This window comes from Pogona vitticeps, chromosome 4 (genome assembly GCF_051106095.1).
Source record: "Pogona vitticeps strain Pit_001003342236 chromosome 4, PviZW2.1, whole genome shotgun sequence".
NCBI classification, from domain to species: domain Eukaryota; kingdom Metazoa; phylum Chordata; class Lepidosauria; order Squamata; family Agamidae; genus Pogona; species Pogona vitticeps.
In genome coordinates, this window is record NC_135786.1 from 33,904,085 (window position 1) to 33,969,943 (window position 65,859).

Genomic DNA, 65,859 nt, shown 5'->3' on the forward strand with positions numbered 1-65,859 from the left:
GCCCAAAGTCACCCTGTGAGCTTCAGAGCCCAATGGGGACTTGAATCCAAATCATACAAGTCCCAGTACATCCATCTAGCCACAATATCACACGGAACCCTCTCTGGATCTTACCAGTTTGGTTTGGGATTCAACCCTAAAGTGTTAGAGCTGTATAATATTAAAGCCTTTTTAAAATCAAATGCCTGGTGGTCTGCCTTCCTTTCAGGGGGAGGGGAATTAAGCAGATCTATTCACCCTGAATAAACTTATTCTGTGGATTTGAAATTAAACTTTTTAATTCCATTTGGCATTTCTGAGCTCCCTGCCAATGGGAGCCGTCTTGGTCAAAAAAATGACATCTTTTGTGACAGTAGGAAGAACAGCTGGTGCAGCAGCTGTGTTCAAAAACTGCATAGTAAGAGAGTTGCAGAGTCTCCATGGGGGAAGGGGGAGGGAAAGCAGAGCTAGCACAAAACTCTGCCCTAGTTTCTCACAGATGGAGGGGGGGAATGCAAACCATAGGGTGCACCCATCTGGTCAAACTGTTGATCAGTTTAGAGTAACAGGCATGGTTGGGATCAGAGTTGGCAGTCATCTATGTTCTTTTGCCTTCCACTCAATGAATCTGAACATTTTTGCAAGATATGTTTTTTTTCTTTTACAAGCATACAACTAGGCAGGCTCTAGTCTGCCATTTAATGTACACTATTTAACACTAATATGATCGTAAATAGTATGGATGCAATCTTTTGGACTGAGCCCCACCCCTTACATGTAGCTACAGTGAGATCGAAGCCACATCCTTATGGTGTGATCCCACAAGGCTTCAATCTATTTGTAAATAGCATAATTAGGGGGAGAGGTAGTTGAGTACATGTGTGATTGCCTGCACATGCAGCTGGTAGTCATGTGGGCTCATGCCACAGAAAAGCTGCTCCTGCTAAGTATGAAAAAGGGCTAAAACAGAAGGAGAACAGACCATATAAGAGTTGGAAAGTAAACCATTTATTCAATCATTGCTGACATCCATATATGTGCTAATGTGCATTGTTGAATATTTATTGCTAATGTGCATTGTTGAATAGACCCTTAGCTGATCATTAGTATTACTTCTCGTTCCCCTCCTACTAAAAGTTGGTCGTCATCATGGCTTTTCTGACATGTTCTAAACAATTATATTGCATTGCATCTAACCCGATTTTCCAGATTCTTCAGCCAACATCATCATCTTCCTACACTTCTTTTCCTGTTTATTTTACCTTAATGACCAATTACAATCCTCTTTATATATTTTTTCTCATTACATGAACAAAGAATTCTAGTTTTCTCCATTTTATGTGTTTTATGATTTCTTAGACCTTATTCATTTACAGTACTTTCATAGGTCTTTGCTGCTCACCTTCTCAGCTCAGCAAAGTCTTAGCATTCTGTTATAAAGCCACATTTCAAATGCTCCTCTTTTTTATGGTAGCCTCTGCTAAAGACCAGCATTCAATGCGAGACAGCTGAACTGAGAATACTCTACAATGCACCTTCTCAAAGCCAGATTTCTTTTTGTTGCAGATTCTTCAATGTAAAGAAGCTGCTCTTTGCCATCTCTCTTACAATTTCTGTTACATGTCCCTGCCACAACAGTCAGAACAAGCCATGGTTCATTCAGTCAAACTGGAAGGTTTGCTAAAACATTCCACTTTAATAGCATGGGAGGGTGCTGCTTACTTGTTATTATCATAAATCAGTAAAAAATAGCAATCACTACAGAAGAAAATACAGTAGCTGTGCAATGTTTACAAAAATATTGCTTCATTGTCATGAAGACTTCCATACTATCTGGTCTCATGGGATTCCCAAGACACCACTGAGTGCTTTGGAAAAGGTTTGCAAAGATAAATCATCAGAAAGTACTGGATATATCACTCTGCCACATAGTTTGCCATATAGCTTTGAGCAGAGGTGAGCCGATTTGTGTTTTAGGACTACAGCTCCCAAAACTTCCCCCCTCCAAAACACCAGTCTGCACCTCTCTTATTTTCAGACAGACTGCTTTATTTGTATGATGTAGAAGGAAAGTCAGTGCAGTGAAGGCTGAAAAACATTAAACATACCCCAAAACACACAAGCATTCACAAGACTGCAAAAAGATGAATACAGTCAGAGGTGGAACTCTGCAACAGTGGTTCTTAACCTTTGTTACTCAGATGCTTTTGAACTGCAACTCCCAGAAACCCCAGTCAGTATAGTTGGTGGTGAAGGCTTCTGGGAGTTGCAGTCCAAAACTCCTGAGTAACCCAAGGTTAAGAACCAGTGCTCTGCAATACTGATTTATACCTGGCCATGGCGGTAATTAGAATTACCCGCCTCATTGATCAGCACATTTAAACTATTATATTTATCATAGAGCAAAGGGCATTTGGCTGTGTTAGTGAGTAAAAACTTTGCTGTTTGTGTCATCAAGTCCAAACTGACTTATGGTGACCCTAGTAGGGTCCTTGAGGTTAGTGAGGTATTTAAGGAGTTCTATCCCCAGTAAGTTTCCATTGCAGAGCCAGCAATCAAATCCAGGTCTCCTGAATCCTAATCTATTATTCTACCCACTACATCACACTGAGTACCCTCTGGTAAAGATTTATCCACTATATAAATAATTCAAGCTGGCTATAACAATGATAAAATGCAGATTAAAAATGAAATCTTGACTAAAACAGACATTAAAATGTGAATGAAGAATAATCATCACCCAACCAGTTAAGCATTTCCATGCCAGGGGCTTTCTGATTAAAAAAGAACTGCCAGTTGTTTGAAGAACGTGGTCATTTCTTCAGTCAATCTAGTCTCCCTTGACAGAGAGGGAGCCAAACACCTCTCCCATGGGAGTGAGTTTCTGAGCCACAGAGCAGACACTTCAATCACATCCCCTCAAAACTGCAGAAAAGCGGGAAAGACCTCCCACAAAAAAAATGTCCAAGCAGATTCATATAGGAAAGTGCAGCCTTTCAGACATCCTAGTTCCAAGTCATATAGAGTTTTAGGGATCATAATCAGCCATCTAGAAACACCAAAATCACAGAGACATTTCCCCTGACTCTTCTCTTCACCTCCAAGTCTGGCGAAGACTGAATTTCAAACATTTGAGTTATACACCCTCAAAGTGTATAACTGGGAAAGTGCCCTTTAGCAGCTGGCTTGGGGAAAATTCCAGCAGTGGTTCATGCCAGGGAACCTAACACAGGGTATTGCTCATCAGGAGGTGGACTGGGGAGTGAAAATACCTTTCTCCAAACTCCGTGTACAATGGAGGTTAGAGACTGTTGTGTGGTCAGCCAGGCGTAGGGATGGAGAAGGTGGAACCAAATATACTATGCTCCTTGGCCACTTCAGACACAGCCAATATCACCTGGAGGAAAAGTATTTTCTAACTTCAATTATTGCAAGTATGCCCTATGTGTGAAAGCCAAACCATGTTTCCTCAACAGAGAACTGTGTTAATGTTTTATCAGAAATCCCCCTCACATACCAGAACCCATGCCTTTTATTGTCTAATTTTTGATTAAACTCACCAAAAAAGGCTTATCATCCTACTGCACCTTAGAAGACGCAGCGGAAGGAACTTTGTAATCTAGACCATATTTTGCGGGTGAATTTTGAAAGCCAAGTGCTTATTTATAGATAGGATATTGCTTTCATCTCTTGTTCTGTCTTTTACAATCTAGCTTGCTTGTTTTGTAATATATAGCAATAATACAGCATGTTTACTCTGGACTACTGAGTTCATTGAGGCTTAATCCTAGGATAAGGTGGTAACTGTTTTACTAGAATTAAAATACAGTAAAAAGTGACTGAGGAATGGTCATGTGTGTTTCTTGTAATAAAAATGACAGGGAATAGTGTGGTACCTTGAAGACTAGCACATTTTACATGGCATACACTTTTGTGGATGACGGCCTGCATCAAATGAAGTGGGCTGCACAGTCTGCAAAAGCTTGTGTTACATAAAATTAGTTAGTATTTATGGTGGAACAGAACTCTTTTGTCAGAATAAATGGTGAGGACTTTTTTATTATTCAAACAACTTAGTGGATGTTCAGCTGCAGTTGTGATCGCAGAAATAACACCCAAAAAGTACATCACTAAACACAGAAGTATTAGTCCAACATATCACTGGGGAAAGAACTCTTCTAAAATTGTCATATGAATATCCTACGATGGCACCCCGATAATATATATTCTGTAAATACTGATATTTGTAAATAGCTCACAGATACAGTACAATCCTTCAAATAGCCTGGATCCAAGCCGTATAGACCTTTATAGTAACAACCAGCACTTTGAATTGAGTCTGGAAATAGACTGGCAGCCAATGAAGCTATTGTAATAAGGAAATTGCATTCTCCTGTAACCAGCATAGCAGTTTGAATCAATGGAAGTTTCTGAACACTCTTCAAAGGCTGCTCCCCATAGTGTATGTTGTAGTAGTCCAGATGAGATGCAACTAAGGCATGTGCCGCTGTGGGCAGACCAGTCATCTCAAGGAAGGGACACAGCTGATGCACTAACTTTAACTGTGCAAAGACATTCTTGGCTGCTACTATCTAAGCTCAGGACTGAGTTTCAGAGCTCACTCAAACTACAAGCCTGACTTTTCAGGGGGCGTATAACCTCATCCAGGACAGCCTGACTCTCTATCCCCTGATTTGCCTTATGACTCACCAGGTGCATGTGTTTCTTGTTTGGATTGTAAGTTTAAATTTGTTAGCAATCGTGGTCCATTATTGGCAACTGGCTTTGGTCTATGCACCAAACAGCTTCCCTGAAATTAGATGGGAAGGAGATATAGAGTTGGTTGTCTTCAGGCTATTTGATTTGTGATTATGTATATTTTTGAAAAGAGATGTCTTATTCTTTTCTTGCAATTTGATGAAAGCAAGAACAGGATTTTTGCTGATTTTCCATGATAGTCTTTTGCAAGTAATGCATCCTGCTCCCTTTGATTTTTTTATTTATTCACTTATTTATCGCTGAGACTCCATATGACATGATAAAAGATAATAGCCATATTATGGCTCCATAAAATAACTTTTTTCTAAAAGCTGAATAACAACAGCATTTAAAAAGAATATTGAAACAGATGTTGCACATTTAATCTTTAGGCCAGCATTAAATGTATTTACAGTATTTACATATGTGGAATTCTATCTGCAAAAACTGTGAAAGAGATTTGACAACATGTAGACTGAATGACTAGTCACACGTAACCTATACCTCATAAGATCCAGTTAGGCTCCTGCAGACAATAAATATTGAGCAGGATACTGGCCATATGGTTTAATGAAAATCAATAATTTAATGCTACTGATTTACATATAAACCGAGGTTTCTAGTACAATGTGGTGGTGGGTCTTGCCCATTCCAGGTAAATCTCCATGCGATCGATCGCATGGTGTGATCGAAGAAAAGCCGGCGGGCGGCTATATTGAATGAGAAAGAGGGATAGAGAAGGGCAGCGAATCTTGAATACTTTGAAAAATATTGGAAGGGTTAAAATTTAAAAAAAAAGCCAGTGGTGCACTAAATAGGGCGCTGGACTCAAGAGGATACGGGTTCAAATTCCGCTCAGCTAAGGAAACTCCCGGGGAGAGGAGTAATGGTAAGATCGTTCTTTGACAAATCAGAGGGGATTTGAGAGCACATAAAAACAGCAAAGTGGGTAAACCGGATTAGGTGTCAGGAAACTGGGAGCTACAGTACACAGTACAGTAGAGGAAACACTGCCCTGCCCCTACCCGCGCCCCTGCTCGCCCGCCCGCTCCCCAGCCACGCCGCTGCGCCTGCTGATCATTCGTCTCCGATTGGCCGGTCTATCTTCCCTTTTCCGCAATCGAAGTCTCTGTCATTGGGCGGCTGTCAGAACGCTGGCGCCGTCATCGCGGCGCTTGAGGGGCCGCCCGGTCGTCGGCCAACGAGACGGCGGCGTAATGTATCAATCTCAGGCCCGGCGGCCAATGAGGCCGCGCTTCTCCTTCGAAGCCGAATGTTGATGTGGCGGCTCCGACCAATGGGAGCGGCGCTGCCCTGCTCGTGCGGCTTTCGCGGCAAAAAGGATTTGGCGCGCAAACGTGTGCGAGGCCGGGACCAGCTGGGAACAATAACAGTGCCTGAGCAGAGGGAAGCGGGAGCAGCTCGAAGGGGGGCTCTCGGCTGGAACGCGCCGGCGGAAAAGGCTCGGAGGGCCGGCGAAGAAGCCGGAATCCGTCTCCAGGGGATGGGGAAGGATCTGGAACGGAGCGGAGCAGGGCTGGGCTGCGACCAAGGGCGGCAGTGACCTGCACACAGCGTGGGCGGAAGAGAGCCTTGCTGGGTGTAAACCCACCCACCCCCAACGCCGCCTCCCCTCGTCCCGAGCGGCGATCGGGGCCCTTCGCAGATGACCTGGAAAGAAGCGGCCCCGATGTCCTGCCTTTTCGGCTCGGTGGCCTCTTTTCCACTCGGGGCCTTGACTCGCTGCACCTCCTCGGAGCTGCACCATTTCCCAGGCCTCCGCTCGTAAAGAGGATGGGGCGTGTTTCTGGCTACCAGCCCTTGCCATCCGGTGTCTCCCTGCAGCCCAGCGTCCAGGACGAGGGCACTGACCCGCTGATACGACTCTGATTCCCGGGAAATCGAGGGTGGGGGGAATCAAGACGGGGGGGGGGAGAGAGCTTTGGGTTTCCTGCTGTGCGGGGGTGGGGGCGGCGAGGGGAGGAGGAGAAGGCGGAGGGGGCAAGATCAAGGCTCTCTCCCCTCCCTCCCCCCCCAACTCTCCTCGCCCAAGTTCTCGGGCATGTGAGTCCCCACTTTTTGTATCATGTCTCTGGAGGGTCTGGAAGTCACCCAGAATGTGGCAGATCTGGAAGCCCTCTTGAGGGGAGCGGAGGCCATCCATGTGATGGAACAGCAGATCGTGATCATTTCCACGCCAGACCCGCTGCCCGCGCCCGAAGGAGAGAACGACACCGAGCTGCTCCTCTTCGCCACTCCGCAGCCGGCCCGGTTGGAGACCACAACGCAGAGGCCTGCTCTGGAACGGCCACCGGTAATGCCGCCGTTCCCCCCCCCCCCCCGTTCTCTGGCTTCCACGAAGTCAGGAGCTTTGCCAGCAGGAACACGTGCTGTTTGATGCATGTGCAAAAACGAGATAATGGGGGTGCGCATAGAGGGCATGTTTTAATACCCGAAATATATATTCCAGAAGGAATATACTGTATATGTCATTTGTTTGGCGTTCAGTCGTGCCTGATCCAGTCTAGCAGCTCTTGAGCAGCTTGCAGGATTGCTGTAAAACAAGATGGAAAACTATTTTAACAAAAAAAAAAAGCCTTGTGATCATTAGAAATGTGAAATTCATTTTAGTTTTTTCAGCTTGGGACATTGGAACGGTTTCAAATCTGAATAAAGCACGGTGGCTGGTCTTTTGACCGTAATAAAGTTTTATCTATCTATATAATAAAGCACGTGTTATTATTTTAACCCACATGCTGTGGAATAAATTGTTCTCAGATCTTTCATCCCACTACCCCCTAGAGTAGGAGACTGAACCTACTAATGAACCTACTAATTCTGTTCAGACTGACTGTCATGAGTTTTAAGATCAGGCCCTTTAGCATTTCTAAGCCCCAACTGTCTGACTGGAATGATATGTTACTAGTTATATTTGTGATACAGCACAGTCGTTTTGGAAGCCCCCCCCCTTTTGTAAAGGGTTGTTTGAAGCCTGTAATTAAAGGAGGGATGTGGGGAGAACCTCAGAAGTAGAACTGAAACACTGCTTAAACGTGGCATATATAGCACACTTGCTGGGAGGGCAAAGATAGTGCTCTTGAAAGCTTGCAAAGAAATGATTAACTAGGAGGTCCAGTCCTAAAGACGTTGCACTGAATCTGGCAAGACTCTTCTATCTGACAGAGACAGATGGATGCAATTCTTCTGATCACTAGCTGGCAGGACTGCAATGGGCCTCCTCCCCACCACCACCTTTCAGAGCAAGAGCCTGCAAATGTTGTTAACCAGGCAGCGTAACTTCCTGTTATATGATTTTATGGCTTTTGCAGCGTGTTCTTAACAAAAGCAAATGTTGGGCTCTGGTTGTGTTATGCATCACTTTCTTTAGAGCTAGATACCCCAAAGTATGTAATGCCTAGTCTGATGTTACTCTCCCCCATTTTGCAAAAAATAAGGAGGGGGGGTGAGATGAGAAATCCAGAATGAATAAGCTTGTGGTTGTACCCAGAGGAAGTAAGTGGCAGTAACAATGTACAGTAGTTCTTGCTTCTGTTACATCCGGTTGGCAGATAGTCTTAATAAAGTCAGAGAAAAGGTGGAGGATGTTTTGCTCTGCTCTTATTCTCCTGGGGACTGTGTACTCTATATTTGCATGTATATGTGTGAACTGTATGTGTCATATGAATATAGCCATGGTTTGCAGCTTTAATCCTGTCCAGCTGTGCTGTGTACATTTATTATTGGATATAGTGGAAGAACACTCATTTCATACACTAGCAAGGTTATGCTCAAAATCATACAAGGTAGGCTTCAGCAGAATGTGGACTGAGAACTCGCAGAAGTACAAGCTGGATTTCGAAGGGGCAGAAGAACTAGAGACCAAATTGCTAACATGCGCTGGATTATGGAAAGCCAGCAAGTTCAGAAAAACATCTACTTCTGCTTCATTGACTATGCAAACGCCTTTGACTGTGTGGACCACAACAAACTATGGGAAGTTCTTAAAGAAATGGGAGTGCCTGACCACCTTATCTATCTTCTGAGAAACCTATATGTGGGACAGGAAGCAACAGTTAGAACTGGATATGGAACAACTGATTGGTTCAAAATTGGGAAAGGAGTATGACAAGGCTGTATATTGTCCTCCTGCTTATTTAACTTAGGTATATGTAGAGTACATCATGCAGAAGGCTGGACTGGAGGAATTCCAAGCCAGAATTAAGATTGCTGGAAGAAATATCAACAGTGGTTGTTGTGGGTTTTTCAGGCTCTTTGGCCGTGTTCTGCAGGTTGATCTTCCTAATGTTTTGCCAGTCTCTGTGGCCGGCATCTTCAGAGGACAGCACTGTGATCAGAGCACAGAGTGCTGCCCTCTGAAGATGCCGTCCACAGAGACTGGCGAAATGTTAGGAAGAACAACCTTCAGAACATGGCCAAAGCCCAAAAAACCCACAACAACCATTAGATCCCGGCCGTGAAATCCTTCAAGAATACAAATATCAACAACTTCTGATATGCAGATGATACCACTCTGTTGGCAGAAAGTGAGGAGGAATTAAAGAATCTCGTAATGAAGGTGAAAGAGGAGAGCTCAAAAATGGTCTGAAGCTGAACATAAAAAAAAAAACTAACATCATGGCCACTGGTCCCATCACCTCCTGGCAAATAGAAGGGGAAGATATGGAGACAGTGACAGGTTTTACTTTCTTGGGCTCCATGATCACTGCAGATGGTGATAGCAGCCACAAAATTAAAAGATGCCTGCTTCTTGGGAGGAAAGACTGCCAAAGAATTGATGCATTTGAACTGTGGTGCTGGAGGAGACTCTTGTGAGTTCCCTGGACTGCAAAGAGAACAAATCCGTTTTGTAGGAAATCAACCCTGAGTGCTTGCTGGAAGGACAGATCCTGAAGCTGAGTCTCCAGTACTTTGGTCATCTCATGAGAAGACTCCATGGAAAAGACCCTGATGTTGGGAATGTGTGAAGGCATGAGGAGAAGGGGATGTCAGAGGACAAGATAGATGGACAGTGTCATTGAAGCGACCAACATGAATTTGACCCAACTCTGGGAGGCAGTGGAAGATAGGAGGGCCTGACGTGCTGTGGTCCATGGGGCCACGAAGAGTCGGACACGACTTAATGACTAAACAACAACAATAGTGGAAGAGAAGCCTGAAACGTGACATCAAAAAGCATAATGCTCGGGCAGTGGGACATAATGTTCCATCCTATAGCATGAGAAGAAACAAGCAGATCATCAAATGATACCAGATGAGAAGAGAGCTTGCTGTTTCTTGTAATAATCGATCACATATTACCTGCTTTTAGACCTCTATTAACACAGACTTTGGCTGTTACTTAATTATTGTGTGTGCTTAGGAGGCAGATTTGGTGAAGATAAGCTATACACTGTTGTTTTGTTTTTATGGTCTTGTAATATTTGACCTATATCCTGTTGCAGCTAGAGTAGACCAGTTGACTTTAACAGGATTTTTTACCATGCCACCATTTGTTCACTGGGTCTGTTTTCTTTCGGGAATATCGAAAAGTTACTGGCCACTCAGTTAAAGCTGAGAGTCGTCTTGTCTTCTATTGTTTCACTGTTGCTGTTTATATTGTTGTAAACTGCCCAGAGTGGCCTTGGCTGCCAGATGGGTGGTATAAAAATCTAATTAATTAATTAATTAATTAATTAATTAATTAATTAATTAATATTGTCTATATCATGTACCTTGGACAACCACTGAGGGTTGACCCTACAATTTGGCAGAGTGGGGCAGCCACTTGGGTAGCGGATGCTGAGAGGTAGCAGTGGGTGCTCTGTACCAGTTGTTTCTATCCCCACTTGGATGCCAAAGTTATGTTTGCTGTTATCTGGCACCTCGACACTAGCCTCTTACCCTTGGGTATGGTGGGGAAAAAAGTCTTGTTTCCAGGGTTGAGATGAGATTTAATTTCCTTGTCTGTTGGCTTCTGTAAATGGTTGGAGCGAGGGGCCATACCTTTTTCTTTGGGAAGCACAATATTCTGGGCCAGTCTTAACAATTTATCTGCAATACCTTTTGACAATTACTGCTGGGAGGTACATCACTTGCAATTGGAAGCAATTAGGTTATATCCTAAATCACTGGTTCTTAACCTTGAGTTACTCAGGAGTTTTGGACTGCAACTCCCAGAAGCCTTCACCACCAACTGTGCTGGCTGGGGTTTCTGGGAGTTGCAGTTCAAAAACATCCGAGTAACAAAGGTTAAGAACCACTGTCCTAAATAGTGTGGAGGTGAAAGAGATAATATAGTCACGGCAGTTTTAATTGGCACTGAGGTGTTGGTATGAAGCAAGAGATCTGTTTGAAACCTAAAGAAGAAAAGATAGATCAAGAAGGGGAGTTTGATCCTACCATTTGACTATACTCGTAAGAATGGTGTTTGGCAAACAGAAAAGCCCTCTTCAATCATCCCCTTTCACAGGTATGCTAACCCATGGAGAAAGAATGGGGTCATGTCTCTTGATTTCCTGGAAGTGGAAAGCTATATATAGATACAGTATATTTGTAGTTGGTACCCATATAGGATGCCATAGCATGGGAAGTCTTAGTTGCATGTGTGTTTAAATGGGTTTAGTTGTAAATGTGTGGGCTTCCCCCTTTACAGGTTGCAGCAAATGTATCTACATGTGTCATGGCATACTTCAACAAAATTACTTTGATATTTGCAAAATGCCGTACTAATAAGCATCTGGTCCCTGGATTTTTTCAGTCCATGTTTGTCACTTTTTCCTGCCAGAAGAAGACCAGTGTCCTTGACAGTTATCTGTGGTAGGCAGCAATTTTTGTTTTGAACTCTGTCTCCATGTTGGGAAATGCCCCTGTTGAATTTTTCCCCATTGTGTAGCTGTTACTGGAGTAAAATTCCTTTGGGAAGGAGAGTGTGCAGTGACAGTCCCAGTCTGTATACTCAGAATTATGGAAATATATCAGTTTAAGGGTCTGAATTTGCAAATCTGGTTGGTCTTCTGCCTTCTCAATTGGACTGACTCATCAAAGATCTAGTAAACGGGATTTTGACAGTCATTGGCGATGAGACAGTTGCTTAAATGAAAACAAGGAACTAAGATTGTCCTTGGCCATATTGTGCAAGTCTTGCCTTTGCAACCCTCTTAAGGGAACTAAATCTGTTGTTGGAGTGTGGTCACTGCAAGGGGTTTGATGGATCAATGAAACAATCCTTGCCACTGCTGTCTCCCAGCAGGCAGCGCGAGAGATGGTTGGCTCCTTAAGCGTTCTGCTAGTTTTGACATCCTCCTCCCAGTGAGGCCTGTTCTGTTGAGGGGTCTGCAGTGGGCAGCCGCTTTACAGCCAGTTCTTTGTCTTAACTGGAGGGGCTACTGTTTGGGTCAGGAATGTGTAATGAGCGTTCACTTTGTGTTGTCTCGTTGGGGTGCCTGTTGCCTGGCTTCCCCACCCGGTTAGCATGGCTGTGTGCGAGCTATGGGGTGGGTTTGAGGGCATGACCTGGGATGGGTGGAGGATGCCAAGGCCTCAGAATTTGAGGAGCTTAGTCCCTTGAAGAGCAGGGACCTGCCATTTTAGAAAAAGAAAAAAATTAATAACCTTAAGTAAAATAAAGGCTATCCTGAATTACATCTGGGGATTTATTTCCCATTCTACATTTTCAGTTTTAGAGAGGTAACAACGGCCTTTTTGTTCATTTTAAAATGTCCGCGTGTTTAGATGGCATCTCTAAGTGCGAAGGAAGTCAGATATTTTTCAGCTGTGCTCACACCAGATGGAATCTCATGACTACATTTGCTTTTAGTATCTCTTTGGGGCCAATGTAGAGCTCACTGTGGTACAGTATTGTAAATTATTTCTCATATTCTGAGTTTCTTACCTCCCTTTTTCAGTGTTCAGGATGGCTAAGAAATTTAAGTTGCAGGCTGTGTAACAGAGTCACAGGCAAATAATCACTGAACTTTTTCACAGCACCAGATCCCACCTGAGTCTTGGAGTGTGTGGTTGCAGTGCACAATTGATACCATTTTAAGTGTCAGAACTTCACCGTAAATAAGCCTGTTATTTGTAGTTTGGTGAAGTACTCAGAGCTGTCTGCTAAAGACCTCTAGAGATGTAGTTCAGAGGAATGTGGTGGTAAGTACTGCACCAACAAATCCGATATTCCTGAAATTCTGTCAGATGTAATCTTGGCCATTAAAGTGGTATCAAACTGCTGTATCTGCATAGTGCAGACACAATCAATCCTTGTTATGGAATTGCCTCATAGTCCACCCAGTTGCAACTTATGTTCTTGGATTTTATTGGGGGAGGGTTCAGACATTGTCATTAACTTCCATGCGTTTTCCCCCACTGCAGCTTCCTTTTTTTTCATTGCAGGAAATCCGTTAAGGAGACAAAATCCAAACAGGTGTTTTTGGTAGTGTTAGAAGCTGTCTGTTTAGAAGTGCTTCCCAAAACAAGTGCGCAAAATCAGAGGACAAAGTAGAGCTTGTACATCCAAGTGCAAAACTTTCACCCAGGGCTAAAGATTATATGTATCTTAGCCCACTTAAAGCATATTTATCAGATGGAAAATCCTGTTCAGTGGGATGTAACAGCATGAAGCCGCCTAGAGTGGTCTTAACTGACCAGATAGGCGGGATATAAATAAAATAAATAAATAAATAAATGAAATGTGCATAAAATTGGTGCCCTTCTTTTATGTGACATTCATGCATGCCCAGTTTTCCTTAGCTGCTCTCACAACTAAGAAGTTTGGCCTAAAAAGCTGAGATGCCTAAATCTTTTTGTATTGCCTGTGTCTGAAACCAGGATGCTAAGCTGTATAAATTGATATACAGTATCAGTATTTTTATTCTTGCAGAAATGACATCCTTACTGCAACTGAGAAGGAGATAGTCTGGATGCAGCATTTTGTTGTTCCATAAATGATCCTCTGTTGACGGGAATAGGAAAACACACTTGGAGACTGAACTGATAGTCAACGGCAATATGTCTTGGGACTGAATTAAAAATATTGCCTTTATGCTTTATAAGCTCCATTAATTTTATCCACCAGTTCTAACCTTCACCTGCATTCAACAGGCATTCTTGGCATCTTTTGTGAAAGCCTCCATAGGGCATGTCTACTCTGCAGAACTAAACTGGTTTAATTGCCTTATTGCCTTAGGTTTCTATTCAGGCCTGCTAGAAATTCTGGTTTTTCAATGAAGCAAAGGCATTTTAATTTATTTCTCTTGGATCCTTGTTTTCATTTCACATGGGAAGTGCCTTTACTCTAGGGCAGGGATCAGGAAGATGTGACTCTCCACATGTTGTTTGACTGTTTCTCCCAGTTCAAGCTAATGCCTGTTGAGGAGAAACCATGGAAGCTGAAGTTCTCAATCTCTGGAGGGCTCCATTCTAGAAAAAGTTTGCACAAGCACAAAGCTCTCATTGCTTGCAAACCCTCTGATTTTCCTCCTTGTGCAGGAGTCAAATTTAGTACTTTAATTCCACTCCCATAAGCCAGTTCATGATAAGGCTATGTGTTTGCGCTGGTTGTGCGAGCTGTTCTACAAGCAGTTATTTAAGTGCTACCGTAATATTGTATGCTTCCTACAGTGAGAATGTGAAATGGTATCTTATGATATAAGATTTGCTGAAATTTGCTAAAATATTTCTATACGTGGAAAAGAAAACTAAGATGTGACAAGCAGCTGATGCTCTGAATCAGTCTAGGATAATGGAGTAAATGAAGCAAGCTGGAGGCTTAGTGTGGACAAGATGGCAATATTGTTTGAGATTAGTTTCTCTGCCCAGCTAAATAACATTTGGCCTCTTCTGAAGGGGGTTGTTCTGCCCATAAAGGGTTAGGCCCATAGTTTGTATATGCTTTGGAATCCATCAGAGGTGTCATTAGAAGGACAAGTATTCTAGGTGGCTCAGAGTGGTTTTTATCAGTTCAGGTGGATGGACTAACTATGACTTGACTGACAGAAAGAGAAATTTCCAACAGTCATCATTCACATTTTCCTAACTTCCAGTTTGGATTATTGCAGTATATAATATGTGGAGCTGCAGTAGAAAACAGCTCACAGATTTCAGTTTGTCCAAAACAGGGCAGCTAGACTGTTAACTGGGTCTTGTTTCAATGGTTATTATTATGCCTTTGCACTGGTTACCTGTCCATTTCCAGGCCCAAATCAAGGCACTGTTTTCAGGCTTTGAAGCCATCAGCCACTTGAGGCTGAGGTACTTGAAGGAATGTCTTTATTCACCTACCTTCCTACTGTCATCATCCATGGCTGCTCCCACCAGATGCAGTGGTGGCTATGAGAGAGATGATCTTTTCTTTGGTGGTGCCTTAATTGTGGAGTGCCCTCCTTGGAGAGGAAAATTCGGTACCTATATTACAGCAGTTTCATAACCAAGGGGAAGTGAAACTTTTTTCCCCCTCACACACACATTTGGAGAGCTATTTTAGTATTCTTAGTCTTCTCCACTGTCTTGTTCCTCCCCCTGGTAATTGTAGGACTCCCTGATAAGTATTATGATCTGTGCTTACTTCCCTGCTACAGATGTTATGCTATTTTATCTTGTTCTTTTGTGTCTTATTTTTGTAAAGTGCTTGTGAACTACGCAGGGAATTTTGTTTACTGCGCTGCCTGAAAGGGTAATAAATAAATACCATATTTTTCCATGTATAAAATGACACTTTTTCCTTAAATAATTTGAGAAAAAATTGAGGGTTGTTTTAGACAGCATGGCCCTTAGCAAAAAGGATGGGGAAGAGTTGCTCTCTTCCGTTTTGCTAAGCTCCATGTCTTCTCAAAAGGCAAGGGGCGCGGGACTTTATCAAAAAGGAAGGGGAGGCGTTGCTCCCTTCCTTTTTGCTAAGCTCCGTGCCTTCTCAATAGGCAAGGAAATGTGGCAGTCACTTTGACAGCCGCTTTCCCTGCCTTTTGCCAAGGCACGGGGCTTAGCAAAAAGGAAGCCCTTTGATCCCTTCTTTTTCTAATTTGGGATTAAAAAAGTGGGGGGGTCATCTTATACATTGGGTTGTCTTATAAACGGAAAAATATGGTATGTACCTAAACAAATAAAAATAGTGCTTTCCAAATGTCTGAAATATTGTCATACACAGCACAAGGATCTATTCCGTGCTAGCTTAGACATCAGTACAGTCGTGCCCCGCTTAATGATTACCCCGTATAACGACGAATCCGCTTCACGATGATGTTTTTGCGATCACAAAACGATGTTTTAATGTTTTTTTTTCGCTTTGCAACGATCGGTTCCCTGCTTTGGGAACCGAGTCTTCGCATTTCGACAATCAAAACAGCTGATCGTCGGGTTTTCAAAATGGCCACCGGTTGTTCAAAATGGCTCCCCGGTGTTTTTAGGAGGCATTTTTTTTGCTTAACAGGCACCCGAAAATGGTCGCCGTATAGAGGATCTTCGCTGGACGATTAGGTATTTTGCCCATTGGAGCGCATTAACTGGTTTTTAATGCGTTTCAGTGGGTTTTTTAAAATTTCATTTGACGACGTTTTCGCTCTACAGCGATTTCGCTGGAACGAATTAACATCGTCAAGCGAGGCACCACTGTATTAGAGCTTTGTACTTTGAGCGGTACATTTTTGGTTGAACATTAGTAAAAACACCTTGAAGATAAGAACAGACCAACGCTATGTATAATTACCTGGAGGGGTGGTGGATTCTCCCTTGCAAGAGGTGTTTAAGCAGGTACTGAACAGCCATCAGTTGGGGACGCTCTAATTCTTCCTTTCTTGTGTCAAGCACAGGGTTGGACTAAATGGTCTATAAGCCCATTACAGCTCCATAATTCTGTGATAGTCTACTTCCACTTATCTTCCACTAAGAAGTCAGGTTAGCAAAAATGGAATTACCCTCAATTTATCCTCACAATATACTGTATCTTTGAAGGTTGCTAAGCTAAGTTTGTGTGACTGCCTTAAGATCACCCAGTGTACTTCATGGCTTAATGAGGGTTCAAAGTGAGATCTCCCCAGTCTAATATTGCTGTTTCTACTGTTACTCATAGTGACATTTTCCATGCTGTCTTTTTCAGTTTCTTTTACTCAGAGGAAATATATGCCTATGACTATGCAGAAGATACTCTGCTGGCAGTTCCTGCATCTGGTGAAGTAACTTAAGGAAGCTGATGTCACAATAGTGCTGTGGCTTTTCGTAAACCACTATAGGACTCCCTGAGTTGTTTTGCTGACCTTTGAAAAATGTCTCTCTCTTCTTTTCCAGGTAAAACGGAAGTTGAACTTGGAGACTGACCACCAGTACATTGCAGAGAGTGCTCAAGCAACCCGAGGAAAAGTGAAAAATCCTGTCAAAGGTGCCGAGAGTGCTTTGCACTTTAATTTACTCCATAGTACTTTTGAGGTTCCTTGCCCTGGTGGCCTGATAAGGCAGGGTTCCTGGCTTGTGGGGTGATCTAGTTCTAATCAAGGAGATGTTTTGTGTTCAAGGAAAACTGTAGTGGAAAGCTTTGAATATGCTACTTTTCTTGTTGCTTTTGAACCCAAGACAGAAAAAAAGCCCTTAAGCTTTCCATCTTGTCATGTGTAAAGGAAGCTGAGAATATGCAGCCAAGAGTATGAACTATGAGAGCATGCTCTCATTTCTGCTTTGCAATGTGCTTTATATCTAGTGCCAGTGGTGGCTCATGCAAGCATTTTCTGGAGAATGATCAGCTTCTACAGCAGCTTCACAGAATCAGGAGAGGCATCCAGGACATAAGTGATTGCTTCAGAGCTGTCGAAATTTGTGGCTGCATGATCCGAACTAACAGATCCTTTGCCTCTGCTGAAGAGGTGGAAAAAGTTACTTTTTTGGACCATAGTTCCATTGACTATGTCAGATGGCATGTTTTAGAATTTTTAGTCCAAAAAGTAATTCTTCCAAGCTCTGCTTTGCTTCCGCATCACTTTGCTACATCCTCTAATAAGGAGATTATGTCCTCTTCCCATTCAGCAAACTCCAAGACAAGTTGTAGTCCACTCACATCAAGCATGTGGTGCCTTTAGCTCTCCAGCAGTCCTTATCAGCCTTATCCAGTATAGCTAGTGGCAAAGGACTGTTTAATTTACAATTCCAAATAACTGGAGAACCAAGGATTCCCAGCTCCTGTCCTTAGTTAGATAAGAGACTTAAGGAGTTGAACAGCCACATGAGTCACTGCTATTCATGGCTTAGTGTATTCGGGGACCACCATGGATTCCTAGTAAAATGGAAGTGCAAGTTATTTTGATTCCGATTGTTTAAAAACTGCCAAGGCTGGTAACTTCAAAGCTTCAAAGTTAGCACCCTGCGAGTCTGAGCTTTTTTGTCAGATAAAAGCAGATATCCCTAAAAGAACATAAAAGTAAACTTGAAAGTATGGCAATGACTGGTGGAATCATTGAAACTAGAGGCAACCTAGTAGAATACTTCAGCAGCTCTCTCTTTCTTTCACTGCTTCATCTAATCTATTTTACTTCTGTTAAAGGGAAATGCATGTAAATTGGATTCCAAGTTCTGGGTATCCTTCTACTGTTATTGTGTTCCATTGGTAGCTGAGCTCCATTTGGAACTAATTTTGGCAAATCAAGTGATTTCTCCCCTTCCCCCCCCCCCCCAAAAAAAAAAAAAGTAATTTAGCGCTCTCTGAGACCATATCTAGAACTACAGAACAGCAGTACAACTATTCCCTGCACGTAAATGGGGCATCATAATATGGCCTCATGAACTCTTGTACTTCCACAGTCTTTCTCCGCGGGAAATTTGGCCTCACTTTCTCTTTTTCTTCCTGCTATCTTGGATACTCACAGCGGAAACCCTGGGCGATGCTCAGTTTATGATCTGAGCCAGTGAGGAGCAATTCTTCGGAAAGCTGCTTGACTCATCATGCAGTTGAGGATCACACACTGTACAAGTCTATATTCTAAGCCAGGCAATGATGAACTTTGCAAGATGTAATGAAGTCCTCATTGATCCCTAGGGGTAAAGTCTCCTGGAGAGAAATCCCGCTATGAGACCTCTTTGAATTTGACCACCAAACGTTTCCTGGAGTTGCTGAGACAATCGCCTGATGGGGTTGTGGATCTCAATTGGGCTGCAGAGGTGCTGAAGGTGCAGAAGAGGCGGATCTATGACATCACAAACGTCCTGGAGGGCATCCAGCTGATCACCAAGAAGTCCAAGAACCATATCCAGTGGCTGTAAGTAGGGCTTTGCCTGCCTTGCCCATCTGTGGATCCTCTTAGCCCTAATCATCACAACCAGTGGTGAGGAAGGTTAGGAGTTTAGTTCAACAACATCTAGAGTACAACAAGTTGCCAACTCTGGTTTAAGCTTTTAGCAGTTCTTGGGATGGCCAATATTTGATTACTCCAACTGAATTACACTGATTTTTAAACTATTTTTTGTCTCAAAAAAGAGGTCAAATCTTTACTATTATTTGCATGAGATCTAAATTTGGACATGGTACTTTTTGGGATATGTAACCATGATGGAACAGGGATTCTGGGAATTACTATCCAAAAAAGTAAGTTTTTTTCCCCCTGGGCTCTACAAAAAAGTTGTTTTTCATGTCTTTGAATTTTGTTTTGCTTTAGGAGATAAACTTTTGTCTCCCTTATTAGAGTAAACACAGAGGATTTGTAAAGATGTGCTTTGAGTCATTGGACAGATATATAAACTGTGGGAGCAAAATGGGGTAAGAGTGATAAGTTATCACTGATAACCATACTAGACTTAATGTAATGTATGTTGCGTGTGTGTGTGTGGTTTTTGTTGATCAGTGTTCTTTCACAAGTGGATCTCATGACTAAGGTTTTGCAGACTGGCCTGTTTGTTCTGAAAGAAAGAAAAAACCTGTACTAAGAGAAATAGAAATTATTTCTATTAATTAAATTAATTAATTTAGAAACTAAAGAACCTCTTAATGAGGGTGAAAGAGGAGAGTGCAAGAAATGGTCTGAAGCTCAACATCAAAAAAACTAAGATCATGGCCACTGGTCCCGTCAACTCCTGGCAAATAGAAGGGGAAGATATGGAGGCAGTGACAGATTTTACTGTCCTGGGCTCCATGATCACTGCAGATGGTGACAACAGCCACGAAATTAAAACGTGCCTGCTTCTTGGGAGGAAAGCGATGACAAACATTGACAGCATCTTAAAAAGCAGAGACATCACCTTGCCGACAAAAGTCCGAATAGTCAAAGCTATGGTTTTTCCAGTAGCGATTTATGGAAGTGAGAGCTGGACCATAAAGAAGGCTGACCGCTGAAGAATTGATGCTTTTGAATTGTGGTGCTGGAGGAGACTCTTGAGAGTCCCCTGGACTGCAAAGAGCAGAGGTCATCAACCCCCGGTCCGCGACCCAGCGCCAGTCCCTGGTCTGAGCCAGACCAGGCCGCGAAGAGAGGCCTCTGCCCCCCCCGCACACACTCCCCTCCCCACAGCTGCTTTGCCCACGCACAAACGTGCCAGCACCGGCCTGAGCGCTCCCTCACCCCTTCACAGGGCCAAGCTGAGACCATTGCTGTTGGGTCCGTGCCACCTCCTTCTCTGCCGCCGCCATGAGCTTCTTGTTCCAAGTGTGAGGGCCGCCCGGTCGGTCGGTCGGTCGGTCGGTAGATGAAGGAAGGCAGGCGGGCAGGCAAGCAGGCGGCCAGGGCGACGGCGGAAGCCTCTTGCTGGCCCCGTGGTCTCCTCAGCAGGTTGGGTCGGGAGGCTTTGCCCACGGGCCCAGGAGCGACACCCGAGCCAGCCCTGCTTCTTTGTGAGAAGAGGAAGCCCTTTGGCCTCCCTTCGCACCGCCTGGGCAAGGCTCGTTAGGGCTGCCTGCCCGACGGCCTCCCCAGGCAGGGCTGGCTGGAAGGTCGCAGCTTCCATGAGGGGGGAAATTGGTGGGGGTTTACTTGGAAGTAAAAGGCTCCTGGGGCCTTTTCAGCCTCTTCTCGGGGCTTCGCCCAGCCTCTCCGCGCCTTGCCCCACCGCCCTTCTCCCCCCTTTCACTTCCATGTTTGCACCCTCTGCTTTTTCCCCTCGTCTGTGTCTCCCCCTCTCCCTTTCCTGCCTTTTCTCCTTCTTACCCTTGACCTCCTCCCCTTTTTCCTTTCTTTCAGGCATCCCCCCCACTCTTCCCCCTCTTCATTTCCTTCTGCCTTATTTGCCTCCCTTTGTTCTGTCTGAGAAAGGCTCGTTAGGGCTGCCCGGCTGGCCGGCCCTGTCAACACAGCCTCCCCAGGCAGGCCCAGCTGGAGGTCGCGGCTTCCGTGGGGGAAATTGGTGGGGTTTACTTACGAGTAAAAGCCTCCAGGGGCCTTTTCAGCCTCTCCTCGGGGCTTCGCCCGGCCTCTCCGTGCCTCGCCCTGCTCCCCTTCTCCCCCCTTTCACTTTCATTTTTGCACTTTCTGCTTCTTTCCCTGATATGTGTCTCCCCCTCTCCTTTCCTGCCTTTTCTCCTTCTTGCCCTTGACCTCCTCCCTTTTTTCCTTTCTTGCAGGCACCCCCAACTCTTCCTCCTCTTCATTTCCTTTTGCCTTATTTCCCCCTTACTAGGCAAAAGAAAAAAAGAGAGAGAAGTGCTTCTTTACTTCGGAGGTTGCTTTTACTTTGCTAGTTCCCCTTCAGTACTCCTCTTTCTCCCCTCCTTTGCCTGCTAAGAGATTTTTTTAAAAGACTGAAAGAACTAGAAAACGGATTCTGGATTGTGGATTCCTCTTGATCAAATGGAAGGAACTGAAGGTATGGGGGGTTCAGGAATCTTTTCTGTTACCATAGTGATCAAAGTCGAGATGGGGGGTGTTCAGCCAGTGTGTTTCCTTCTGCTGAAATGGTTGGTTTTGTTGCCTTCAAACCACATCCGTTCTTAAAAGTTGGAAAGTCTGTGCATGTCTGTCTGTCTGCCTGCCTGCCTGCCTACCTACCTACCTACCTACCTCGTTTCGTTTAGTCGTGTCCAACTCTTCGTGCCCCATGGACCAGAGCACGCCAGGCCCTCCTATCTTCCACTGCCTCCCGGAGTTGTGTCAGATTCATATTGGTTGCTTCGGTGACACTGTCCAACCATCTCATCCTCTGTCGTCCCCTTCTCCTCTTGCCTTCACACTTTCCCAACATTAAAGTCTTTTCCAGGGAGTCCTCTCTTCTCATGAGATGGCCAAAGTATTGGAGCCTCAGCTTCAGGATCTGTCCTTCCAGTGAGCACTCAGGGTTGATTTCCTTTAGAATGGATAGGTTTGTTCTCCTTGCAGTCCAGGGGACTCTCAAGAGTCTGCTCCAGCACCACAATTCAAAGGCATCAATTCTTCGGCGGTCAGCTTTCTTTATGGTCCAGCTCTCACTTCCATACATCACTACAGGAAAAACCGTAGCTTTGACTATTCGGACTTTTGTTGGCAAGGTGATATCTCTGCTTTTTAAGATGCTGTCAAGGTTTGTCATCGCTTTCCTCCCAGGAAGCAGGCGTCTTTTAATTTCGTGGCTGCTGTCTCCATCTGCAGTGATTATGGAGCCCAAGAAGGTAAAATCTGTCACTGCCTCCATATCTTCCCCTTCTATTTGCCAGGATGAGATGGGGCCAGTGGCCATGATCTTAGTTTTTTTGATGTTGAGTTTAAGACCGTTTTTTGCACTCTCCTCTTTCACCCTCATTACAAGTTCCTCCTCACTTTCTGCCATCAGAGTGGTATCATCTGCATATCGGAGGCTGTTGATATTTCTTCTGGCAATCTTAATTCCAGCTTGGGATTCCTCCAGTCCAGCCTTCCGCATGATGTACTCTGCATATAAGTTAAATAAGCAGGGAGACAATATACAGCCTTGTCATACTCCTTTCCCAATTTTGAACCAATCACTTGTTCCATATCCAGTTCTAACTGTTGCTTCCTGTCCCACATATAGGTTTCTCAGGAGATGGATAAGGTGGTCAGGCACTCCCATTTCTTTAAGGACTTGCCATAGTTTGCTGTGGTCCACACAGTCAAAGGCTTTTGCATAATCAATGAAGCAGAAGTAGATGTTTTTCTGGAACTCTCTGGCTTTCTCCATAATCCAGCCCATGTTAGCAATTTGGTCTCGAGTTCCTCTGCCCCTTCGGAATCCCGCTTGTACAACTGGGAGTTCTCGGTCCACATATTGCTGAAGCCTACCTTGTAGTATTTTGAACATAACCTTGCTAGCGTGTGAAATGAGTGCAATTGTGCAGTAGTTGGAGCATTCTTTGGCACTTCCCTTCTTTGGTATTGGGATGTAGACTGATCTTTTCCAGTCCTCTGGCCACTGTTGAGTTTTCCAAACTTGCTGGCATATTGAATGTAGCACCTTAACAGCATCATCTTTTAAGATTTTAAATAGTTCAACTGGAATGCCATCACCTCCACTGGCCTTGTTGTTAGCCAGGCTTTCTAAGGCCCACTTGACTTCACCCTCCAGGATGTCTGGCTGAAACCTACCTACCTACCTACCTACAAAGTAGCTGTCTGTCGGTCTCTCTGTCTACCTGTGTGTATACATATGCATTTGTATATGTATGTTTGTATATACAGTGGTGCCTCGCATAGCGAACGCTTCGCTATGCGATGAAACCGCACAACGATGGGTCCCAGGCCATCGCTGGAGCATTCGCTCAGCGATGGCCCCTATGGGCTTTTTTCGCTATGCGATGATCGCGTGGACGCGATCAAAGCATAGCGAACAGCTGATCGGCGGTTCCAAAATGGCCACCGCTAAAACAAAATGGTGACCGCTGTTTTGCCTCGCTAACGAGGCATCCAAAATGGCCGCCGCAATGGAGAAAACTCACAGAACTGTGAGTTTTAAGTCCATAGGAACGTATTAAATCAGTTTTAATACGTTCCTATGGGCTTTTTTGTTTCACTTAACGATGGATTCGCTGAGCGAGGGTTAATCCGGAACGGATTAACCTCGCTAAGCGAGGCACCACTGTATTTGCCTCTGTGGTGTATGTGTATGTATGTATGGGGAGGGGGTTATCTTATATGAATACCTGAGTGATCATTACAGCTGAGTTGCAGGGGAGAGGGGCCATGGAGGTTGTAAACTAGTCTGGTTCCCCATATGTCTCTGTGCTATTCCCTCCATTATACCTGCTTGGAACTCCCTAGTGTTTTTTTTTTTCTTTTTTTGGTAGCCATAAACTGAAATTTAATCCCTTGTCTTCAGTGCCTTCCCAAGCCTTCTCAAGGGAATACAGAAGGTTATGAATCACCCCTTCTCCCCAGTATTCTTTTCTATGAGACTGATCTGTCCCAGGTATTATTAAGCAATGTATGGGGTATCAAAGAGATAGGATTTTTTTGTTTTTGTGTGTGTTGTTCTTTTGCTGAAACTGATAGATTACACAACTGGAGCTGTTATGTATAGGCATAGGGGGCATCTTGGACAATAACCTTGAGAAATTTCTCATCCTCCTTTTGTATCCTTGTCACTGATGCCAACATTGTGTTCTTAATGTATGTTTTTTTTTTGGGGGGGGGGAACTGGAATGGAGAGGCAAACATTGAGTTCTGTTTTAAAAAGGCGTTTTAGAATCTTATGTATCTAAATTTAGCAATCAGCTGCATAGTAATTGGCATCCAACAAAGTTCCTCTCTTTGTTGTTGTTTAGTTGTGTCTGACTCTTTGTGACCCCATGGACCAGAGCACACCCTCATGTCTTCCACTGCCTGTCGGAGTTGGGTCAGATTCATGTTGGTCGCTTCGATTATACTGTCCAACCATCTTGTTCTCTGTCCTCCCCTTCTCCTCTTGCCTTCACACTTGCCCAACATCAGGGTCTTTTCCAGGGAGTCTTCTCTTCCCATGAGATGACCAAAGTATTGGAGCCTCAGCTTCAGGATCTGTCCTTCCAGGGAGCACTCAGGGTTGATTTCCTTCAGAATGGATAGGTTTGTTCTCCTTGCAGTCCAGGGGACTCTCAGGAGTCTCCTCCAGCACCACAATTCAAAAGTATCAATTCTTTGGGGGTCAGCCTTCTTTATAGTCCAGCTCTTACTTCCATACATCGCTACAGGAAAAACCATAGCTTTGACTATGTGGACCTTTGTCAGAAAGGTGATGTCTCTGCTTTTTAAGATGCTGTCTAGATTTGTCAATGATTTCCTCCCAGGAAGCAAACTCTCTCCCTCCCATTGTCTTCTCTCTGTGTGTCTTCTCTTTTTTTGTGCTTAAAAACACAACCTTTGTCTGAGGGGTCTGTGTGCCATAGTTATGACCTTCTTTTTTTCCTCTTTTCCCCATGATTCCCTCCCTTCCTCCGTTTCTGCTCTTTTTTTAACCGAAGTCATCTTAGGTTAAAAAAAAATCCCCCTAGTACTGGTTCCCCCCCCACACGGATGCCCCCCACCCCACCCTTCACTGACGTCGGTCCTTGGAAGAATGGTCTTCAACAAAACCGGTCCCTGGCATTAAAAAGGTTGGGGACCACTGGCAAAGAGAACAAACCTATCCATTATGAAGGAACTCAATCCTGAGTGCTCACTGGAAGGACAGATCCTGAAGTTGAGGCTACAATACTTTGGCCATTTCATGAGAAGAGAGCACTTCCTGGAAAAGACCCTGATGTTGGGAAAGTGTGATGGCAAGAGGAGAAGGGGACGACAGAGGATGAGATGGCCGGACAGTGTCTGCGAAGCAACCAACATGAATTTGACCAAACTCGGGGGGGGGGGGAAATGGAAGACAGGAGGGCCTGGCGTGCTCTGGTCCATGGGGTCATGAAGAGTCGGACATGACTTAACGACTAAACAACAACAGGAGAAATAGGACGTCTTGCCAGGCAAACTGAATACTGTCAGCCATTCAGACTATTAAATCTGTTTTGTATACATTTTCTAGGTGTGACTAAGGTATTCTTTTCAAAGCCCCATCTTTTGAACCAGTGGGATTCCTGATTGTTTTCATAGAGCTTTTTTTCTGATTTGTACTTCTGAAGTTTCACCGGCCAGAAGAAAAAGTATGCTTACAGTGCAATTCTAAGCATGTTTTTCCAAAGCAAGTCTCTAGGGCAAGGGTTCCCAACATTGGGTCCCCAGATATCCTTGGACTAAAGCTCCCAGAAGCCTTCACCACTAACTGTGCTGGCTGGGGTTTCTGGAAACTGTAGCCCAAAAACACTTGGGGACCCATGGTTGGGAACCATTGCTCTGGGGTAAGGATGGGGAGTCTTTGGCCCTCCCAGTGCTTTGTCCTGCAACTCCCATTTATCTCACTCAGCATGGCCAATGGTTACTGAACTGTTGGGGCCAAAAATCCCCCACCACTGTTCTAGGACCAGCAGGCCTGATGTCACAAGAAGCAAAGTGTAGGGATTGCACTGAACTATCTTGAACAAAATGGGACTTGCAGGTAGGCATGCTTAAGAGTATGTGTTGTCACACCTGGCTTTCTAGCCTGAAGAAGGAAATACTTGCTTTGCTTTCTTTTCTCTCTCTCCCGCTTTCTTTCTTTTTTTTTTAACTCACATGAAGATGAAGGTCCTCCCATGTTGTTCCTGCACCTTGCCTGGGTAGGTGAAAGGAGGGCATCTAAGCCTATGTCTTTGTGGGCCAGAACCTCCGGAATTCTGCCTGAGGAAGCCTTGGAGAATTCTGGGAGTTGGAACCCCTTCTCCAAAAAAGAACAACACACCCTGAACACCCATGTTGGCCGGGGTGTCTGGGAGGTTGCAGTCCTAAAACCGATGTTTCCAAGCGCAGCACTGACCTCACATTTTGTCCTTGTGAATATAAGCAATATATATATATGTTTGTTAAATTGCTAGTCCTTTGTCTTTCCATCGCACCTGGAGTAGGTAAGAGGTTTGGGCCACTATTTCACCAGGCTGGGTACATGCTTATGTATCTGCCAGGTGATCAGCGAGGATCTGTTTATTTGGGAACAGAAAAACGGATTTATATGGAAGCTTATTGTATAGCAAGGGTGGGCAACTTCGGGGGCCACATTTGCCCTCCCTCAGACATTAGGGAGCCCCCTGATATATCTCTCCAAATCTTTTGGCCCAAAATAAAAAAATTGCAGCCCCCTGAAAAGCCTTTGGGGGCTATAAGTCACCATATAAAGATTATCCTCCTACATGCTTGTTTTATGCCTTCAAAGTGGCCCCCTCTTTTTTTGAAGCACCAAGTGACTGGCTGCCCTGCCCTTGGCCTTAAAAAGCCCTTTTCTTTTGGAAATACAAAACAACTGGCTGTTCTGAGCCCATCTCTCCACATAAGAAGTAGGAGAGGGGAATGAAGTGGCTGGAATCCTGAATAGCAAACATTCTCCCTGGACCAGGTTTTGCTTTGTTTTGTTTTTTGCAGTTCCCAGTATTAAAACTCTTTGCCTACTTATGTGGGTATTTTTCCAGGTGCTTGATCAACTTTGATCATGTGAAAGCAGGTAGAGCATTGCTTGGCCCTCCTAGAACGACTCCTCCTAGGAGTCATCAGGTGACTGATGGTCCCTCCATCTTGGCTTACTATGTTTTCTAGGGGTGGCCGGTCTGCTGTGGGAGGTACCAGGAGCCAGGAGTTGGTGAAGGAGCTCCAGGATCTTCAGGTTGCAGAACAACAACTGGAATCTCTCATCCAGATGTGTACTACTCAGTTCAAGCTCCTCACTGAAGACCCTGAGAACAAAGGATATCCTTCTTTTGGAGATCGAAGGGGATCGGGTGGGAGTAGCAGATTGGAGGACACAAAACAGGTTCATGACTGCAGGGTTAGGCCAAGAGCAGCCCAAGTGTTCCCTTCTGAACAGGTAGCTGCACTCCTGACATTCCACAAGTGGGTGTTGGTGCTTTAATTTGCACCTCCCCACCCAGTGAGCTAGTGGAAAATCCCTACCTTGCTGGAAGTTCAGGCCGTGCATTTTCAGGTAGAAGAGAGGTGTGTGCATATGCGTGAGAGAAGGCACAAAGGGAATGGTTGAATCATTCAGATGCTTGTTGATCTTTGCCTGGCAGCTCTGTAACAGAGCCTCTTTTAATAATGAAATCTAGATTCCACGCTGTTTGTGTGTGTGTAAGTTTTATGAGAATTGCCTCAATTGTCACATTTCATTACATCCAGTTTCATTATAACCCTTTCCAGTGTTTTTCCATTAAAAATTGATTGGGAGCCAGGCGGCACTTCATGCCACATGTGATGTATATATATTTCAGTGTCCTCTCTTAGGAACGCCTGATGGAATTATTTGGACTGATCTCTTTGTTAGCCATGTTTTATAGGTGTAATTTGATCAGCTTGCTGGACATTATTATTAAATTTGTAAACAAAAAGAAAAGGGGAGGGAAGGGAAGCACAGGAAAGGAAAGGAAGAAAGGAAAGGAAAGAAACTTTAAAAAAATTCAGAAGTTTTGAATTTTTAGGGGATTATAGCCAAAAAAATGGATGCAGGCACACATGCCTGCACACACATGATTATTTGCTGTTTCAAGAGCCTAATGAGTGTGGCCTTGAGCAACTGCATATCCTCAGGGTGCCTCCAGAAGGAAAGAATGGTAAACCACATCTGAGGACTATCTAGAACAGTGGTCCCCAACCTTGGGCCTCCAGATGTTCTTGTACTACAACTCCCAGAAGTCTTCACCACCACCTCTGCTGGCCAGGATTTCTGGGAGTTGAAGTCCAAGAACATCTGGAGGCCCAAGGTTGGGGACCACTGATCTAGAAAACCCTGAAAAGCATCACCATAAGTCAGAATTGACTTGATGGCACACAGTTGTTGTTGTTATTAGTAATGAGTTACCAAGATATTATAACTGAGGGCATCTGTTGTATGGAGCTGAAGTCATTGAGAAAATCCCAGAAATGTACACACAGATCTGTGGATGAACAACATCCAGGAAGACAACAGAACTTTGCTCAGTGTTATATGTGTTTCTCTCTTTGAGACAGAAGGGTAGGTGTTTGGTAGCTCATGGTCATAGGCATCTTTTCTGATCAGGAGAGACAACACCTGTTGATCTGTGCCTGGCAATGATGTGTAGATTATCTTAGTTGGTGTCTTGGTGCCTAGGCTGTGACCCTCTTTGTGGCAAAACTTAACTGAGCACACTTCAGCTTATGTGACCTGCCAGGACCTGCGCAGCATTGCAGACCCCTCTGAACAGCTGGTGATGGTGATCAAGGCCCCTCCAGAGACACAGATGCAAGTCTCTGACCCAAAAGAGGTAACATTTTTTTTTGTTTCCCAGAATTGTAGTAGCCATACTGACTGAGTCTTTGTGGACAGAATGTCTTCTGTACCAAGCTTTTAGAAGCCAGATTCTACCAGCTGTGCTGGCCGCTCCTTATGCAGGATGAAGTTCTGGATGTAAGCAGTGGCTGCTCTACCTATAGACCATTCTGAATGGATATAACAAAGAGCTCAAATCATAAGGTCAGGAGACAGTCACGCACAATCCACTCCACAGTGGCTTTCCAAAACAGTATTTTTTTTATACATAATTGCATCTATGCTGCATAGCAGTATCGCCTGTTTCACATCCAGATAATAGTTCTTTTTCTGATAATTCCATAGGAAGTAAATGCTGTTCTGTAAGAGGTAACTTGCACAATTAAAGGTATAGTGAATTAATCCAAACTAGATAACTTACATAAGTCTATAATCACAGGAGAGGACCACAGAAACATTATTGCTATCAAGTTTTCCTAGGTTGGGTGGGTGAAACAATCCACTAGATCAGTGGTTCTCAAACTGGGGTCCCAGGATGTTATTGGACTACAATTCCCAGAAGCCTTCACTACTTGCTGTGCTGGGCAGGATTTCTGGGAGTTGCAGTCCAAGAACATCTGGGGACCCCAGTTTGAGAACCACTGAACTAGATCACATAATGGACAGAAATGAATCCCCCACATTCTACCATGATTTTCCAAGAAAATACAAATCTGTTTTTCTAGGAAATGGCATCTCATCTGTTGTTCTGTATAAAGCCTACCAAATATAATTGGTGAATTAAAGAAAATGACCCACTAATAATAATCATCATACAGGCAGTATTACTCACTAGAAGCACAGAGTAGAAACACGTGAGGATTTAGGAAATCGAAGCATGTGAAACAAGCCGTGATTCATGGAGTTTTTTGCAGCCGGTTCTTCCTGCAGTATTTGGCTGCAGTACTTTGCAAGAATTGATTAAATCCAAATTTTTATTAAAAAGCAATTGCCACCATGTTTTATGGAATTAATATTCCCAAGAAGGCAGTGAAATCACTACGGAAAACTCTGCATTATTTAATTGTCAGTTTAAATGTCATCTTCTCTTCCAGGCTTTCCAGATTGCTGTGAAAAGCACCCAGGGCCCCATTGATGTGTTCCTGTGTCCAGAAGAGACCTCTGGGGTCTGCAGTCCCACCAAGAGTCCACTGAAAGTAGCTGGTGAGGAACCTTCTCCTCCTGTGTCTTCACAAGCAGCAGCGACAACAGCCTCAGTGCTTCTGAACCCCTCCCAGGAGATGACCTTGCCATTGCTGAGTGGAGAACAAGGTATGATGTAAACAAGGCAGAAGCTTTGGGATTTGGCATTCAACAGTGGCGTTTGTTTCCAGGCGCATGTATTTGTCAGATAGTATTGTGTCACGCTTATAATGGCCTACCGAGTCTCCTAAATCCTGGTCTGACATTGTAACAATTGCACCATCTACCTGGGAAACAGTTGCATGCATGGGCTTGAGTTGTGCTTTGCATCCGGGGAAGATCTTAGAGTAACATACTGTTTTGAAAGGACCTGAATCGAATTGAACTGGTGTTTGGTGGGAAAATGTCCAAATGACTCAGCAGTGCATCTAAGTTCACCTGGCTTTGATTGACGCACTGTTGGAATATGGCCCTGGGGGTTCAAGAAAAAAAGTCTCTGCACCTCTGTCCTAGACAAGAAGGTATTTTCTTTGCAGCTGTAGTTTCTGCAGACATTTCCTCCACGTATGGAGATTCAGTAAACCTGCTCCTCGCCTCAACCCTCATAAGACATCCACATACCTGGTGGAGGTGTAAAGAAGACGACTCTGTGCATAAATGCAATTGAAAGTACAAAGGGCAGAAGACACGGTCAGCTGGCATGGCCTGTCTCTCCCCAAGGCCACGTTCAGTGAAAATGAAAATAACAGAGTTTGTGGGACCTCACTTCAGTTGCCGTGGCTATGTGCGTTTTGTAATAAGGAAGATCTTGGAAAATGTTATCTTTTTGGAGTACTTGTTCACAGGACATGATGCCTGCAGGTTTCTGGGAGTTTTTGTTTGGAAAAGTAACTTTCCCAAGCTCCGGCTGCTGCAGACAAGCCACCAACCTTGTGGCAGGCAGAACTCTTGACCGCCTGCTGTTAAAACTGAGAGGATTCATTCAATTGTGACTATGCATGTGGACCATATGACATAACTAGGGAACAGTGGCCCACCCCATACTGTTGGATAACAGTTCCCATTATCGACCAGCACCGGTTTTGTTAGACTGCAGTTCGAAAAAACCTGGAGAGCCACACAATTCCCACCCTTGCAGATCAGTTTTGGGCAGTGCAATTCGGTTTATATGAAGGCTTTTAAAAACGCATCCTGAGCTTGGTGTATGTGCTCAGGCATTATCCATTTCTTTGGGAAAGGTTTTCAAGTTTTTTTGATTGGTTAACTCAGAAGGAACAATTTTAAGATTACCTCTCCTCCTTTGTTGCTTTTAATTATTCTTTTTACCATTCTTTATTCACTCTCATAGTGTATATGATAGGACTAGCGATGGACATGAACCATGGTTTGGCCCAGTTTGGCATGGTGGCTGCACAGGTGTCCCATGGGTGCTGCACACACTCCTCTCCTGCCTCCATGGCACGCTCGTCCGTACCGCAGCGCGGCCTGAAGCCAGACTGAAACAGATCCAGGGTGTTGGTTTCATCTAGAAGGGCCTAAAGCTGGTCAGCCACCATCCTCTCTACCACTTTACTAAGGAAAGAAACATTAGCAACGGGCCTATAATTGCCAATATCATCCACCGCTAAATTTGGTTTCTTCCTAATGGGCCTAATGAGTGTCTCCTTGAGGAGACCAGAGACCCTCCTGAAGAGACCCATTAATTATTGCAGTGGCCCATTCCGATGTTGTAGGCCTGGCTGCTTTGATTAGCCAGGCCAGGCAAGGGTCAAGGGGGGAGGAGGTGGCATGACAGACTTATGGTTTTGGACTGCCAAAATTCAGCAGCATACCTCTAGCTCAGGTAGGATTGGAAAAACCACATGAAACCGTTTGGCAGAATTCCATCTTGAATATATCTGGTCTCATCTGCTAGGAAGGATTAGGTCTGGCTGGTACCTGGATGGGAAAGCACCAAAGAATAGTAAGGATCACCAAACCAAGCTAGGTAAGAGATCTGCCTGCAGCCTTACAGAGCCATTACGACTTAATGTTGACAGTACTGGGCTAGATGGACCAATGGTCCAACTCAGCCTAGATTAACTTCCTGTGTTTCTGTAAATACGCCCCATGGCCCTTATTTTAAAGCAAAGCATGCTTCATTTTGCCTCTGACTCAGGAAGACCACCTAGAAAGGTCTCTCTCTCTCTGTGTGTGTGTGTGTGTGTGTGTGTGTGTGTGTCTTGATTCTATAAATCAAACCCTACCATCTGTCCTTTTCTCTCTCAGCAGAGCCCTTGTTGTCTGGAGTGAGTACGCTGCCCCTGAAGTGCCCTGGGGATGACGTAAACCTCTCACCACTGGCCTCTGTGGATGCCCTGCTCCAGCAAGGCAAAGATGACTTCTCAAGCTTCCTGCCTTCTGAATTCATTGCACTTTCGCCACCCCAGACCCAGGACTATCACTTTGGGCTTGAGGAGGGGGAAGGCATCAGCGAGCTCTTTGACTGTGACTTTGGAGACTTCACTTCCTTGGATTTCTGAGCATCCCCTGTTGTCAAGGGCGGGAACACCACTCAGCTGGACCTGTTCCACATCAGGACATCCTCTCAGAGCTGACATCTGAATGTAACCACAAGGCCATCTCTGGCCTCCTGGGCCAACATTCTGTGGAGCAGCTTCCAGAGGAAGGAATCAAGAAGGCCTTAGTCAAGGCAGCAGCCGCAGAGTGGATGGGTAGGTGGGATTCTCTTCCTGCCTATTGCCTGTCACCTCACCATGACAGAGAAAGGTGGCTGTGAAGTTAGTTGCTGCTGTGAATATTGAAGGCCTCTTCCTGTGATCTTATTTGGGGGAAGAAGAGGTTTTGACTGGCAGTACCTCAAGTCTGCCACATCTAGGCCCTTGTTGTAATGGCTAGAGGTCTATGGTTAGAGTCACCTTGATTCTCTGATGCCACACTTTGTAGGGGTAGTCCTAGCAACGCTGAGCCCTACCAACGGCTAATTTGATTGTTGCTGAATCACTCCTTTCCCCCCGTTATCAATTTAAGTCATTTAGTGGTGGGAGAAACCCCTCAGGTGAGAGGCTTCTCCCTCTCAGTGAGCTATTTGCCCTCATGCCATAGAAAGCATGGCTTGCTGGAAGTGCTCTGCCAGCAAACATGAGTCCATTCCCTTACTCTCAGAGCAAAATATCCTTCAGGAGGCAAGTCAGTTGTGTTGTTCCGCATATTGCTGTTGTGGGCAGGGAGGGATTCACCTTTCTGCCACCCAGCTGTGGGGGAAAGGGGCATAAGCGGTACTTCTAATAACCATCAGCAATAACCTGACACATCAGGTCTTTGGGGTGGGTTGGCCCTGAGGCGTAATTAACCTTACAGTTCAGGGATAAGAAAAGTTATTTTGCTGGCAAAATGTAAACCTGAGATTTGTAATCTGGTAATGTAATAATGGCCATGTTGAGGAAAGAGAGCCAAGTAGGTGAATCTGGACCGGGTGGCACCAAGGGAGTCTTTTGTTAAAGACAAGCTGCTGGAGTTGGCGAAGCAAAATGGGTAACTAGACGTGCTTAGAAAGGTGAAGGGTTTTCTTCTTTTTTTTTCCTCCACCCCATCTTTTTTTTAAAAAAAATCTGTTTGAAAGGGGGAGGTGAGCTTTCTGAATACAAGGTATCAAAGAATAAGAGCTTAAGTTTTTGCTGAAGATTAACACAGATCTTGTTCTTGGAGTTACTCATGATAAAGCTTTAAGGAGAGTTCTGCATAGACTATTTATTTATTTTGGGGGTTTTTTTCCCCCCTCCCCTACTCCCTCCGCCCCCGCCACCCTTTCTTGGAAAGCTTCTGATCCTCCCCCAGACTCTAATGGGATGTGTACATATTTGGGGATGGGATAGGGGTGTGTGTGTGTGTGTGTGTCTTTTTTTTTTTTTAAGAATAGTTGCCTAGGTGGCCAGTGTGTTCGGTTGTCCTTATCGTTGTGCAGAAGACGAATAAGGCAAGTGGAAAAGAATTAAGGCAGGGAGTAAATGTTTCTGCAGCATTTTATGTGAGCAGGGGGAGAGGCCATAAGGCTTGCTTAAGGGGCTGTAGCCCAGATAATATGGTAAGCCAAGTGATGAAGGCCTTTTCTTATGAGACTGCCTGTTGTTCCTTGTGAAGCAAACTATGAGATGCTGACTCTTGCCTTCACATTGCTCCTGCCTTCCCCATGCGAAGCACTGTGGGATTATCCAGATTTCAGGAATTTGTATTATTTATTTATTATTTATGTGGCTCTACCCAGTACTTTTGAAAGGCAAGGAAAGTATCTGTGAAGGAGGCTGCATGAAGTAGAATTCTGCAGGCCCAAATATGTGGGAAAGAGGGCCATCTTTTATCCTGTTAGATTAGCTAACCTAGCAATTGAAAATGGAGGGACAAAGGTTTTGAGAACGAATATGCTAGTGGATTGTGTAGATGAGCTATTGGGACCTGATAACAAGAGGTTGCTGACTATGCCATCCACAAGATGGAGTGTGACTGATTAAGATTGCTCTATTGAAATGTTATTTATTGGTAGAAAGTGAACCCCAGGTTCATGTTGTAGAGAAATGTTTGGGGATGTTGAGGGGATGGAGAGAGATAGAGAAAAAGAGAGACACTGGGCTAGTATATGAGTTTTAGTAAGGACTGGCTCTATTCTGGACTTATCTATGTTGATGAGTAGATCTAGCTGTAAGAAGTCAATGTGGAAGGGGGCTTTTTAGTGAAACTCGAAAGGTGTAAATGTTGCCAGCTTGATTAAGAGTTGTGGCTAGCATGTGGCAAAATAGTAATTGGTGCTGCTCCTTGGGTGCCTTTCTATTTCTTGGGACTAGAACTTTTTTGGATTACACTTCCCAGAATATGCCAGCCCATGTGGCTAGTAGCTAGTGGCCCTGCTAGTTGGGGCCTTCAGGGAATTACAAAAAAGTAATTTTCCTAAGTTCCGCAATAAATACTACTTTTTTTTTTAATCAACTGGAACTCGCCAAAGTCAGCTCCTGCTTAGCAGGAGCTTCTGTTGCTCTACAAAAAGGCAGCTGCCACATTGTATGTATGTGTTTGTGTATATGTGTGACGTGTTTTTGTATTTTTGTGTGTGGGCTGAGGAGAGCTTTAATACTCAAGTTGATGTCTGTAGGAAGTCTTTATGGCGGTAGGTTGATGGGTCTATTTTGACCATCTGGGCTAGTTATATATGGAAGAGAAGCCATGTGGGCTTGTGGGAGTAATGAGAAGGCTTCTCATCCCATTGTGGCATCTGGTCTTGGGCTATCCTAAATGGGACCAAAACTCTTCCTGAGTTGAGAGGTTATGTGGGAATGACGCCTCTCCAGAGCTGGGTCTTCCTGATTGTCAAATACAGCAGTAATCTTGGGGTCAAATTTAATTGGGCAAGTGGTTACATATCGTGATGGAGGTTTGTAGTGCATCTACTACTTAGATTCCCTCCTCACCTACTGTGTTGAGAGATCAAGCAACGCTGAAGTGACCAATACTTAAGAATAACCCTCTAGCCTAGGCTCTGTAGCAAATGCTTAAAGAGAAGTAGCTTACTGTCCCAACTCTCAGTCTGTCATATTGCTGAATATATGTAACAAAGTCTGTCTTGAGCCCATTGCTAAGAGCTATATTTTCACCACAACCCCTGCTCTAGCAAGGGTGACATGTTCTTTTTTTTACACCTTTATCCCAGTCAGGGCCTTACTTTGTATTTCAAATAACCAGCAATGTAGGAGCCTGTTCATATTTACATGAGCAACTTTCCCCCATAATGTATGTCCTCAGAGCTCCAGTCACTTTCAGGTAGTCTCTCCTTTGGAACACAGATGCCTTCCAGAGAACAGCTGTTGCTTTTAATTGAGGATCTAGGAATGAAGCAAAAATGACTTCTCAGATTCAGTAATTTTTCTTGGCATGCCTCAGTTCCATAAGTCTCTTTTAGAGTTAGTTGCCTGTGGACCAGGAGTTAAGAACTTGTAACACTGCGGATACTAATGAACTAATTTTCATGCTATGCCTCACCACTGGCCAGCCTAGCTCAGGCAAAGAGGAGTTGGAGCTGAATAAAAGTGGAAAGATATGCATTTTCCTCAGCCCTGCTTTGGACCTTTCTCATTCATTGTGGTAAGCAGCAAACTTATATTTTACTGACATTCAGAGGCAAGATGGCTGCTATCTTCCTTCGTAATTTCAGAATGCATTGTTTTCATCCATCCTTCAGCATTCAGCTTCTGTTTGAAATGGAAGGCTCTCCCACATTTGCTTTTCAGGTGACTTGCTTCATGTTTCTCTTATCCTGCCTCTGTAGATAACCAATCCTGTGGTGGAGTGATCCAGAGGTTAGAAAGGGTGACTATTTGTAAAAAAAAAAAAAGGCTTTTATTCCATTTGAGTTATTACCTTATGTGTGTTAAGACACACCAAACAGCAGTGGGGGTTTTACTGCCAGAGACAGCAATTGTCACCACAGGAAATATGGAAAGTAGGTAATGAAGACAACCTTAATAAGGCTTCTGTATTTCAAGAGGGAGAAAATCTAGAAATGCAAAGCACTCAGCTTGGGTAAAGATGTAAAACTACCAATACTACACAGCCTGTGAGATGAATGTGTCTGGTGCAAGGTGGAAGAATCAAACTCAAAAATGTGGAGATATTATCTGCAGGACCTTCTGTTGAAATGGTGATCTAAAGGCCTTTAGTCAGAACATCTTAGCAGTTACAAAGGGGGATACTCGGCCACTTACTGTAGCAATTAAAACAAATGAGGAGCATGGGGATCAACCTCACTGCTTATGGATAAGGACCCTGCTGTGAAAAGAGTCCTGCATAATGGTATTCCAAGCAACTTGAAGCCCAAAGCAGCTGCAGGAAGTTCTACTGGTAGGAGCCCAAGAGATGGGGACAAGCAGGCTGCCTCCCTGGTTGTGTAACCCAAGTGGAAGCACATAGTAATGCTCAGTATAAAAAACCTTGAAATCTGCAGAAGCAACAACATCAGGACTTAACTGTTAAGTGTGTGTGAGGTTCTCTTTCCAGCAGGTCTGTGTTTTCTCCTTCAAGTGAGAAACATGGACAAGTCCAAATGGACGTCTGCTTGTGTCACATTTTTTATTAAAATTGAAAGCACAGCAACAGTGTCTTCAGCCCCAGCAAAAGGAGTGGAATGTGCTCTGAGGTGGATGCTGTAGTGTAAGTACTGTAGAATCTGAGCATTCAGAGAAAGCAATGGTGAGATGACTGGCTAGAGGCTATTGGGATATTGTAGTGGTTCTTCAGCATTGCACCATTTTTGTACATGGCCAGCCAGGAGCTCTGGGTGACAAGAGCTAGTTGTGTTGCAGAACACTTCGACAAACCTTAGTGCCTCAGAACTGGGGGAAATGCACTTATGTGTGTGCCTTTTTTTAAAATAACAAGTCTTGTTCATGATTTGTGCTTTTAGTTTTAATAAATATTTCCACTTCATTTCCTCTCAGCTTTTCAGTGTCTTGCCTTTTTTTTCCTTTTTAAATGCTTCGTTGCCTTCATAGCAGCTGGTTGGTATTTAATGAACTTCCTGAGGTAAAACTGGTGAGGGCACTACATTCAACCTCTGCACTGTTCAAAGGTTCATCTCTAGAAAAGAGCTGCCTAATGATTAATCTCCTAAGAAGAACCAGGGCTTGGAAAGGTTTCCGTTTTGGAATATAATTCCCAGAATTCTCCAGCCATAACTCCATAATGCTATAATGTCAGTTTTAGTTCACTTGTTTTTCGTAAGGTTCAACAAGTTTCTTCTACAATGTGGCCTTCAGCTCAGCCAGTTTTTTGAGAAATGCAAGAAATAAAGATGTAGTATTTTTCTGTTTCCAGCAGGGGGTAGTACAAGGAAGCAACAGAATAATCAGTGAAGAACATAAATAAGAACAGAAATGAGTTTAAACCACCACATTTATTGAAGGTATTCAGAGCTATTTCTGTGAGGGCTTTGATATCACATTACATATTTTCTGTATTTTTATACCACAGTTCTATATACCATGTTTCCCTGAAAATAAGACATGGTCTTATATTAATTTTTGCTCCAAAAAACACATTAGGGCTTATTTTCAGGGGATGTTTTATTTGTTTTCAGGTACAACAATCTACATTTATTCAAATACAGTCATATTCTGGTTGCTGCCCAAGGGTGGAGGGTGGGGTTTCGCTTAACCGGGGCTTATTTTGGGGGTAGGGCTTATATTACGAGCATCCTGAAAAATCATTGTAGGGCTTATTATCAGGTTAGGTGTTATTTTCAGGGAAACACATTATATACAGTATATTCTTCAAGGCAAAGAGAAGCCCTTCACTTTAAAGCAAACGTTTATGGTCAAAAAGCAGTTCAGGCCACAGATCAACTCCTTTCACTTTTAGATTAGTACTCGGACTGTAAAATCTACATTCAATGAGATATGCATTCAGTTTCTTTCCAAACTCTTTTCTGCTTTATTCTCTCTCTCTAGCTCTTTCCCCCCTCACCTGTTCTAGAGGTAAGTGAGATGGTTGACACATGTTCACTGAAAACAGGAACATTGATCCGTTCATTTTGTATTATAACTTTCACCCCAAATAAACACAAGAAATTATCTCCACTCTTTGGTTCCCTAAAGGCAAAGAGGAGAGTTGGCTTACCTAGGATTAGGTGAATTCAACACAATGAAACGTTCTTCTCCCAAATGCAGATCAGTCAGACTGGCCTAGTATAGATTATAATTATATCCAGGAATTGGTTCTATGTAAAAGAATTTAACAATTGACCTTCCATACACAGATCTACTCCTACTCACAGTTCTTTTGAAGTGCCATTGTTAAATAATTGGGAGCACGAAATCACATCACATCAATCATTAGAAGCAGAACTATTAAGAGGTTGCGTTCACCTTATCCTAGTGAGAGGTTTCTGTTCTCCACAACTGGAAAAGCAGCTTGCTTTTGTACTGAGATTGTACTGAGATTGGCCAGCGGGAGGCAAGAACAGCCTTTGCAATTGTGTTGGGCCAGTCTTGCTAGAATCATGCCATTCTAGAAGGAAAACATTTTGCCACTTTCTAATTAGGAAGCTTGTGTTTCATCTTATTTGCTGCCAACAAATAATAAAATAATAATCATGATCTGTCTCGAGTCAATTTTCGCAAGTGATTTGCCATTGTGCAGCTAGCCCAAGGCTAAACAGGCTGGCTCTACTTGTAGGAGGAACAGTGGGGAAAGAAACTCCTCCAACCTCTGGCTCTGCAGCCAGATACATAAACCACTGAGCTAACAACTACAGTGAGTGGTACCTCGGTTTACAAACGCCTCGGTTAACATAATTTTCGGTTTACAAATGAAAATCACTAGAGTAGAATACACGTACAAGCACCAGTTATTTTCTACAATGCCATGTGTCAGGACCAAATCTCCCTAAAAAGCATGGATCCTTCAGTCAGGGAACCCCTCCGCCACAAATCCACCTTTACGCTGGGGCAAGTCCTCAACCTCCAGCAGTGTGTGGTCTTTGTACCTAGTATAAGCCTGACCTTGAAAGAACACTTTACTTTTACAAAGTACTTTGCAAGTACAGACACATGGGCTTTGTAGCTCCTTAGAACTCACAACTGCTCAGTTAATTAGGACTTCTCTGGTAGCTAGTCAATGGCCGTTACCAGTCCTCTCGATTTAGCCAGACCCGCTGATTTAAGAGACAATTCTTAGTGAAGATTTTTATGATTAATTTTTTTATTAGGAAAATATATAGTTTCACAGAAACTGCTTTTGCTCAAGCATAGAATAAAGAACATGTTCAAAAGAATACACAGTTAAATGCAACAACTAATTCCTATTAAAAATAACAAACACTAAACTGGGCTAAGGTGGGCTAGCCCCACCTCCTTTCCTTTACTTATATTCTCTCCTTCAAGCTACATACTCAAACCATCAAATTCTTTCTTCATCATCATGGATCTGGAATCGAACAAGAATCTCTCCCACATTTTCTACATTCTCTGGACCTCCTTCTTCTTGACCATAAACCAATCAACTCAAAGAAGCGTAACTGTCCATTCCACCCACAATTCTCATGAAAATGCAGGTGGTTTATCTCCATTCCAATTAGGAAAGAATTTGTTGGATCTGTGCTCTCTTGCCCTCCTCGTCTTTGTACGCTTATCAGGATTCACGCTGTACCAGGCTGGCTGTAAATTAAGAAAAACAACTTCTCTGCCTTTCTCACATTCCCATGTCTTCCTTTCATTTTTAAAGCCTAACAGACTCCATTTTTTTCTCCTCTTCATTGACTACAATTCTCACTATTCTTTAATCTCTGACTACAAGTCCTATTCTCCTTCAGTCTCATGACACCATGGCACTTCTGATGATATCTTTTGAGTCTTTATTTTTCATCTCTTTGGCAAAATGCTACCTTTCAGGAGGCTGTTTTCTGTGCTCTCATCTTTTCATGACTTTCACAGAAAATGGTCCTGTGGTATGTTCAAAAGGCACACTGTGAAATATGGTCATCAATAATGAAAGGTAGAAGACAGCTGAGATGATGAATTAACCACAAGTGCTTTGTGATGCCCACTTCTAGCTTGGCTGCTCCGTCTGACATGCAGAATTCATTGTGGGAGGCCACTCCATTGTGGAAATGTGGATGTTTTCAAAACCTCTGAGACCATTTAGCCTTATGTAGGAAGGACGTTTTTGAGCCCCCAAGGTGTTATTCTGTTGCAGCAAAAATGACCAACTGAAGACTTTTCCAAGGACCCTTTGTTGCTTTTATTCCCTGCATAAGTTAGGAACAGATTCTTTATCCATCCATAAAAGAACTGAGCGAGTATGTGCATTTTTATGGGCATCAAGGATCTGCCTTCTGTGGATGCAAAGGCTCTGCATGTAGTACAGGTAGGCACCTCTCTGATCATTTTCCAGGGGCTCCTCCATTCTCACCTGTACCACACCTTAGCCCATTTAACAAAGCCTTCTAGCACTCTGTGTAGCATTTTCGGGGGCTACAAGAGTGAGGAGAGGCTTAATTGCAGCTGCCTCAATCTGTACCTGCCTGAATTCACATACCCAAATCTGAAACATGGCACACCACATGGAACCAGGCCTTACTGTTGCAAGACTGGCTCACATTTCCCTTCGCAGATACTGTTGGATGATCTCTGATGACAAATTTGTACCTTGCTGTGTAAATACCTACACCTAAAAGAAAGACTTGTGCTTTAAAAAGCCCAAATGTCATAAGCATTGGTTCCCAACCTTGCATTGCAAGATGTTCTTGGACTAAAACACCCAGAAGCCTTCATAATTAGCTGTATTGGCCAGGATTTCTGGGAGTTGTAGTCCAAGATCATCTGGGGACCCAAGGGTGGAAACGACTGTTCTAATGCCTGAGGTTTATTGCTTCCTTGTGATACTGATTTGCTATGTTTTTTGACCATTAATGTGTATTTTAATTAGAGCTCTTTTTTTCATTGTGAGCTACACTGTGAGGGCTATACAAATGCTAGAAGCTGACACACAAATGTCTTAACATCTCTTTGTCAGTGGATTATGGAGGTTAAGAACTGGAAAGAAGGACAGAAGTGGGAATTGTGAAAAATATTGTCTTTCTTGCTTCCTATCCCTCCAAACCTGGCAAGCTCTTGGCTCAAGCTACAGGAAGCCAGATTTAGGCTGAATATCAGGCAAAACCTCTTAATTGTTAGAGCAGTATGACAATGGAACCAATTACCGTGGGGGGGTTGAGTGCTCTAATGCTGGAGGCATTCAAAAGAAAATTGGACAACCATATGTCAGATTTGGATTCCTGCAGGGAGTTGCACTTGACGGCCTTTTAGGCCTCTTCCAATTCAATTAGTCTGTCATCTGTGATTCTAGAGACATAAGCCAATTTTCTTTTGCCCCTTCTAATGTGATCAAAAGAAAACACTTAGTAGAGGGGTGCTCTTTTTTTACATCGTAGGTATTCCTGATCAGATCAATTGATACTTCTAAGCCTGCCTCCAGAGCGTTGCTGTTCTGTGTGTGTCCCTTTACAATAAGCTGAACCTCCCTTCCTAGCCGTCAGCGTTAGAGATTTGCACAGAGTTTGCCTGTGTGAGATAATGAAGAGAAGGAGGACACATTAGAACAGCAGAATTCTTCCTCTGGGGATTTTTTTAAAAATGCTTAATCAGCATTTCAGTGGTCTAGTGCATTGACTGAACGTATGGGATGTCATGAGATAGTTAGCGCCATGTGAGCATCTTCTGCAGCCTAATAATCCTGGACAAATAAGAAGAGGAAGAACCTGGCAAATAACTTGGTGTGTGAATAAACATAAAAACTCTATGGCTGGAAAAATCCAGACTCATATGGATGCTCAGAGTGTTTACAAACAAAAGCATGATGGAGAAGTATCTACTAGCCATGCACCAGACCTTCAATCATTGATCACACTTTTTTCCATTGGTCCTGCCTCAGTGTGTGTACACCATGCTTTGCATCATCTCTGATCTTTAATTTGTGTATTTTTTTCAGGATGGAGACGACATATTTAAAGCCAACATGTTCTGGTATCTGTTTGGATGAGCAGGTGTGTAAGCCCTGTGTTTGATTCTCACACATTTAACAATTGGAAATTGGGGTGAGGCCTGCAAAAGCAATGCTGATTCTGACTGTCTCCCTATGTAAAATATTGTGCAGATGCTTCATATTTTCCCAGCCCTGGTACAGGGGGTGTTTTTAGTTAGTTAGGCATCCTTCAGTCTCGAAAGACTATGGTAACATGCTCTGTATGGAGGACTTGGAACACCGTCTGGTGTGGCTGAGGAGGCCAATTCGAGAGTGACAATCCCTTCCACACTGAAGAAAAATCCAATCTGTCCCCTGTCCAGCTCCCTGATTTTGCTGCTTTTGTGACTTTTATTATGTATGATATTGAAAAGTTTCTGTACGATTTTATTTTATTCCCTGATTGCAAACAGCATATCAACATTGTGACAAACAGACCTTCTAGTCCTATACTATACCGACAGGTAACGATGATAAAAAATATACCTCACAGATGCCCAACAGGTAAGAAAAAATAGATGTAAAGAATGTGGGATACAATCTTATGTTCTAAATGTTTTACACTGTAGAAAGGTAGTGCCTTGTTATGTGAGGCCCTTGCTCTCCTTGTTTTCCTTGCGAGGAAAAAACGTTCAACAATAAGGTGGATTTATTTCTCCCTGCAGATGGTACAGTACTGCATATAGGATTCTAATTAATTTTTCTACAATGGACTTTCCTCTGTATGGTCCTTTCAGTAAATAAATAGCAGTACTGAAGAAAACCAAAGTCATAACATCTGTGGCTGTAAAGAGAAAAAGGTTTCTTATATTTCTGCCATAGTAATAGCATTCAATAGCCATGCAAGTTTTGCACATAACTTTGCAAGACCATCATATTCAAAGAATACATAATATCTGTTCTGTGTAGGTTGCTTGGATTCCCCTTTCTCATGAACAAATGGACCGAATGGAGATTAATAAACAGCCTCTTGCCTAGTCACGTATGGCAAGAGGGAATTGCTCCTTTGAGACTAAAGTACTTGATAAACATTGTTCTCTCTCTCTCTCTCTCTCCTGTTTTCAAACAAACAGGGGCATGTGCAGGCTGAGAGGCTAGCACCTTTTGTAGATTATTGCTCAGTCTGATTCAAGAACAACAATAGAACAAGCTGTGAACATACTGACAGTGCAGTACAATAATTCTTCTTCTATTGTGCTGAACAGCTAGAAAGATCTACGGGTGATTTAAGAATCGCAGAACACTTCAGCCCCTCTTCATTTCAGAGGACTTTGCAGCTGAGCGCTTCACTTCCTGGCCTTCTTTTTGTGCTAGTGTACCTATCTTCTTCTTCACACGTGACCTTCCACTTATTATTTAATCCATCTGATAAATATTTCACTTCTAGTACTCTTATGTAAGATTCCGGGTGGTCCTTCAGGCTTTACATCTAGCTGGAGCTGTAATTTGCTAAATGGGTGTAAAAAGAAAAAAGAAAAAAAACAGACACACATACCCAGTGTTATATTTGGCTGTTGCAGTTTTAGGAAGAGAGCTAGTATGAAGCCTAGCAGAAGTCTTCTCCTAAGTGCCAAAAAACAAAACAAAAAAAATGCCATATGCTGGGATAGAATAGAAGGAAACTGCTTCTGTGTTGGCTAGAACAAATCTAGACTGTGGGTGAGAAACAGATTGCATTTGAAAGCCTTCATCGCAGGATTCACAGTGCAATCCTATGCATGTCTCTCTACTCAGAGGTAAGTTCTGTGGAATTCAGTGTGGCTTCTTTCTCAAGTCAGGTACCGCAAGAACAAAAAGACACAAACACAAAAGTAGATGTGAGGGAGTGGATTGTAGTCTGTGAAAGCTCATACTGAAGTAAATCTGTTAGTCTTAAAGATGCCGTAGTGGTTTTATTCTTGCTCTGTTTTTGTTTCATTTTGTTTTTATTACACATTCTGAAATAGACCAACAGTTCTATTTCTTTGAATAGCTTTCCAAGGTAAGTGAATATAGTATATTAATGGCACAGGACTGGAGTCTAAGCTGTTGTTAGCAAGTTTGGTCCAGTTTGGCTGAACATCTTGAAGGCTATGACAAGGGCAATTACAGGAAATTTTGGGGGTGCCTACAAAGGCATTTGGCCTGCTGTTTGTTCCACTGTACAGATGAGCTGGTTCACTTCTTTTCCTGACAATCAGATGATGAAATTCCTATAGCCAACCTATCACTATATCGTTCTTGCCCTCCCTTTTCTGGGTCCCTGTTAGTGGCTACTCTTTTTTTAGGTGCAGGTAGGATCGCTCTGTTTCGATCTGTTACCAAAATGCACAATTGCTGGGATCAAACCAATTTCCCAACTCGTTTCAATTTCCTCATATCATTAGTTGCTTAAGCAGCTAGCTTAACTACTTTGTGATACTGGGAAATTGGGAAATTAAAAACTTTCTTTTTCTGCTCCTCAGTTGAGCATAGGAAGCAAGCAAAAGGTGTTTTTTTAAAGCCAATTAAGGCAGCTCTATACTTCTTAGAGAACAATTTTTTAAATTGAAAGCTGTCTCCCGAAAGTAAAAGGAGTCAAGAAGGAGACAGAGGGAGGATTTTTTTTCCCTTTTCTTTTCTTAAAGGAGGTTGACCAAATAAGGTTGTGTTGTGAAACTGTAACAATGCAAATGCGCTCTTTCCAATAACATTTTTGTGGTGTGCTGAAACACTGCGAGGAGACTTTGAGAAACAAGTCAGAGTTGCCAGGAAACAGGGTAAATGTTGTCCAGCAACAAATTCTATAAAGTGGCAAAACGGTCTAGAGGTTTCCCCTTTTAAAGTTGTGCATCTAAGTGGTAATGTGTGAATGATATAACCAGAGGTTTGAGAAGACAGGCCCTGTGCAAGGAGTCACATCAGAGAGATGGGATCAGATACAATTCCCCGGTGAGTATTCACTTTGTTGATGAATTTGTATTTGTCGCTGTGTAATGTGCAATGCTCCACACAGTTTTTGTTTGGCCTTGGCAGCCAGCTCAATTTGTTTGGTTTCCGCAAAGTCTGTGCAAGATCAGGATTGTTTTCCTTGCAATAATTTTCTGTTCACCTTTCCTTCCTCCACCTTGGAGCAGGAGGAAAGGGAATTGCTGTGCCTTTCAGGTACACAAAAGACCACAGAAGCACAATGCAACATGAATTTGACCTAACTCCAGGGGGCAGTGGAAGACAGGAGGGCCTGGTATGCTCTGGTCCATGGGGTCATGAAGAGTCAGACACAACTTAATGACTAAACAAACAAAGCACAATGCAACTAGGCACCAAACTATCTGATACAGGCAGTCCATTAGAAGCAGGAACTCCTTAACTGCTAAAAAAAAGCTGGTTGTCATAGTTTTTTCCACTCCCCACACCTTGCAATTTAGTTTGCTCTGTTTTGTAATTGCTCATCAGGAGGTAAACATAGGCTTCATTGTTCCAGCTGGTTTCCTTTAATCATATTACTGCTTATAGTTGATCTTTCAAGTTCTCTCTCGCTCTGTTTTTGCCTGGTTTTCTGTCTCTTGTTAAAATGTTTACAGAACTGGACTTCAGAAGAAATTGACACAAAACAGAGGTAATAAATTGCTGCATGTGTGAAATACAACCATTTGCCGCTGTCTCTTAGACCCTATTTTACTTTGTGATCTCTGTATTCCCCCTCATATGCCTGAAGAAGTGGGTGAAGATCCACAAAAGCTTGCATTAAAATATACAGATAATCTTTAAGGTGCCACAACTTTACTGTCTTTTTTCTTTTTCTTTTGTTTTTGCCTGAGGGGCTTCATTGCAAATCTATTGTGAAGCTTGGAGGATGCTAAGTCCCTGATGCCCTTTCAGATTCTAATGACAGTATACTTAACATCGTATAGTTCAGCCCTGTGAGAACACAGAAAGATCCAGACATCTCCCCTGTATGAAGTGATATACAGAGCTACACTGCTTTGGGGAAGAGAAGGAACATATCTATTCTTGCTGCCAGCCACCAATGACCCTAATTTCCATAATGACTTCCCACCATGAGGAGCAGTGATCCTCTAACCCTTCTTAAGCTTAAGTCTTGGCAGGAAGATTGGGACTTGTCACACTTACCAAGGGTGCTTTTGGAGAAAAGTTGCCATGCCAAATATAGAGAATGTTACTGTGGATCCTTGGCAACATGTAAAACTATCCTAGGAGGCTAATTACTCAAAGCCGCACATGTTCCCCACCTCCCTATACCCTGCAATTAAAAGCTTGTCAGTTTTTAACATTTTAGTGGTCCAAAAAAGATACCACCCACCCTTAATTTTGTATTTTGCATGCTTTGCATGCTTCTCCTCTGTTGCAGAGGATTGGCCATCATCTGTGACATCACCTGACGGTCTGCCTCCAGAGCCTACAGCCTGTCACTTTCCATCAGCACTCTGAATTCATTTATAATTTAAGTTTCCAAAATGTGTCTTAATTTTCTCCAGCACATTGGACACAGTTGACAAAACCTGGTCTGCTTGCTTAAGGCTTAGCTTGTAATTAAAACAGAAAGTGTGATAGAGAAGGAATGGAACATTTGCCCATAATTATGAGTAAGTGCTGGAGGGATTGCCAGCTGCACCAAGCTGAGAAGATTCAGTCTCAAGTTTGCTGTAGGTTTTTGATGTTGGTTATACAAGGCAAACTGGCGACTGAAGTACTTTCCCCCCCAATTTCTCCTTCACTGAATAAGCACAGCAGCTTTATCTACACTGGGAAGCCTGCTCTTTTTTTTCCTTTTTTAAAAAAAGCCTTTATTTTATAGAAAACTTTTCCTTTTTTGCACTTTACACTTCCCCTCTGCTTGCAGCAAACTAGGAACAATGTACTGTATCTGATTCGGACAAATCCTTAGGATTATAACTTTTATCATGTCAGTGAACAAGGCACTTGTCCAGTAGGCCGAGGCAAAGAGTCAGTCCCGAAAGCAGCAAAATCAGGGAGCTGGACAGGGAACAGATTGTATTTGTCTTCAGTGTGGAAAGGATTGCCACTCTTGAATTGGCCTTCTCAGCCACACTAGATGCTGTTCCAAGTCCTTCATACAGAGCACGTTACCATAGTCTCTCAATATTGAAGGATGTCTACAGTACATGTTACTACAGCTGAAAAGAAAAACTACAGTTCTCTTCATCAAAAACATAATGACCCATCCTGGCTGAAGTTCTTAGAAGCTCATATCTAAAACATCTGGATGGCATCAGGTTTCCTTTCCCATTATAGAGGCCTAACTACAACATAGGAGGCAAGGAAACCATATGCTTTAACTTGTCAGGCCTTTGTGATTAATCATGGGCCTTATCAGGGTGCAAATCTCTACATCAGCATCTGTAACAAGAGAATGAGCTCTTATGTTTTGTTTTGCAGAGGCATTTTTACACTCTGCCCCTTTCTTGAATCCATCTTATGTTGCTGCCTGAGGCGCAACAACAAAAAGAGACCCCTCTCACTTATGACTTCACAATACATAGAATCTAAAACCAGTCAAGTCCTTCCCACACATGACACAGAAAATCCAACAAGACTTCTCCCCACCCCTGGCAGTAAAGAGAGAACAATTACCAACTGAAGGAGTAATTAGGCTGATGTTTGCTCTCCTGTTATGCACTGTTCTTTTCTATTTTCTGCATGACATTAGTGCTAATTGCGAGTAAATCTGATTTTTTTGCACACATTTGCAGTGTATTTTTGTTCAACCAGCATGCTTTTGCTTTTCTTTGCAGCATTTTCACTCACACACATTGTTTTGTTTTTGGTTTGTGTGACCGCCTATATGGGTCCCTCAGGGCTGTTGTTGTCCATGTCCAGATAACATATCTGATTGTGCACAGAGTGAGGCATGGTGTTGGGGTGAACCCTAATCCTTCATCTGGCCTTCTAGTCACACTGGTAAAGACAACAATGGTAATACAATTTGGTAATTATTATTTTTTAAAAAAATCTTCATTTTTACCACAGCACCAAAGTGATGCAGGACTAATTCAAAAGCTTACCATTTCTTGTCAGTTCCATGCCATTTCCTATGCTAAACATTTAAAAAAAGAGGGAGAAAGGGGATTTGAATGATAGTGAAAGGGTGGGTAAAAGGGTGGCAATAATGGCAGAAAATGGTGAGGGAGACATGGAGCTGAGTGATGTGTGGACACATAAGACACGCCTTCCTGGGATAACTAAACATGTTTGCCTGGCAGTGATTTAAATGCCAGGGTGCAGTATAAAGAAATTTGTATAATTCCAGAATAAACTTCTGAGTGAGTGAACTCTCAGTAACTAATCATTTGATGCTATTTGATTGTTTGTTTGTTTGTTTTATCCTTTAGACGATCCAAGGCAGCTTACATAATTAAAAAGGTTTTTCCGGGAGCAGCAACAGAGAAGGCCCTCTCCTGTGTCACCACCATGCGTGGAAGGTGGTCGGACCAAGAGAAAGGCTTCCCCTGATGATCTTAATGCACAGGCAGAGAGAAAGATGCAGCTTTTTAAATAGCTTGGAGCCAAGCTGTTCAGAGTTTTGTAGGTTAAAACCAGCACTTTGAATTATGCCTGGAGACAGATTGGCAGCCAATGAAGCAGCTGTAACAGGGGAGTTTATATCTGTTTCCTGTAACCAGCCCCACTTAACAATTTGGCTGCAGTATGTTGGACCCATTTTCCAAAGGCAGCCCCACAGAGAGCATGTTACAGTAATCCAGCCGATATGTAACTAGGACATGCATCACCATGACCAGATCTGACCTCTGAAGAAACTGGTACTGCTGGTTTTAATTGTACAAAGGCATTCCTGGCCAGTGTCAAAACCTGGGCATCCAGGCTCAGAGACAAATCCAGGAGCACCCCCAAGCTGTGCACCTGTATTTTCAGAATGTTTTCAGTAATGCTGAGGAAGCCACTGAATTTAGCTTAATAGTAGAGCTGGTCCAGCATCCAGATCTGCACTACAGGTGGATTTACTAGCAAGGAGAAGGCCACACAAATGTTTCATGAACGCTGAAATACCTCACATTGTCTTTAAGTCTGATAAATATTATGGCTCTCCATTTCACCAGCACACTCTGGAAATCATATAGCTGAACAGCCATGGTAAATTCTGTTGTATGATAATCTCCTAGGCCTCTAACAGAGTGATTGACAATTGACTGCCATGCCTCTTTGTGAGATACTGGATGGTTCCTTATAATAAAGAGAATCAGATCTGATTTCCTGCTGAATATTACTTGCTATCTCTTAATCTCTTGTTTAATCATTTCTGAAATTGTATGTGTCTTAAGCAAGATTAATGCTGTTCTGTCTCCATTCTTTAGCTGCTACAAATAGTAAGAAACACTGGAGTGTCTATATTTATAGCTGTGGGTAGATTTTCTTTCTCTGGTGTGAAATGCTTTCCCAACAGGGCCGGGCTATGCGTCCATTAGCTGTGACTGTTCTCCTCTGTCTAATACAGAATTGGTTAATGCTGCTTGTACATTGGACTTTCATTATATGACCATCTGCTTTTTGGAATACTGTCCTGTTAGAAATAAAATACATGAATTTCTGCACATCCTTTTTTCTTCAGGGCAGAGCTTGTAAAAGGACTACAAACTCCCCTTGTCAGAATAACCAGTTCTGAATAGGGGGAGGGGGGTTGTGGTTCAATTTTGTGTGTGATCCCTGGCACTGCTATACCATTTATTGTTTAACAAAAATGTGCTCACTGGGAAAAATGACAAAAGAGAACAGGAAACTGCAGGTATGCAAATATAGAGGTGTACATGTAATTAGAATTAGTTACTATCATTTAAAATTTTACACAGAGGTAAAAAAATGTCTAACCATAAATAACAGGGACACTTGTGGCCGGGTAGCTGCAATATTTATTCAGCCTGCAATTCAGGTGCTAATGGTTGGTGGACATTTTTGTGGTCCCATCTGTTCCTTCCAATACTCCTTTGCTTATAAATTATCCTTGACTGTAAAGTCCTTTTAATAGGAGATGTTTTCAGATAGAGAATTGTCTTTTGAAACACCTTGAATCAAAGGACTCTCTTCCACCCTACTAGGAGGATGGAGGTCAAACGCAGATGGTGGGGAAAGTTACTTTTTTGAGGATATAGTTTCTACAATGCACAGGCAGCATGGCCACTGTCCATGGTGGCTAGAGTGTTCTGGGAATTAGAGTTCTAGAAGGTAACTTCTATCTCTGGTCAAACTACCCTCACTGTCCATTTTGAAATTTCTAAAGGAAAAGAGCATCACTTAGTTCTTTCCATCTAGATTTCTCACCCAAGTATCACCACTGGACTTATATGGGGGGTTGTTGTTTTTTAAGTGGGTTTCCTCCACCACATATTATAGCAGTTTCTAAACTTTAGATTTCTGGATTTTGTGAAAGAATAGCAAATGTTACTTTTTGGTCTGTTGTAATTCTACTTTTGCTGACAGACTTGGGGAGAGGCACTTGTGGCTTACCTTACTTCTCACACAAAAATCACTTGGTCACAATTGGTCTAGACAGTGCTTGGAGGATAGACACCTGTGTATCCCATCTTGTGGAAGAGAGGTGAAACATGGACCAATTAAACCAATAAACCCATTTCTGTTTCAAAGTAGCACTAACATGTAGTAAACCCACAGTGGAAGCAACTCTTCAGAAAGTACAGTCAAAAAGGCACAGCAGTGAGAGTAGCTGAGGTTCACATGATGGTAGAAAACATTAGTTTGCAATTTTCTTGGGATTGGTTTGTGCAAGAGCATATGACAAGACAGGTGTTCTGCCAGTGACTAACTCTATTGCAGGTATTACATTTCATGGAACAGGACATCGTATCTTTGCACACATGCCACTGTGCTCTTCTAAATGTAGGCTCTAAGCAGAAGGTCAGGTTCCAAATTGCATTGTTGTGAGTCTGTTTGACCATTCTATATTATGCCCAGAAACAATGCATAGCCTTAGCATGTTCTTTATCTCTTGAGCTCAGAGGAAAAAACTGAGCACACTAAATAAAAATTATCAAAAAAAAATCTCACAAACAAACAAGGCAACTCTTGTTAGTGAAGAATATGTCTCATTTCAGTTTTGATGTGTCTTTTTTCTTACATTTCAGGATTGCTTATTCTTTCTCAAATAATCCACATATTTGACTTCATTTCAAGCTTCTGGAAGTGACCGAGTTCTGAAGAGAACTTTCATCACACAAAAGACCTAAGTGTTTTAGATTTACACTTAGAATATAAAATCTTCATTCATTGAGATGTGCATTCAGTTTCTTTCTAAACTCTTTCCTGCTTACATATATCTTTATCTTGCTTTCTCCCCACCACCTGTTCCACAGGTAAATGAGTTAACATATGTTCTTCCTTTCTAGGGATGTGGTGGCGCTGTGGGCTAAACCGCAGAAGCCTGTGCTGAGGGGTCAGAAGACTAGCAGTCGTAAGATCAAATCCACGTGACAGAGTGAGCGCCCGTCGCTTGTCCCAGCTCCCACCAACCTAGCGGTTCGAAAGCATGCAAATACAAGTAGATAAATAGGGACCACCTCAGTGGGAAGGTAACAGTGCTCCGTGTCTAAGTCGCACTGGCCATGTGACCACGGAAGATTGTCTTCGGACAAAACGCTGGCTCTATGGCTTGGAAATGGGGATGAGCACCGCCCCCTAGAGTCAAACACGACTGGACAAAAATTGTCAAGGGGAACCTTTACCTTTACCTTTATGTTCTTCCTTTCCAAGTCTTCTTGCACAAGTACACTCTTTTTGCCACACGAGAGAACACATCTTCTGGAAATGAATTTCTCTCAACCTGTGCTTTGGACTTATCTGTAACTCCTTACATTTGAGCTCTGCCCTGTGCTCATTAGGCTAGCCTGCTGTCCTCAAGTGCAACCAATACAGCCAGCACTGATCTAAATGCAACCACCAGTCTGGTCAGCTTTTGTCTATGAATTGTGGGCAGGGTTGCCATTTTTCCTTTCACTCAGGCAAACATATTGGGCCAACTCTGGTAATAGCTATTACATTCTGATTACCATCTTACGTAAGGTAATAACCTCTGTGCTATACAGACATGGTGTGATAGCTGAGAATTGTGCCATCTCATTTCTGCTTTTTTTTGCTTCCTAAGTAAAAGTACCCTATCACTTGAAGAGGAAGCATGTATGACTTGACCCTCCAGGCCTAAAACTCCAGAGAGATGCTGCTTGTACCCTTCCTCGCTCTGGAGTCTTACATCTCACAGTGATGTTTATTTCTGATACTCACTTGATATGCCTTAGGCAAGTTGAATGAGGCTGAATCGCAGCAGCAGCTTGCAATATTGCTTTAGTAACGTCCCTCTGGGTGTATGGTTTCATAAATGCAGCACGTACTGTTTCTCACAGGCAAGGCATATAATTTGAAGTGCTGTTGGTTTTGAGAAGTAACAGCTTGAGGGGAAGGGTGTATTTGTTTGTTTGTTTGTTTGTTTGTTTGTTTGTTTGTTTGTTTGTTTAAAATACTTATATATTATCTTTCACCAACTTTAATTCCAGAGTATTTTTCAAAATGTAAAAGAACAAGCAGAAAGATGTAACACATACTAAAGAAAACTAGCAGCATCAATAGCAGGTTAAAAACCAAAAGAACATTGCTTTCAGTGTAATCCTCACACATACACACACACCATATAGGAATGCCCAGCTTTGTTGTTTGTTGTTTTATTTTGTTAGAGTTCACTCTTCCTGAATGATTTTGGGGCCAGAGGACTGAAACACATTTGGAGCATCAGAATTGTGATCTATGTGTATTTTGAATTTTCAGTTCATTTGTAGGTGTTACTGCTCATTTACCATTATCCTAAATTTCAACTCATGGTATTTTTGTTCATCTTAAATCAATTAGCATATTTATAGGTTTTGCTCCCACCTTCTATTTCTTGCCTGCAAGTTGTCCACCCATCTTTGGAAGTATCAGAAACACACTTCTTCCTCTCCATCATAACATGTCTAGAAGCAGATGCCACATGGCAACTTTTCAGAAAACTGTTGCTCTAATTACCACCACCACTGCCAGGCAGTCTCGGTCACCATGTGCCCCTATACACTTTGAGCTGCCCAAAGTTAACTCTTCAGCTATGGATCACCATCACTGTTCAGTACAAGCTACATTGATTAAAAAACAAAGTTCCCTTCACTAGTTCTCCATTTGTGAGATGGTTTGGGCTTGGCATGTTTTACTGACAAAACACAAACCCAATCCAACCTCGTTGTGAATAACCTGTATTTTAATAACCAGCCCTTAGCTATGTATCTGCTGCAGACTTTTGAATTTCTGGTAGAATTCCCTTTTGTTACACAATGCAAGTCCAGAGACCCACAGAGGAGAATAGTTCCCCAGAGCCCACCTCTTTATCATTAACTGGCACTTACAATCTTAATAACTCACTCTGAGAGATTTATGGGAAAAAGAATAAGAATATTTCTTTATTCACAATTGCTTGAAATTACAGATTTATGTCTAATGTTTTATTTACTGCACACTCATTGAATTCAAAGAGGGATGTGGTGGCGCTGTGGGCTAAACTGCAGAAGCCTGTGCTGGAGGGTCAGAAGACCAGCCGTCGTAAGATCGAATCCACGCAACGGAGTGAGCGCCCGTCGCTTGTCCCAGCTCCCGCCAACCTAGCGGTTTGAAAGTACTGTATGTAAATGCGAGTAGATAAATAGGGACCACCTCGGTGGGAAGGTAACAGCGTTCCGTGTCTAAGTCGCACTGGCCATGTGACCACGGAAGATTGTCTTTGGACAAAATGCTGGCTCTATAGCTTGGAAACGGGGATGAGCACCGCCCCCTAGAGTCGAACACGACTGGACAAAAATTGTCAAGGGGAACCTTTACCTTTACCTCTGAATTCAAAGGCTGGAAACAATTAGTGTTAGATATACAATCACCTCAACACAGAACATTCCCTCCCAGTCACACACACAAAACCTTTGAGGGAGGAGCTTAGTGAGAAACTGTCAGGGAGAAGAAAGACAAATTTTGTTTCTCTAGCACCATTGTTCCAACTCAGTTCTCCCCTCTTCAGAGACACCAGTGTTGTGATTTTTTTTCTTTTTAGCTCTGACAGACTATAATTCCAGATCTCCTGCCTTGTGTCTAGTTACATCTTTAACATGCATCAGGAAGATGCAGACAAGCTGCATATTCTCCTTTTTTGGATTCTTTTGGCACTCAGATCAGGCTCAGTTACAAGGCAGTACAGTGAAAAAGATAAAGCACTTAACCCAGGGTAAGTAGCATCAGTTCTACAGATGCTGAACAGATTCTGCATCTAATAAATCAAATGTGATTGATTTATTAGGTAGTGTAATCAACCATTTGCATAGCAGTTTCATTTGTATAATATATTCTTCTCATGGGGGATGTAAAGAGATTTGACTCATGTAAGACCCAGCAAATAAAATTCCTGGGCTTTGCTGCTGCAAGGTTTTGTCTCTTTCCTGTATTACTCTGCAAAGTGCAGTGTTCCAGTGATGGGTCATTCTTATGTTCCTGTAAGATAGTAGTTCTGCTACCTATCTTGCCAGCCCAGGGCTCAGTTTTGCAGTAGATGTAGCTATAATTGGCTGTTCCTATGGTGACTCCTTGACTCAGCTTATAAGAACCATACTTTCTGCCTCACTAGACACAATGTGCACCACTCATATCGGCTAGGATTACCACAGTTATCATTATCATTAGCTGATTTCTGGCTCTCCGTTGCATGTAGCTGGCTAAATAGCTCAGTGAGTAAAAACACAAGGGGTCACAAGTCTGATTCACTGCTTGTCGGAGAAGAGCCATTTTGTGTGGTCCTAAGCAAGCTCCCTAGAGCATCCCCAGAAGAAGGAACTGGTAAACCAGTTTTTTTTCCTAGGAAACCTTGGAGAGGTTTGTTCTTTCCACTGTTTGTACCATCAGGGTAGAACACAATATACCTCAACAATATATACACTATGGAAAATAATTAAGAACTAAATAAATATATGAATGGATGCACCTCAAAAAGACTACAGGGCACAACGTATATCACCATATCTTCCCCACTCTGGCTACCCTGCATTGGCTACCTGGTCATTTCTGCATTGATTTCAAAGTATTAGAGATTAGGCATCCTTCAGTCTCAAAAGACTATGGTAACGTGCTCTGTATCGAGGACTTGGAACAGCATCTAGTGTGGCTGAGAAGGCCAATTCGAGAGTGATAATCCCTTCCACACTGAAGGCAAATACAATCTGTCCCCTGTCCAGCTCCCTGATTTTGCTGCTTTTGGGACTGCCTCTTTGCCTCGGGCTGCTGGATAAGGGTCTCTTCAAAATGGGAGAGGCCATGCTGCACCGCCTGCATCCAGGCTGAATGCTCAGATGTCAAGTTTTTCCATCTGTTGAGGTCCATTCCTAAGGCCTTCAGATCCCGCTCGCAGATCTTGTATTGCAGCTGTGGTCTTTCTTTGGCACAGTTTCCCTGCACTAATTCTCCATACAGGAGATCTTTTGGAATCCAACCATCAACCATTTTCATGACATGCCCAAGCCAACATAGACGTTGCTGTTTCAGTAATGTATACATGCTAAAAATTCCAACTCATTCTAGGACTACTCTATTTGGAACTTTGTCCTGCCAGGTGATACCAAAAATGCGTCAGAGACAATGCGTATAAAAGGTGTTCAGCTTCCTGGCCTGCCGTGCACAAAGGGTACAGGACTCACTGCAGTACAGGAGTGTACTCAGGACACAAGCTCTATAGACCTGGATCTTGGTATATGCCATCAGCTTCTTATTAAGCCATACTCTCTTTGTGAGTGTAGAGAACATGGTAGCTGCTTTGCCAGTGTATTTATCCAGCTCGACATCTAGGGTGAGAGTGTCAGAAAACGTTGAGCCAAGGTACACAAAGTCACAAACAACCTGCAATTCTTGTGTGGAGATAGTAATAGAGGGATGTGAGTCCACGCCGTGGCCCATGACTTGTGTTTTCTTCAGGCTGAATGTTAATCCAAAGTCTTGGCAGGCCTTGCTAAAGCGATTCATGTGTTGTTGGAGGTATTCAGCAGAGTGATCAACAAGATTGCATTAAGACCTCAAAATCTAGTGGAATGCCTTCTCCCCCCTAGATCTACCTGAATCGCTCATTCTAGCCAGGATGGGCAGCTGAGGGGCCTAACGCCAAGGGAGGCCCAGAGAGAAAGAACAAGAAACCGGACCTTTTCAGCAGTGGCCCCTCGCCTCTGGAACAGTCTGCCTCCAGAAATTTGTCTGGCTCCCTCGCTGGGTGCTTTTAAGAGCAAACTTAAGACATGGTTCTTTAGGCAGGCCTTCCCTCCAGTCATCATCTAATCTAGTTCTTGTCATCTTCAATTATATTAATTTTGTTTTATTTTATATTGTTATTATTTTATGGATTGTTGTTAGCTGCCCAAAGTAGACTTTGGTCTAGATGGGTGGGGTATAAATAAAATAAAATAAAATAAAATAAGATACTGTAGATAGATAGATAGATAGATAGATAGATAGATAGATAGATAGATAGATAGATAGATAGATAGATAGATAGATAGATAGATAGATAGATAGATAGATAGATAGATAGATAGATAGATAGATAGATAGATAGATAGATAGATAGATAGATAGATAGATAGATAGATAGATAGATAGATAGATAGATAGATAGATAGATAGATAAACGTACTGAAAACAGTAGGAACAAAACTTTGTGTTTCTATCATGCCAACTGGGCTGCATACAGCTGCTGCTTTGGTGAGAAGGGCTTTGGGCCTCACAGCAGCGTAAAGAAATGGGAATATCTTGGATGATCCAATGGGAAACAGCCTGGAATTTGAAACAGTGAATCATAAGCTGTTGTTTAGCAGGAGACCATGGTGAATTAGAGGCCACAGAACGTTATCAATTTGGTAGGTTTAAAAAGAGATGCAGGAGCATTTCACCAGATAGTCTTTGTTGATCTTCTGGCCCCTTGTTTATCCATGGTTATCATTCCTTTCTTACCTGTTTTCAGTTTATAGCAGTAATGTGGGCAAGTTTAACTTCCTTGAGGCTTCTGGCATGATGATGATAATGATGATAAAAATAAAAATATGTGTTCTATGGCTGTTTGTTTATGCCTCTATAATATATTAAAATTATGAGGTAAAGATTCTGGTGGTTGGTGGGATCCATTTTATATATTAAGTAAAGGTTATGGGGGTGGGTGGGAAGGACAGATCATTATTTATCTATGCAAAAGCTGTTAAGTGGAAGCATCATTTATTCATACAGGTTGTTCCTCTCTGTCCAAACTCAGTTTAGAGGAGAAGGAAGGAGGAAGGATGTCTGTTCTGCACGGCCAGTTGTGGTATTTCAGTACCTGAGACAGGAAATCCCCACAGATATAATTCCTCTTTCCTGGCAGTAAAAACAGAATACATACATAATAATGTGCTGTTTTTTTGTGACTCCTCAAATCTGCTACCTGAAGCAAAGCTTGGAAAACAACTTTTTAAAAGAAACTTCTTGCTTTACTCATTACTTAGAGATCAGGTACCTCACACATTATATCAGTTTCACCCATAAAAATTGCTCATATTTCCACCATTGTATCCCTGAAAAATCCAGCAAAAATTATCTCCAGTTCCCTCCAAAACACCTGTGAAGCTCTCTCCTCATCTCCACCAGCAAAAGCTACAATAGTAACCACACCAGTGAATTAAATAAATAATTTGCTAAACTTTCATGAAACTTAAAAATCTGCTGCCAGAAGTGGCAGGAGGGCAGGGGGGCAAGGAGGAAGAACATCCACCATCACCATTCACTTGCAATTTTCAGCAGCATATCACAAATGGTACATAGAGAAGCCATGAGTTCCAGCATAGGCCATTTTAAAACTGCACCAGTGGAACTAAAAGTATAAATATAATCTGTGTATATAATGCTTTACCAACTTCATTATTCTATGCATTGTGTGAACGCCAGGGAAAAGATCACATGGGACCACTCACAAGCAGCCCAAATTATGAAGCATTTTCCTGTGTGATCACACCCTCAGTCTCTTGTATCAATTCCACATCTCCTTTTCTTTGTCCTCTATAACTGGCTTTGCCATTGTCTGATCACCTCCTCTCTCTCTCTCCTCCTGGTTTTATCCTGCTGTCTGTTCCCCTCACTACACGCTTCATCCACAAGCAGGCAAGGCAGGAGCACAAACTGAGCCACATTTCGTCCTTTGCCCTCTTTCTTTCTTTCTTTCTTTCTTTCTTTCTTTCTTTCTTTCTTTCTTTCTTTCTTTCTTTCTTTCTTTCTTTCTTTCTTTCTTTCTTAAGAAAGACTACTGTAAGTGCATATGACTGAGAGCAGGGAGCTTTTTAGGAAGAAAAGTCATGCTCCATCAATGCACAACCCATGTGCAGTTACTACGCAGAGTCAGGGTGAGTGTGGTATGCACTGGACGTCCTCCACTCCCCAGCCCTGTAGTCACAGTAGCTTTGGCCACTATCAGTCTCAGCTTCAGTAGCTGGTATGCAGATTGGGACAAGGGGTTGTGTTTTAACTATGGAAACTGGCAAGAAGAGTAAGCTTCCTTGTCCTTCATGTCACGGCTTATCTTGGGCATTAAAGGATAATATTCTTTGCTTTTACAAGATAATGTCACTCACTTTCCCAGCTGGGCTATAACTTAAAAATGGTTATGCTGTATCTCTGTAAGCTCAGCTGATAAAAGTGCTTGTTAGCTATGAATACAGGCCTTCTCTCCCTGCTGAAAGAAGGGGCACTGTCTGCTCTTTCTCTGCACCCAACTTCTAGTAGATTCTAGTATGCACAGAGACCCATGGTATAAAAGTCTTCTGCTTGAGGCAAGGAATGCACACTTTGGTCAAGCAGCAGATATGTCCTAGGGAATGCTTGCTGAACTGTGGAAGCACAGCCAGCTGGATGAGATGAGCTAAGCTTTCCCTGTAATGCTAAATTACCGCATACCTATTTGAAATTAATGCCGTAGCATCAGAGCCCTCGTTGGCAATTCTGACAGCTGGGGCAAGCAGAATAAAATGCACCCTTAGATCATCTGCTCCCCCTGAACACCTTACCTTACCTTGCCAGTGTAGTCCTGGCATTGCCACCATTGTGCAGAAGGAGAAGGTGGTGCAGCAATGGAAAGAGTGACATCTAATGGCTACTGAATGCTTTGGTTCCTTTGGCATGCAATAAACCAGAAATTAGGAAGGTTATATTTTGCACTGCAGCTCATAGAACCACCCAGTCAACATAAATTGTGATCCAAAAAGTAATGCTGTCCAAGCGCTTCCTTTTTGAAACACCTTACTTTCCTCAGGTATCTGAGGTATTGCTATTTTTGCAAAGCAATGTAACAATTTCCTGTTTCCCCCTGCACAGTCAGTAATGTTTATCAATTACATCTAAAACATGAGGTCTCTGGGTAATTTAGTCATTTGGGGTCATATTTATGTTTTTAATTGTTTTTAAAAATGTTAAATGACAAAAAATGTTCTAGTAATTATCATGATATTCTTAAAGTAGTGTGAGACTAAAATCAAAAAAAGCAAAGGCTAGTGCTAATATATTAGTTCTAATGCTAAAATTCCAGATTGAGCCTATGGTGTGAGCATAGCCCCAATTTGATTAAAGACAGAACCTTCTTGGGATAATGAATGCCAAATAAGTACTTATGTCAATGCTGAAAGGGATGTGGGAATGATCAAAGCTTTCAATTTTGAAGTTGAAATTGGAAATTCTGAATAATGTTTACTGCTATTGATGTCCACGGTTGATTTTCAAAGAAATATAATGCATGTAAATGAAATAATTTACTGCTGGGCATCCTGAAGAAGAAAAATATATATTTAAAGTTAAGAAGAGGATAGCTACAAGACTTGTGCACTACTTTTCTAACTACCATTTACTTAGAAGTAAGTCTCATTCTATTCATAGCGCTTACTTCCAATTAACAATGCCTAGGGTTGGAGCCTTCATGCCTTTTATCCTAAAACAGTGGTGGGGTGGCATACTTCATAATGCAGATGTTTCAAATTCTTTATGTTTCTATCAAAGACAGCCCAAGTTTACACACCACCAGCTGTGGAAGGTAAAGCGCCAGGCCCACCACTGAGCCCCCAACCCATTGTGCCCAGTGCTACCAAAGAAGTAAGTAGGGTCCCATGTGCTCCCTGAATTAAAGAACTCACTCTCTCCACAGAGCCATTTATTTTTCTTTGATATTTGTTCCAAGGGGAGGTTCTTGGGAAAGATGTCCTCTGAAACATCAATTCCCACCTTGTCCTGTTTGAAGGGATGTCTAGCTGAAGTCCACTTTCAAGATGAAGAACCCAAACACATGCTCACACATTTTGCTGTCTGAGGCAAGAGAAACATGGCATCCCTTTTATATACAGAAGGAGTCAAGACTACAACCAACAGGACACTGTTTTCTGGCATGACGGTAGCCAACAGGCCACACAACACATACCTCAGAGGTAAGAACTTTGAGGTCCCCATCACCCTAGGTGGGGGTTCATAGAGGACACAAGAGAAGGCCTTCTCAGTGGCTGCTCCCAAGATGTGGACAGCTCCTGAGGGAGGCCAGTCTCTGACTCTCCCTGTGTTCTTTTCACTGGCAGGCAAAGATCTTAACATTTAAGTAGCCATTTAGTAACTGACTAGTTGCTAAGAATAGGTATTTTAATGATTCGGTGCCATACGTTTTTTAAAATTTTTAAACTAAACTAAACTAAATAAAGTACTGTGTAGATTTATTATCACTGTTATAATAGGTAACAAAAATATATTGCATAAAGACTTGAGTACCATAAAGATATTTGCTGCAGGAATGGAAATAGCTGAAGAATAGAAGGCTGACACAAACCTACATTGAACTGCCTTAATCAACAGAATTTGGGAAAAAGTCATGACTAAGCTCAGATTTGACACCGGCTTGAATGAGAGAGATATAGTTACTGAACTCTGATATCCTTTTGTTTTTCTTGCACTAGACAGATGGAGTGGTGGCATCCCCTAATGTATCATATTTAATTTTGGAAAGGTGTTTGTTAAAAGACATGTGCTTAAAGAACTGACTTGAGGCATCAACCAACTAATCAGCAGCACTACATTTTGTTTTAACTTGATACAGATTAAACTGGAAAGACCACACCATGACTGACACCTTCTAAAAACTAATGTACATCTATTGTTTATCACACATGATTTTATAAATTTAATAAAATTTAAGAAACAAAAACCAATGTGTTTAATCTATGGGGGTTTTAAGCATGTTTTAATTTGGCATGCTTTACTTGCTTATTATTCAATGGCATTTTAATACTACACTTCAATTGTATTTTACCATTATAAGCTTATTATGCTTTCATTTGCCCCTGTTTTTCATCAGGCTTAGAGCCACCTTGAGACCCAGGTCTGAGAGAAAGGCAGAATATGAGTGAATTGGTCAAAAAAGCAAAAGAACAACTGCTGTCTGAGATGGCTGCCTCACTTCATTTAATGGTAGGGCCTGCCCTGCAGTCCAGATAACCCAGAAATCATTTAAATTGTTATTAAAATGCATTGCAGAAGACGGAGAAGTGGAATGGATGTACTCAACCAGCACAGAGCAATCAGTTGTTGAAGCAGACAGGCTTAGCATAAACTATGTGGATTCTGAAGGCTCAAATCACCCGTACAGAATTCTTGTCAAGGAAGAGCACTGCTTCTTTTGACATTCATCACTAACTGTCCAGAAGCAGGCATTTCATTTAAAAGAGAGGACATCAAACTTCACAATTATCAAGCAACCTTTTTTTTCTTCTAGTCTTGTGGGGGGAAAAAACCAACAAGAAAATTCCAGCAAGCCTACAACTTTAGGCGAAGAAGACCTGGCTATTTCTTTTGTTCTAAACTTTCACAGAACAATGACTTGTCAGGGATGGCGGTTTCTCCAGCTGTGTATGAGTCATCCTCTACCACTTCAGGTTGCCAGTTCTCACAGCACTGGCTGAGGTCTCAGGGAATAACTCTGCTTCTTTGGTTCTCCAAGCAGGAAAGCAAATCTTGGGGCAGGTTGTGGTATATGAGAAAAAAGTTTTGTTTTTGTGTGTGAAGTACTTTTTAAGTCTCGACACCCATTCCCACTGCAGGCTCTCACTTCCTTGAGTCAGAACATATGAAGGACCTGTTCTAGAACTGGCCCTCCCATTAATCAGACAACCACCTAAGGTGGCAAAGTCCTAGGAAAAGTAAACATGTTGCTTCTCTCCCCTTTCCTCAAGAGTCTCTGGTATTTTGGAGTGCTATCAATCCTTTAGGCAGCTTTGCAGAAGCTGTCATCTTCAAAATGCAAGGCTCTAAGGATCCTTCTGAGCCAAGCATTGAGAAAACATTCAGCTCTGTGGAGAGCAGCACACTCTGTGAGATAGGAGAGCAAACACAAGGGAAAAACAGGGGGAGGGAAGTGGAAGAGGGGGAAGCAGCAGTAGAGGGAAGCAGATGAGGCAGCGGGAATGTAATGAGGCGGCAGATCTTTTCTTTCAACCTAAACCAGCAGAAGAACTTGGGATGCCCTTCAGCCATAACATGTACCATCCTCATGTGGCAGAAATTCAAATCTATCTGGAGCAAATTGATGTGATTTATGTCTGAATTTTGTTGCAGATTTTTGAATTTTGGTAAAAAAAACAAATCTCTAGCTGCACAGCAGAAGTGCAGGAACTCATAAAATGGAATTAGTCGATTACCCTTTTTGTCTCATCAACTGGTGTTTACAGTCTCAATAACTCACACTGAGACATTGGTAAGAGAAAGAATAAAAAGTTTCATTTACTCACAGTTCTGAACAAATAAAAAACAGCATACTGTAAAAAAAAATGACTGCTTACAGACTTTCAGCAACAGACCTCAACTGACTAACAACTTGCTTCCAGCAGATTGCTGCAGGTAACATTCACATAACTGCACACTGACTGCATGTTAACTGCCAGCATAATAAAAAGAGAGGGGAAAAGACACAAGTGAAGAAGTGTAACTGTCTTCAAAATTAGAGGCAGAGAAGGACTGATTGGTTACTGCTGGACTGATTGAAAGTCACCCCAACCCAGAAAGGTCCCTCCCAGCCAAACCTACTGAAGGCAGTATACAACTCCAACATTGTACTTTGTTGCCACCTCATGGCCTTAACATTGCCCTTCATAAAATGAAAGTCACAAAAATCTGTCCTGAACTGGATTTTATCCCCTGAGCTGAAAAGAGTTCCCCACACCTGAATTAAACTAAAAATGCAATACTACTCACTATGCCATAATGGAGAAGATTTTATCCAGGGAATCTGTGGTCAGTCTGTTATCCAGGTGCTAAGTGCTCTGATGCTACTTTTGTTCTCAAAGTTCTTCATCTTTAAAGTGGTCTTGGACTGGACTCTACCTTCAAGTTGAGTAGGGATGGGGAGCTGTGTTCCTCTTGTTATTGAATTACAACTTTCTTCAGACCTAACTAGCATAGTCAGTAGTAAAGTACTCTGGGAGCTACAGTCCAGTAGCATCTGCAGGGCCACTAGCTGAAATAGAGGACGCTGTCAAACATAAGACTGTCCACTGATAGCCCTTCAAATAGACAACTATCCTCTATAAGGCAGGACACATGGCCACCATACATATCAACCAAGTTATCCCAAAATTGTATCATATGTCAAAAGTTGCCTCAAACAGATCATCACGGTTTCATTTGTGGCACATTCAAAATTCTGCTGTCATGATATTTCAGGTTTATCTCTTGAGGTATCCAAGTGCACCCATGACGCGTCATGTGATATGATTAACAGGATACATGTTTGAAATCTGTGGGCTTGAAAGGAACTGTGAAAGGTGGAAACGAGCATGAGATATGTTCCAATGGTGCAAACACATAGCATTCAAGGAAAAAAAATAAATCATCTGAATGTGACTGGATAGATATCCTCCAACAAGCTGAAAAGAAGATATTTAATAGTGAGATGGGGGTGGTGAGCATGTCGGCTCTATGTCCTGTTTTTGTCTTTGCCTTGAGACTCAGTAATAAAAAGGGCGACAAGCTTTAAGAACGATCACCCTATTTCTTACAGACCTGTCACTGAGAATCACCTTTCCATGCGAATGACCAAAACAATTACAGAATGAGAAGGTTGCCAAAAAGAATAGAAAAATTGGTCTTTTAAAAAAGCACTCTTATAAAACTGCTTTTTAACCTGCTTCCATATTATATTGAACTGAAGGACATGCTGAAATCCTGCCAGGCAAAGATTCCTTGTCCGGACGACTTAGGCCTTTTTCTGCACCTGAACCATAAAAAGCTCCCCATTTTGAGGTGGTATGTATATGAATTGGGGAAGGGAAGCATTGACTCTTCTCCCCACATCTCCCACTCATCATTGTGAGTGTCTCCAGTATTCCCAAGGCTGACAGCAACCAGCCTAGCCACCTCATTGATCTTATGTTCTATTTCTGTGTCCTTTCCTATGGGGAGTTGTCAGCTAGAGGCCAAAAGCAAGCTAGCCAGAGACTGAAGAAGCTAATTGTTTTTTTCACATCCCAGATCCCTGCATAAGTGGGAGTCCCTGTTCATTCCCCACCAAGAAAGAGGAAGGAACTGTGCTGTTGTGAGGGCAGCTTGATGGGCTGAAGGATATTGGAGCTTTTGAGATTCCACAGGTTAATCAGGGGCCAGCCTTGCCCTTGTGGGGTGAGATTGGGGGCAGAATTGAGCCAGTAACAAACCTGCTGCATCACCCATCCTCTTTCCCTTAGTGTTGTTTTCCCCCAATGGGACCCTTATATAGGATCTTGAGGAGTAAAGCTTATAGGCTTCAGGTTGGCTCGGAGGCTGTGAAGCTCAATTACAATTGTCTGCTAAGGCACAGGAAATTAGTGGCCAAAGATAAAGTAAGTAAGTAGAAAAAAGTGTCAGTGGATCACTGACATAAAAAGGGGCTTCCATGAACAAGGTGTCACCCCTACAAAAACTCTCTAGTCGCAGCTAGCTGAGGTATGTGTGTGTATGTGTCAGAAAGAAAGAACCTACACAACATAGTTACAACAATTTGATAGCCATTCAACTGTTGTGGCTCCATCCTGTTGATACATGAAAAGAATTCTAAGCACCTCACCAAACTACACACCCTTGGATTTCATCAGATGA

The 65,859-nt window shown here is 42.7% G+C and overlaps 1 protein-coding gene across 2 annotated transcripts; it reads left to right on the forward strand.

Annotated features, from left to right (window-relative positions):
• Nucleotides 1-6,732: 6,732 nt before the first annotated feature.
• E2F1 (E2F transcription factor 1) lies at nucleotides 6,733-33,860 on the forward strand. Of its 2 annotated transcripts, none has more exons than XM_020814225.3 (7): nucleotides 6,733-7,051; nucleotides 17,014-17,104; nucleotides 18,749-18,968; nucleotides 27,252-27,401; nucleotides 28,819-28,933; nucleotides 30,033-30,249; nucleotides 32,392-33,860. In XM_020814225.3, the coding sequence occupies exons 1-7, from the start codon at nucleotides 6,824-6,826 to the stop codon at nucleotides 32,640-32,642; spliced, it is 1,272 nt and encodes a 423-aa protein (XP_020669884.1). In that variant the 5' UTR covers nucleotides 6,733-6,823; the 3' UTR covers nucleotides 32,643-33,860. The 2 variants fall into 2 exon arrangements, with proteins under 2 accessions (XP_020669884.1, XP_020669883.1); XM_020814224.3 differs by having other exon boundaries at nucleotides 6,734-7,051; nucleotides 32,389-33,860.
• The last annotated feature ends 31,999 nt before the right edge of the window (nucleotides 33,861-65,859 follow it).

Bases quoted from the DNA above. Each gene is read 5' to 3' on its own strand.
- E2F1 (XM_020814224.3), top strand. From the start codon at position 6,824: ATGTCTCTGGAGGGTCTGGAAGTCACCCAGAATGTGGCAGATCTGGAA. The intron at 17,105-18,748 runs GTGCCGAGAGTG...ATTGATCCCTAG, and splicing joins AGTGAAAAATCCTGTCAAAG to GGGTAAAGTCTCCTGGAGAG. The intron at 27,402-28,818 runs ATATCCTTCTTT...AACTGAGCACAC, and splicing joins GAAGACCCTGAGAACAAAGG to TTCAGCTTATGTGACCTGCC.